Source organism: Ammospiza caudacuta, chromosome 1 (assembly GCF_027887145.1).
Source record: "Ammospiza caudacuta isolate bAmmCau1 chromosome 1, bAmmCau1.pri, whole genome shotgun sequence".
NCBI classification, from domain to species: domain Eukaryota; kingdom Metazoa; phylum Chordata; class Aves; order Passeriformes; family Passerellidae; genus Ammospiza; species Ammospiza caudacuta.
In genome coordinates, this window is record NC_080593.1 from 17427738 (window position 1) to 17484696 (window position 56959).

The 56959-nt window shown below is 44.0% G+C and overlaps 1 protein-coding gene across 1 annotated transcript; it reads right to left on the reverse strand.

Moving 5' to 3' along the window:
- Window positions 1-15405: 15405 nt before the first annotated feature.
- On the reverse strand, window positions 15406-55428 carry GAD2 (glutamate decarboxylase 2). Its single transcript, XM_058825701.1, has 16 exons — window positions 55281-55428; window positions 54976-55035; window positions 54699-54851; window positions 53456-53689; window positions 48503-48593; window positions 47572-47684; window positions 43746-43861; window positions 33048-33127; window positions 29893-29947; window positions 28378-28494; window positions 27200-27264; window positions 23322-23400; window positions 21495-21644; window positions 19659-19766; window positions 18613-18702; window positions 15406-17959 (listed from the first exon to the last, which is right to left on the reverse strand). Exons 1-16 carry the CDS (start codon window positions 55354-55356, stop codon window positions 17786-17788), a joined length of 1761 nt encoding a protein of 586 aa, XP_058681684.1. The 5' UTR covers window positions 55357-55428; the 3' UTR covers window positions 15406-17785.
- Window positions 55429-56959: the final 1531 nt, after the last annotated feature.

The following is a 56959-nucleotide window of genomic DNA, read 5'->3' on the forward strand; positions in this document are numbered from 1 at the left end:
ACCCTCGCAGAGAATGGCAGGAGGCTCCATTAGGAGCTGTGCAGGCAGCCAGGGGTGAAGGGCACAGGCAGAGACAGGGCTGAAATATCCATCCCTGTGACTGGCTCAGAGGGGACCCAGGTAGCCAGGGCTGAAATATCCATCCCTGTGACTGGCTCAGAGGGGACCCATGTAGCCAGGGCTGAAATATCCATCCCTGTGACTGGCTCAGAGGGGAGCCATGTAGCCAGCTCCTGTTCATTTGCATGCTAGTCTTCAATGCTAGTCAGCATTTTTCACAGAAGTTGTATAATGATGGAGCCCTGAAATACAGTCATTTGGTGACATCAGAGCAGTGAGATACAGCTCCTTGCCACTGCTGTCCAGATGATTTGTGCTTTTCATTACAGCAGTATAATAATAAAATCAGAGTCTGGAGAAGGAAAATGACAGACAAAAGCAGACGCTTGCCAGCAGTGTGGTATGACAAAGTCCCTTGTTCTGTCTGGATATATAAGACTTTTACATCAGTAGAAAGCTATTTAGTTAATTCTCATTAAATTTATTGGTAGGGTGACTTTATATAGGTCTGACAGAATGATTTGGTAAAGCTGGCACCTGCATTTTTCTAGGTATCTTTTGCTCTAATGCTGAAATAGCCCACCAGGAAGTAAAGCTGGCTTTAGTGGTCAACTTCAGCAATCAGTGGGAGAAAACAGCCAGAAGATGCTGAGGTCTGCAAAGCAATTCCTTTGTCAGGTAATCACACCTTTATGGAAAGACCCTGAAAATCTGAGGATGTGCTACTGCAGGATCGAAGCTCCAGTACTTTTCTCTGCATGTTTAAGGATCTATCCTAGGGAAACAAGAACACAAAAAAAAATGTCACATGATTGAATGGTTTGGGTAAAGGGGAGAGGCTTGACCATTGCTTAAAACAGAATAGTAAGAAATTGAAATTTAGAAAGGGTCAGGTTTTTTTTCAGTGGAAAAAAAACTGATGTCCAGATCACAGCCATTTGTCACACTCATTAACAGGAAAATACATGAGTGAAAATCACAGTAGGGGTAAAACTGCAAGAGGCTGGAGAGGGATGTTTAATGAAAGAGGGGTATCTTCAGAAGCAGAAACAGAAGATAGGCCCCTTAGGTAAACATTTGTAATGCAACAGCAATACCTCAGGAGCCAGGGGCAGACTGCTCATGGTGCTCATGGTTCCATTGTGCACATGATGGAAACAGACCTTACAGACCTGCAGCACAGCAGAGACAGCAGGGCTGCCCAAAGCCTGTGGCACTTCAGCCCCAGCAGGGTGGCATTCCAGGGAGCAGTGAGATAAATGGTCCAGCCTGGCCTCACTCCAGCCCTTGGCTGCTCCCAGATATTGCTTTTCTTGCTCACTGATCCATGCCTGTGCCCAGATCTCAAGGGACATTTGTTCCAACAGGAAAACCTGTTCTTTTGAGAAGAAATATCTTTTCTGGTTGGTATCCTGAAATGAGCAACAGTACTGGTGACTCTGCAAAGCTGAGAGAGGGAACACACACCTGAGCATGGGCCACAGCACCTTTCAGAGCATCCACAGGTACTGCAGCAGTACCCAGAGTAACTCCAGAAGCAAAGACTGAGCTAAGTTAATGCTGGAGAACTTCTTGCTGCATGTTAAAATGTCCCATTTAATTTAATGATCAGTGTGTTGTGGTTTTAGGGCTTGTCAGAGGAAACCTGGGAGAAACATCAGTACTGTTTTGCTATAAGCTGGGGTATGGTGCTGTATGTTGTCATTTAAACATTTGGCCACTTGTACTGAAAGGAAAGCAGAAGTTCCCTGCTTCCTATTTGAAGAAGAATATTAAAATATTATGAAGCACCAGACAGAAAATGAGGGCTAGTGAGTGCTCAGAACACACTAGGCATTATATAGCAAATACCCTAATGGCCACATGATTGCTCAAGTGTTGAGTTTTGCAAGATTTTGTTTCTGGCGCTTTATCCAAATAAGAAGTAGGGGAAAATGCAGTAGGGTGTGTTGTAAAACAGGGGTGGATCTGAAAATAAATACTTCTCTTGCACCATTTCATGATAGTTTAATTTACAAAGAAGATTAAACAAACTGAAATCTATTAAAAAATAACAAGCATATGTCTAAGAAAGTAATTGCCCATACTAGAATCAGACGAACAAAATAGTTTCCATTTGTAACTGCATATGCAGCCAAATCCCTGTAATTTTCATAGTAATCTGAAAACTGAGTCACAACCACTTCAGTAAAACCTTTGTCTTCACTGAGTTTACAGAAAACTATAATGAGTTTAAAACCATCATTTAAAAACTGAAACATATGGGTTTTTTTCAGAATACTGGAACTGGAAGGTAGTTAAAACTACAGTTCTTGTTTTTATTTGTTTTTTTCCCCATTTCATCTCTGTGTAGCATGGCCTGTTGCTTACTAAATATTATGACTAAAGACAGCTGTGTTTATTTCTTTTTTAAAGAAAGTAGCAGCTAGAAAAAAAAAAATCCTTGCTCTCTTTTAATTCACACTTAGGAAATATGATGATGTCCTTGTAATCTTAGTAGCTCAGAAAGAGAAAGAAATCTGCAGCATGCTTCTAGGCACTTTCCAAGTTATTTTGACATAGAGAAAAGTAGCAGATCAGCCACCAGCCATGAAATGCAGCTGATTTACTGGAGCTTGTTTAAATGCTAACAATCATTAATGCCTGTTAAATAATAAGGTATACATGAATAATCCACTTTTTTCTATACATGAAGATAAATGGGCTAATGTGTACTCCGAGGTTTTCATCACCCTAGTTAATCTTCTCTTGATCCCTGTCCTTCTGCTTAAAACATCTCAGGCACATTCCATCTAAAGCTCTTCTAATAGAAAACATCAGCTTAGGGTAATGAATGAAAGACAGTGCTTCATTGACCCTGGCAGAGTAACTTTACATCCATTTACTTTCAACAAACACTTGATTTCCATATATATGTTTTGTATATATATCTTAGGCCCTGAGCAGTGCTACCTATTCATGAAACATTTTCAAAAGACTTCTGTTACCCTTGCATTATGGAATTTTGTAGGAAATAAACCACCCTGCAGAATTAACAGAAAATGTAATCCTGGCCACAGAGGCCTTCATGGGGCTTCAAAAAACACAGGCAGGACCTCACAGTCTCCCATGAATGCTCCAGTTTCTATTTTTTGTTTAATATAGCAGTGCAGTGCTTCCGTATTTATTACATTTTCCAAATGCTTTTAAAAACATTAGAGAATCATCATTTCATAAGTAATTTGAAGGCATTTCATGCACTCTTCTCATATTCAGAAACACAAGCTTCCTTGTTTAATTTTTGGTGAAGAATTGTTTTGTCACAGTACAGTTCACCCAGAATAAGGGGCAATGGTTCATTGTGCTGTCCGTGGGCAAACTTACACAGTTCAAATTCTTGTTTCTCTTTGCCTTCCTTGGGGAGTAAATCAGCATCCAGCTTTTTGGAGAGTGGCTGTCAGTCCTCTCAGCCTTTGCCCAGGAGTATGGATCTCCAATCTGTCCCCCTCTGTGCTTGCCTGCAGGTTTCCCCCCATCACTCTGCTGGGAGCAGCCAGCTGGAAGCAGCTAATTTTACAACCTCAGCTCCTTTCTATCCTCTGTGCACACCCAGGATGGCTTTAAAGCTGATTTGTAAAAGCCAAATTGGCAGCCTGTGGCAATTCCTGGATAAGTACAGGGTCAGGGGTGGGTTCCCCATCACCCACTGCCAAACACAGCCGCTCTGTCACTGGGGCTTGGGACCATGTGAAAACAGCATCAAACCCAACCAGCTCTGGGGCCACCAAGCAGCAGAGATTGGCCATTGGCTCCTGGGACTTCTGGAGGCAGCAGCACTTCTGTCTCTGACTTCAACACAGCCAGAATCTCAACCACCCATCATATTAGACAAGTTGTGGGAATTTACTTGTCTGCAGTTATCTTGAAAGCACCTCCTGTACTTGCAACTTTTAATTTTAACATCATCTTCTGACATACACTGTCTTGATCCAGAGGAAAGCACTGCCCTAACAGGCAGCTCTGTGGTGTGCTGGGATGCTCACCTGTACTGCCTGTGGCTCTTGCAGCAGAAGGCTTGGCTGGAGGTGGTGGGACTGCACTCTCCTATCCCAGCACAGCATCCTCACATCAGCTTGCCTTGACTTTTAAAAAACCTTCTCACAGGCTTTATTTTATTTCTCAATCCTGCTCCAATAAAAGTTACGAGAAATTTCTCTTCTCTTTGTTGGTCTCCACCAAAATTAACACCCCTCCTATGCTTCAGTCACTCCTCCTTAGCAGGCAATTAATGCCTGAAAAGCTTGACTGCATGCCCTGCCTTAATCTCTCTGACTCACTCATCCCTAAACCAGTCCATGTACCTATGCTTTGAACTTTTCTTTTGAAAGCTTCATTATGTAAAATATCTTCTACAGAAAAGAAAATGTTTCTGGGCAGAAAGTTAACTGCAAAGTTCAGCTAAGGTTTTATTAACAGCTTGGCATGTTTAATTCCACATTGCTATTTATCTCTGTGGTGTGCCTCATTGATAAAAACATTATCTTTATAGACATATGGTAGTAAAATGTGGATGAAGTATGATGTAAGTATAGACATGAGAGGAAAAGGAAATACAAGAAAATCAGGTACTGAGAATAGACACATATTCATGCCTTAGAAATGTAAGAAAACAAAATGAGAGGAACAGCTCTATTTAATGAGTTTATATATATTGGTTATTAAAATGCTTACATGAAAATGTGACTAGGAAAAATATTAGGAATCACTGTAATGATATATAAAATAGTGTTTTATTGTACCAGCAGATTCTTCCAGATAGCTAGCAATGAAGGGTGAAGTATATCTCAGCTGCTACCAAGATAGTATTAGTCTGCTTACAAATGTAACAATTTAATTGGACAGCCCCGCATCAGCTTGTCTCTTTTAAAAAGAATAACATTGAAGGTGAGAATGAAACAAATAATTTCATGTTACTAAATGATTCACCATGGCAAAAGTCTAAGGTGTCCTGAATGCAACAGAAATACAGAGAAATTACAGGAAAGACTAACAAAGAAATCCATCTTCTTAATCATGTCACATTTAGTGGCCCTCCTGGCTGGGTACCAGTGTGTCAGGTAAATCCTTCAGCTCTTCCAGGCCAGTGGAGCTCTGCATTATTGATGTCTGGTTCCTACATCAGCCTTCTGTCCCTTCTCCTGACAAATTCAGGCTTCTATTAAACAGTCAAACCTGCCACTCACTGAAGGTCTTCTTCTTGTGAGAAGAACCAGATCACAATCGTGTGATGTAGAAAACAACTACCTAGTCTGAAAACATTGTCCTTTCCATGGAGAAAACCCATCAAGCTCAGAAGGGCCAGCACAGGATACCTTTTATTTCCCTCTGCACCCAAATGCTGCAAATACATAGCAATTGCTACCATTTGTCTCAGTGCACAGTTCAAAAATGCTTTACAGTCTGCAGTTGTGAGGGGAGGACTTTTTTCTCCCATAGTAAATGACTGATCTCAGCATAATGGGATATTGCAACATTTTTTATGCAATATGAGCTTTTCCTCCTACTCCTTCAGCGAAATTCTTAAAAAGAGTCAGTGGAAGACACCTGCAGAAAATGAGAAATCTTCTCCCCCTATCCTTTTCTCAATTTAGAAGAAGCAAATTGCAGTGAGTTAAAACCACATGAACAAGTGGTGGTGGGAATGCCTGCTGCCCTCTCTCCTGCCTCCTGCCATGGTTGTGTCTGCACTGTGCATTTCAGCTCTCACCTCTGATCTCTTCTACTCACTGATGTTTTGGAATTAGCCAACAGCATTTTGTCATCTTTCTCTCACTTTTCAGCCACAGGGAGCTGTGTCTGGTCTCTGGGGTCTGGGTGGAGGGAAGGCTGGGTGGTCACAGTGCTCTGCACTGCTTCACCAAATCATCTCTGTGATGCAGGGCAGCTGCCAGGCTGCCTCCACCTGGCCAACACACCTCCAAGGAAACTGTCACACAGGGTGGGAAACAAGTTTTTGACTTGATGAGACTGAAATGAGGGAATTAATGCTGAGGAAAAGCCACACTCACTGCAGAGGGCTCCAGACTCAGCTTTAGTCACTGATGGGTGCTCAGGTTTAAGCTGCCTTACCCTCACCAACTTGTCACAGGCCAAAGGGTACAAAAAGACAGAGCTGCCTCACTTTGGTGTATTCAGGGCACAAACAGGTCCCATCAGGAGGCACCTGGAGGCGTGAGAGCACCTCAATCTCCAGCTGCTTCCTGGCTGGCTGTGATGAACTCTTTCCCAGGGGCTTGGCAAGTGTCTGGGGCAACGGAGGAACTCTGCTAGAAATGAACTGAGGTATGGAGGGAGAAAAGGGCCAAGTGGGCTCAAATGCAGCTTGGATCAAAACAGCTTTGATTGATCTTCTGGCCATGCTAGACAGAAGTGTGGTTATGATCTCAACATGTTTGGGATATGTCATTTCTGAGATGAGTATGGGCCATTAATTCTTAAGTTTTTGTTGAGAACCTTACCTGTGTAGAAAAATGGCAAGTTCAATAGACTAAATAGTGCCCAGAAAAAGTACATTAGTTTTAACATGATTTGGTTGATCAGAAATTAAATTGTGGAGGGACACAGATATAGCTTTTGTTTCCTCAACACAAATTCATTCAAATCAACTTGAATAGATTTTTTAGAAAATCTTTCTCATGTCATTGAACTGAAAATCCATTATTCCTCATCTAAGTCACTTCATGTTTTTATTTCTTATTTCTTTTCCTTTTAATTTTCTAATGAAGTAAATATGGTTTCTTATTTGGGCTGTCAGAGCATAGCAGTTACCCAGTTCCTGGTGCCTCTTTAAATGTATGATAGTCATATCTACACACTGAAATTTGCCTCCAAAATGTGTTTTCAGGTCAGGAACCCTTTCATTAGTCCTGTAGTGATTTGTAATGGTTTGGCAGCACTTTATCTATCTAGAAAGCAGAAAAATACCCAACACTGGGCACCACCTGCCACAGGGCATGAGGGCCTGGCAGGATTCTGCAAGGATGGGCAGTAGCTGGTTCCTCCCACTCCAGCTGACCCCAAAAGCAGCTCCCTGTTTGGGCAACCCTTGGCTGGGAGGTGAAAAGTGAATATGTGAGTCCTGCCCTGGGAGAGCTCCCTGAGAAATGGCTGTGGCTGAGGAGGTGCTTTGCATCAGCAGTGACAATCCAGGCTTCTCCTTGGCGTTTGCCTGTCAGGCCTTGCCTCATCTCTGGGCTCAGCTGATTTGTTAGGTGCCACAAATGGCATTGAAGCAAACGGACATTAGTTCAGGCAGCCAAGACATCCTGTAAATCATGTAGCTCATAAACTCTGTCCCAGTGCATTTGCAGTCAGCAGGAATTTTGCCATAGATTTGGGCAGGGCTGGATGGAACTCAGCTTGTGTGGGTGGAGAGGGGTGAGATTCACAGCCACCTTCCTTCAACACATACTGTCAGTAGCTGGCACCACAGGGGTATTTTATCACCTGCTCACTACTGCCCTGGGCTAATTTTCAAGGTGAGTCAGGGTGAGAGAGCAGCCAAGATCATCCAGCTGGAAATATGGAGTCATCACCAGCAGGATCTGGCTTCTGTATTTCATCCAAGACTAGGCCAGGGCTGTGCTTTGATGTGCAGCATCAGTGGCTGTCCCCCTTCTGCAGACCCAAGGGAATTGTACACCCTGTCCTGCTGCCTTGGTCCTGCACCCATCCCTTCCTTCTCCCTCCCAGTGCCCTGAAGCCAATGCAGGGAGACTGTCAACTCCATGATCTGTTTTATCTGCTTAAAATATTACAGTAGCTATGTAAACAAATTATTACTGTGGTCAGAATAGGCAAGACAAACTGAGAAATTTGAAACAAATTCAGAAGGCTGAGTTTGTTTCCCTGCTCCTGGTTTTAAGGAGTCAAAATGGGCACCCAGGCTACTCCTCCACCAGAACTGCTGGGAGTGAGTTCAAACTCACCCCCTTCTCTCCCTGCTCTGCTTTTTATTTTGTTACACTCAAATTTCAGTCAAAATCTGGATTTCTGGTTCTGACCTGTCTCATGGTACTGAGATTTGAGATTTTTTTAGGAAATTTCTGCCGTATTTTGCAACAGTTGATGATCTAGGAGACAACCAGCTCTGTGGTTAAGGCAGGGTAACAGCAGTCTGGGGACCTGGCAGGTCAGCAGGCAGGTCAGCCTTTGCCCAAGGAGGGCAATAAATACAGCTCCTTACATCTATTATAACACTGATTACCTGAGATCTCTACAGCTTTCCTGCTACAGTGGATTTCTGAAAAATTGACTTCATGCTGATCCACAGCATAGATTGTCTTGGAAACTGTCACTGAAAGGCACTGCAGGTAGTCACAGATCAACCCAGGGCTGCTGCCTTGAGGCACACAAAAATAGAGCAAGAGAGTGTCAAAGAGAGTCCCTGGTCCTTGCCTCTGCCTCAAGTGGGGTCATCTGTTTCTTGCTTAACATTTGTCCACCCTGTTCTGAAAACCTCCAACACCCTGTGCTTTCCCAAGGCAATCTGCTTTCAGGCTTTATTAGCTGTAACACTGAAAAGCTGTTTCTAATATTGATTTGCATCATTCCTGATGCAGTTTGAACACAATGTTTCTTTCTGAGCCTTCGTGACCACAAAGAAATAAAAATCCCTTCCTCTCTACAGTAATCTTCTAGATGTTAGAGGAGACTTTCATCATAAATTTGACATGGTTTTTAGGCAGACAGTTCAACTTTTACTATTTCCTTGAAGATTATATGTTTTTAGATTGCTAATAATTATTGTTCTCTTCTTAGTATCTTCCTGGAAGTGTGATGCCTAAAACTGAATATTATGTCCTTGTTGGGGCTGTACCAGTCCTCGCTGTTGACTAGGTTTGAAGGATGACTCAGTCTGTGGTGCAAGCCATTTTCCCACTCATATATTCCAGGCTGACTATGTACTTTTTCTCTCTGATAAAACATTGTTCAGCAATAATTGAGACCCTTTTTTGAAAGGCTGTTACATAAAGCACCTTCAATCTATGACTGTGATTACTGGCAAGGTCTTGGAAGCAGGGGGGCTGCAGGGGTGGCTCTGTGAGAAGCTGCCAGAACCTTCCCTATGTCTCACAGAACCAATTCCAGCTGGCTCCAAGGGGAACCCACCAGTGCCCAAGTCTGAGACCATCAATGGGGGTGGTAGAGCCTCTGGGATAAGATATTTAAGGAGGGGAGAAACAATGGTGGAGAGAGGAGTGAGAATATGTGAGAACAACAACTCTGCAGACACAAGGCCAGTGCAGAAGGAGGGGCAGGAGGTGATGCAGGAGCCAGAGGAGAGATTGCCCTGCCCTGTGGTGAGGCCATGGTGAGGAGCTGTGTCCCTGCAGCCCATGCAGGGGGAGCAGAGATCCACCACAGCCTGTGGAGGAACCCACCCTGGAGCAGGGGGATGCACTGAAAGAGGCTGTGACCCTGTGGGGAGCCAGTGCTGGGTCAGACTCCTGCCAGAACTCGGTGACTCATGGAGAGGAGCCCACCATGGAGCAGGTTTGCTGGCAGGATTTATGATCCTGTGGGACACTCACCCTAGAGCAGCTTGTTCCTGAAGGACTGCACCCCATGGTGGGGACCCACACTGGAGCACTTCATGGAGAACTATAGCATGTGAGAAGGACTCAAGCTGGAGAAGGTGGTGGAGGATTGTTTCCTGTGAGTGCAACCCCACAGTGGAGCAGGGGAAGAGTGTGAGGAATTCTGTCTCCCCTGAGAAGGAAGGAATGGCACAGGTGACACGATGAACTGACCGAAGTTCCCCACCCCACTGTGCTACCACAGGGAGGAGGTAGAGCAAATCTGAAGTGAAGCCCAGGAAAAAGGGAGGGAGGAGGGAAAGGTGGTTTAAGATTGAATTTTTATTTTCTCATTATCCTACTCTGATTTGATTGGCAATAATGAAGGTAATTTTTCCAAGGTGTGTCTGTTTTTCCAGTGATAGTGACTGGTGGGTGATCTCTCCCCATCCTTATCTCAACCCATGAGCTTTTTGTTAAATTCTCTGTCCCCTGCCCAGCTGAGGAGGGGAGTGCTAGAGTGGCTTTAGAGGCCAATGTCCAGCCAGGGCCAACTCATCACAGTCCTGTGTGAAGTGACACCCTTCACTTGCATTTACTGAAACCCAACCTAATTTTTCATCTTATTTTTCCAGGTTGTCAAGATTGGTTTGAATTCAGCTGTTGCCTTTCCTCTGTTCTTCCCAGATTTCTGCCCCTCCCTGCACCACACCATCAAGTCACTTGAGAAACAGTCTGTATTCCACAGTCTGAGTCATTAGTGAGCAGCTGGACAAAAATCAGGTCTGGGACAGACTTCTGCAGAGCTGTTCTCTGTGCCACCTACAGAAAACTCTCTGTGTACATTTATTAACCAGTTTTGTGCCAACCCCATCACAGCTTCACTCAGATTACATGTCCACAGAAGGGATTAAGAGCATTTCTTGCCCCTATGTGCACCAACAAGCACTTTATTGGAGTGCTGGTGTGGTTTCAGATCTCATTTGACAAAGTTAGATTTGGACCTGAGGCCTCATGGTGCTATTTTGGAAAGTCCCAACCACCAAAACACTGAATGAGAGAGGAGACCTTCTCTGTGAACCTTTCTTCATGTTCAGACTATTTTTTCTGCTGTTTCTCTTCTTGCAGCAGTTCTTCATGAGCATCAAGTTAGTTCATGTTCAGTGACTACATAGTAATACAGCCAAGGATGATGGACAGCACAGTGCTCTGTCCTGGGGTCATGGTCCAGTGGTGGACTTGGCTGTGTGAGGTGAATTGTTGGAATAAATGATCTTAAAGGTCTTTTCCAATCAAAACAAGAGTACTAAGAGGGCTCTGTTACAGCCTGCAGAAATCTGTCTTTGTGCAAAAACCAGGGTGGTTTTTGTGTACCCAAGAGAGAGCAGGGGTATTTTTTAATTGCAATGTTCTCTGTGATGCAGAAGTCCAACTTGCTGCAGCATTGGTGCTGTCTGCTTGGATTTAGACCCTGTGGTGACTTGTGCTGCCAAATGTGTCCAGTTTTCCATAGAAGTGGTTTAATTGGTTCACTCTAAAAACAGGCCTGGATGCAAGTAATTTGCCTACAATGTGAGCAAAGAGGAGGCTTTGGAAACATGAAAACTAGTGATCAATAGCTGCAATTCATTTAAGTTACTGCCCTTAAATTGCTTTCAAGGACTGTAATGCATCAGTAATTTCGCTGTTACAACTGAGGCATCTGCAATCAGCTCCAATCACTGTAAGGCTTTTTAGTTTGATCATTTTTATCTCTTCTTTCATAATGATTGTAGCTAAACTAGCAGAAGAAAAGGAGAAAGTGATTGCAAATTGTCATCTGTAGAAGACAAAGTCTGTCACAGGGACAAAAAAAAGAACTAATGGCAAAGTGGTGAGATGATCTGTGCATACCTCTTGGGTGCCAGTGTCTCTTCAACAATACATGATTTGCTTGTAGATTTTTCTGCAACACAGCTCAAAAAAACCCCATGAGATAAGAGAAATGGCAAAGGGATAAATGAATCAACACAAACTGAACTGTGATATGCACAAACAAGTCCTTAAGTGTGTGCCTGAACAGACAATTTTGACCACTACCATAAATTGTATGTATTTTGTATTTCACTTCAATATGATTATTTCTTTCAGCTACAGATGTATATTGAAATTTTAGTAAATGTGAGATCTAATCTGTTTGGTTAAGCAAGGAAAACACTTCTGTAGGAGTCAGCATTGCAACTAATTTGTATTGAAGGTAAAAGGACAGAGTGAGATATGGAGGCACTTGCACTATATCAAATGCTGCTGTTTGTCATTTGCTGTTGGATATGAAGTCCTGAGGCAGCTTATTGGGTCTGTAGTCTTAAAACAGGTAACAATTTTTTTTAATCCAAAGTTATTACAGAAAATAACACAGTGATAAACTTCCAGTCTAAAAATTTTTATTAAAGCTTCTATTCAGAACTGCCACAAATCTCACTGAATAACAGGATCTTACTTATGGCACTCTGCATTTTATTAATGTCCTGCTCATTAGTATCACTATTAATACAGTTTAATTCTCAACCTCCCAAATTTAATATAGGTTGACTTATTTGGAGTAGCAGCCCGAAGTGGTGGTGTAAGAGCCAATAACCATAAAAGTTGTAAGGGATAAGGGGATTCATAAGGATAAGGGATGGGGATTCATAACTCATTTCTGTGTGTTCTGATCCCAGCAGTGGTGTGAGTGCCTGCTGCAGAAGGAAGGTGCCCAGTCCCACCTGCCCCAGGAGTCCTTCCTCTCTGCAGGCACTGTGCAGAGCTGCTGTCCTTGGTTCTCTGAGCTGTTTGCAGCCAGGAGGGTTTGTCATGCTGGTAAAACGTGCTGGTGGAAGTCACGCATCTGGGAACTGGTGAAACTACCTATGTCTCAAAGTCAATTTCATTGAAAGAGGAATCCAAACCTAAAAACTTCACATTTTATTTCCAGAATCTCTATTGTCAGAAGGAAATACTGGTGAAACAGAAAATCATCATGTGAGACAAAGTCCTGGGAGAAGATCTGTGCCCCAAGTCTTTTCCATGCTTTCCAGGCAGGAGCTGACAGTGTTACAGCTTTTACTGCTGCCAGGCTTGGGCTTCCACTGGCTGCCAGTGCAACACAAACAGCAGGGGCTCATCTGAGTGGGGAAATGAGCTGGAGCTGCTTGGCAGGGACTGCTCTGGAGTCACTTTCCATGGTGGGCATTGCCTCCCAGCAAGGAGAACCTGGGGAGCTCTGCTGGGCAGTCCTGGTGTGTGCAATCCCCAACCACACACCCCATCCTTCTTTATAGGCTGCCTTTAAAGAGCTGAGGGGTGCAGCTGACTCTTTTAATGCAAGTAATTTCCTTTTAGCTTCTCAGAGCAACAAAAACATGTTTACATCAGGTCCCAACCATCTCTTCTTCCAGAACCACTTTCATTACCAAGACAGAGGAGGATGGGTAGGAAATAGAAGTCCAACAGCAGGGAGTGTAGAGGTGGGAGAAGATGGAAATTTAGTGATACAAGATTATATAAAATAATAACATTTTCCAGGGTAATGGGACAAATTAAGTACACCTACTCTTATACTCCCTGTCCTGCTTGTTAGTTTAATGTTTGTATATTTTCGTTTCTATATAATTAAAATCCGACGGTTTTAATGTCCAGTGCAGGTCAGATGCCAGTAACACACTAGATCCTGTTACTTGTAATGTGAAATCCAGTGTTTTAGAAACAATTCCTTTCTATGGAAGGTGAGAACTCCTTTAGAAATTTCACATACTGCAGAGCAGTGCATTGGACTTGCCCCTCTTGATCGTTGGTCACAGACCTATGGAAAATTGTCCCTGGGGCAGGACAGGTCACAGGCTAAAAGTGAGCACTCTGCAAGACTGGGATTAAACAATCTGGGTTAACATAATTTAAAATTAGATATTTGAATGCTTTTGGAATTCTGAGCATCAGGCATCAGCTGGAGTGAGAACATGTGCTGGCTGAGACAGCTGTTGAAGAGTAGTGGGAGAATGGGAGGTTTCCATCCTTGCTTGACTTGTGACTTTTCTGTGCCTAGGGAAAACAGCCTTTGCTCTGTTCATGAAATGGGAATTTATGGAACAGGAGTTCTTTCATCTTCACTTACAATGCAAGAATTTCAGCAGCAAGGCTTTTATTCTATTACAGAAAGAGGTAAATATTCCTTTTCTTCTAACCTCAGACCCAGTTTCTTGCTCCAAAGTACAGTGTAAAATCTAGACACCTGCACCCTAGAGTGCTATAATGAACAGTGCCATGACCTTTAGGTGTTCTGTCTTTTCAGTGAAGAACAAAGTCAGGTCTAATTCTTTCAGCTGCAGCACTTGGCTTTCCCTTGATGGCCGAATTAGTCCCTTTCCTTAGGCTGGCCAGGTAGAAACATGATGGCTCAGACACTGTAGGACTCAGACATTAGCACATTAAAGACAGAGATTTGTAGCTTTGTATGGGGCTCACTTTCTATGTAGAATGAATTTCTGCTTGGCAGTTAGCCTGGCTAAGTCTGATAGAAGACACACATCTTCTTGAGCTCTGTCTTGCTTTGTTCATTCCTTAGCCATGCTGACACAGGAGTCAAGCACAACTAACCTGATACTTAACCCTGCCTTCCTTGGAGATGTTGGGCAGGGGAGAGGTAATCTCTCTCTGGGTCCTGCCTGGAGGACGTTTGCAGAACGAGCAGCATCCACCAGGAGCCAAAGTCATCAAGAGCCAATGACCACATCAGCCACACCCTTGGGTGCTCCATCATGTTTATGACAACTTCTTCAGCCTCTCATCTGCCCCTCAGCCACTGTCATGGCTGACAATAGGGCACCAGGGCCAAGGATTTCCAGAAGCTGCACAAGAGCCCACCTACACTGGTTTTTTTTCTGCATTAACCCTCCAGCAGTAATTAACTACTGGGTATTGAGGCAAGCCAGTCATTTTACAAGCCCAAGCTTCATCCATTCCTGTGAGTATAGTGCTCAGAAAGGCTAAACCAGTGCTTCCCTTCCCAGTGCCAAGTGGAGAGCTTCACTGGGATGAGGACAGTAACTTATCCCCACAAGTTCTCCCTCTATTTCCTTACAGATCTCCTAGCTGGGCTCTGTGCAGGTATTCAGCACAGGTGTTCATCTTAAATTCTGCTAGAGAGTTAAATTATAGAAAAAAAATCCCATTTCAGGCATGAGCTTCCAGACTGCCGTGGCTTTAACAGCATTGTTTAATTTCTCTGCTGCTGGTAATGCACCGGCAGCACCGCAGAGGGTGGAAGAGAAATAGAGCAGATTGGGAGGTAGCCTTGGGCAAGGAGAGACATAAAGTCTAAAATCTTAAGTTTTTGTATTGGTTGTTTTGTCTTTTTTACTTCACAGCCATTTTAAATTGTTGCCATTGTATAGTCTGTGCTGTCCTGGCAAGTGCCTTGACTGCGTTCACTGCTGTCCTGAAGGCTGATTTGAGTCTGTTGTTAATTTGGGGATAAGTACTTGTGAAATAAAAAGACAAAAACAGAGCATAAAAAAAATTTAGGCTGTCTGAGGTGAAAAAATGAAATCCATCTTGTAAAGATAAGGTACAGGAATAGCAGAGGGCAGATTTACCTTTGTATGCTGGTGCTGAGTATTGCCTCCCAAAAAGGTCTGGAGTACTGACTCAGAAAAAGTCTGGTGGTGCAGTTGATATTTTTATGTTACAGTAGTGAACTGAATGCATCTTGTAATGAACAAATCCAGCAGGAGACATCAAGAGTTCCAATTAAACATTCTCTTTATTGGGGCCTTTCTCCAAAATGGCACAAATGCTTAGAGTGCTCATCAGTGCTGCCAATGAAAAGACCCAGAGTCACAGGTTACACTTTTATTTGGATTTAGATCAACACCACAGATAAGATACTTTGGTCAAACACAAGAACAGATTGCTATGCCGCTCCTTCCTGGCTGCAATAAGTACAGTAATGTGTAAAAAAAAATGCTGGTTCTCCTGGAACACCAAATGTAAATCTTGGATTGGCACATACATCTAATAAACACGCTGTTTGCACTTAGCACTTTAAAAGGAATTGCACATGCAAGATGTAACCAGGCTACTGATCACCTTTGTCATTGTCCCTGTCCTATTTTTACTTCGTAAGTTCTTTTCTTGCCTTTTTCCCAGCAAGAAGAAAGAATATAATTTGCTGCTCTACTCAGTATTTCAGTGATTATTCTGCTGATTTTGACACGTTTAGCAGAGGTCACATTGAGGCCTTCCTGATAGAACTGGTATCTCCTCTACAGCTTGGCTTGAAACACAATGCAGGTGGCAATGGAAATCCACTTTGTGAGGTGAGGGGCGTGCCCAGAAGCTGAGAGGAGAGTTTAACACCAAGCAAAGATACAGTAGAGGGACAGGCATGAATGCAGTTCTTACAATATCAAGAGTCAATACTACTACCACACAAATAATGACATATCAATAATATATTGTACAAGCTTATACAGCAACACATGTTGATTTGCAACATTGTACAGTTTAAATCTAAAGTGCACAGCCTCAATCTGAGGTGACAAAACAGTACTATCAATATAATAAAGGCAACACAATTACAGACACTATTTATTTCCTCTTACTTCATGTCCTCATATTACACTGAATCAATACTCCATTTATCTAGTTTAGATGAAATTAAACCCACATTGCACTTCTTTTTTTGTCTTCAAGTATTTTAGAGACAGCAAAACCATATTGCTTTACAAACACAAGTTGGCCATTCAGGCAAAGTTAAAACCAAAGCTTTAGTAGGGTTATAAGTAGACAGGTCTAAGCTGCAGAACTCTTACCAACACTTCCAGATGTTGGGGGGAGAAAGGATAAATTTAATTTTCCATGCCAGAGACACCTCTAAAGCTAAGGAATGATGCAGCAAATAATTTCTGCAAGAGCTGTGCCCATGGTTTCTAAAGAGGTTTTGAGGCGCTGTAGGGGTTGTTCTTGGGCAGATGTAGCCATATCTTGACTTCACGGTGGACAAGGATGGAGTCCAGCACTGTGAAAATCCTTTGACAAACCAGCCTGTACTGAGACCCCACCCCTGTCACTCAGATTACAGTCACATTTAATTTATGTCTTGTCTTGCAGACTTGTACATCTGTAAGAAGTCTTCACCTTTTTAAAGTAGCTGTGAGGTTTTCAATGTAGTCTGGGACTGCTCACAGCAGAAATAGTTTTGAGATAAGAATTTACTCAGCTGTGACCTTTTTTTTAATAGGCTTTTTAAACACAGAACACAGAAACCATCCAAATACAACCTCATTTCAGTCTTGGTTAGCACTGTATATCGATTGTGCGTCTGCTCAGGCCACGTGGGAAACATAATTAGGAATAATAGCATCCTATTGTTGTACTGTAACTGATCTTATTAAGTGGTTGTAAGAGCTGCAGTCCTCTTGAGGTTTTTCAGTAACCAACCCTGGAGATGTACAATCCATATGACATGGAGAAAGAATGTATTACGTGGGCTTGTCTTTTAAAATAAGCAGTAATAAATATTCGAGGCACCTCCATCAAAAGAAAAAGAATCCCAGTTAATTTTCAGCTTCTGTACTTGCAGTTTTATAACCCATATAAAATAAAAATATATAGTTTACAAAATAGGATTTTTTATATATATATATATTTCCTTTTCTAAAACTATACTTATTTAAATACATTTGAAATGTTGCTATAGGTAAATTAGAAATTCTGTTCTAATACTACGAAAAAGGCAAAATCCTTTCACTTTTAAACATACAGCATGTATATTCTGCATCTCACCACCCCCTCCCACTTCCCCCAAACTGATTTTGTCATAATTTTGGGCAACTTTGGCATCATTCAGTCTGATTGCTGTTAATTTAAAGTAATTACTGTGTTAAAATTTGGGGTAAAATTTTAAGTATCTTCTGGTCTTCCTTATTTGTTTCAATGAAGCTTTTTTGTGCACCTAATTATTAAGGAGGCATTCTAAAACTCAGGAAAGGACTTTAAAGGAGCCATGTTTCTTGATTTTAAACTGTACTCTACTCCAACGCCACAATATAGAAATAGATTTACTTTGGAACAAACTACAAATACATTCGCACAGTTTGTGACAACTTAATTGTCTACTTAGAGGTCCAGGAACAGGCTTTCACACCCAGCTCTTATAGGTCTTGTCCCAGGCGCTCTATTTCATCAATCAGGAAGTCAATGTCCTGGTGAGTGGCCGCAGGGTTGGAGATGACCATGCGGAAGAAGTTCACTTTGTCCCCCAGGGGCTGATAGCTCACCATGGTGGTGCCATACTCCATCATCCTGGCTTTTATCACTGGTGCCACCTGCAGAGCAACAGAAAGTAGGGGAGGAGGGTGATGACTATTATTATTGTCATTATTATAATTATTTTCATTGTTGTAATCGCCCTCATTGTTATTAAAACATAGTGCACTTCCTTTTCTTTATAGAGGATGGAGGGCTACAAGCAGCTGAAATGAAATTACATCCAATATTAATAAAAACATTAACCTCCAGTAAGGAATAAATGTCACAGTGAAAAGGCATTCAATTTATCCTGTTTCTTTGTCGTGCTCTTTAAATGAGCACGACAAAGGAAATGGATAAATTGAATATGGGGAAAATTTCCCTCTTCTACTCCCTCAATATTTCTGACAGGGACACAGTAGCTGCTTTTTGTACGCTCACAACATGGCTACAATTGGTTTCATATGCCTGGGTGCTGCAGTGCTGCTGAGCTTTTGCTGCCCTTGCTGTGTTTAGTGACTGCAGTTCCCAGTGCCTCCAGTGCATAAACACAGGGCAAATACGGGCTCTGGGCACGGGGCAAAGCCAGGGAACACCAACCTGGGGACCAGAGAAGGTGGTGCCACACTGGCCTGCAGTAAAAGGACCTTGGAGCGGTCATTTGCCAGCATCTCCCTTGCCCTGTGATATCATTGTGGGCACTGCCTGCCTGCAGGGTTTCACTGCTCACCTTCATCAGGCGGCTCGTCCTCTCCTCGCCGTCCTCCACTCCACGCAGGCTGGGAGGGATGTACCAGAAGCAGACATTGGTGTGCTGGGGCTAAGCACAGAATAACAATGGTTTATGTTGTAAGAAATGGTCATAATATCTCAATTGAAATTAAGTTCATGCCTTCCCTCCCTCCCATACATCATCTTGTGACAGCAGTCAATGGTTTTCATTATTGTGGTCCACTGAGAGTCATCATCATTATTAATGCAGAAAAGATAATTTTAAGCAATTTATTCCCAGGGTGTCAGATGCAAAAACACATCATCCAGCTGGGCAAATATATTTATGCGTTTCTGAAAGGCATCTGGATTTTGCAGCTCCTGTCCCCTCTGGGGGCTGAAGGCATCGTGTGGCTAAGGCAAGAGTCTATTACAGATAATTTAGAGGTGAGGACCGTGTCATTTACTTTTACTACATGACAGAAGAATACAGAATCTGATTTTGTAAACAGGAGCCACAGGTGTTGCATAAGATAGTCTAAGATTTTCTTGCATTTAATGGAATTTATTACTTCTCAATTTGATTCAGCTAGCTGCTGTATTAAAATGCATGCAGCACAGCATCTTAGCTCATTTAACATCTATGGGACCACTGAGCAGAAAGGCATAAAGTAAGAACTCATTGACATTTTTTGAATTTTTTGTGCATTTTGTGGGGTACTGTACACCCACTCCTAGGAGACCCTGCTATTAACAAACTGCAATTTGTTTTTACAACTTAAGAGCTTGTTCTCATTGTTCCTCAGTGTGTTGTGTCAGGCTGAGACACCAGGGTTTTGTTTCAGCAGGGTTAAACTGAGAAAATTGAACACTTATGCACAGCTGCCTCATCTCCCTTGTCCCTGCATTCCATGAGGCAGAGAGGAACTGGCACAACAAGAGGTTTTGTTACAAGGGTCCCTGCTTTCTGTCTCATGCTGTTTGATTTGACCTGTTGGTAGCATCCCAATAGGTAATGAAGCAAACACTGTTGACCAGCTGAGAAAAAGAAGTTGCACTACTTACCTTTCCATCAAACACCATTTCATACCCTTCTCTGTTCTTTATTTTGTTGTATAGGTACTCAGCAAGTTCCAAGCACTTATCAATTTGTGCTTCAAATCCTGTGGTTCCCTTTACAGAGAGATGAAGAAAAGAAGTTATCTAAGGGTCTGTTCTATGAATTAAAAGGGCAAAAGGACCATGCAATACTTGCCAACACATCAGCAGAAGTCACCTCTCAGAAGTCCCTGTGAGATCAAGGATCTGATTCTATGTGATAAAGGCACTTTGATAAGCAGAGCTCATTTGTCCCTAGCTCTTGCCACTGACACCCCTGTAGCCAACTCTGCAAAACAAGCATCAGGCACTTGCTTGGTTCTCAGGAATATTTTGCTGAGAACCTGAATAGCACCTCAAAGGGTGCCTCTGGCAGATTTTGCAGAGAGGCTGAGGATGGTTTTGGACAGTTTGCACTGGCACAGAGTGGGGGTCTTCAGGAGGTGTTGAGTTCCAGAAATGGGGAGTCTCCCACTATTTTCAGGATAGGGGATTTTCATCTTCCATAATAATATGCTGGGGACTTTCCAATAATAATTTTTTTTCATTTTAGTTAAGCACAGAATGGGTAGATACAGTTTTAAAGCCCAGTGTAATGCCTGTGTAAAAGCACACTTTGTTTAGATACCACCCTGCCTCTGTAGTGTTCTTCTCTCTTCTTTTCTAACAGATACCATACAAAATCAGAAGCTGTGTTTTTAAGAGCTGCAGAAAAGCCTGATTTTTCTTCCCTGGCAGAAGTCATAATACTCTCTGTGACATCATAATTGTTACTGCAATCACCAACTATGATGCCCCAAACAAAGGATGCAGCTTCAAGAGGGAGGAAGGGGAATAAACAGCTGGAATAGATAAACTCTTTAAGAAACACACACCCTATTTTGTAATGTTAATATTCCAAGCAGAGTGTGAGAAGAGAAAAAGCAGTGCAAGGCATATTGAAAAAATGGGTTGTAGGAGAAATGTCTCTGAGTAATGGATGAATGTCCCTGCTAAATCTGTTCTGGCAGTGCAGAACTGACTTAAAAAGCCCTTGTCATTATCCCTCTGTGTATAAAGATTTTAAAACAGAGTAGAGGTAGCCCTGGGAGAAAGGCTTGGAGTAAAAGAGACATGTGGCTAAAATCACCTGCCACTCTGCAGACCCCAGTTAGCACCACAGCTATTGCATCCTCCTTTACAGACTCCCACACCTCCTCAGAGGTTTAATGAAGCACATGAGAATCTTGAAGGCTTTCTGGAAATGAAAACAGTGATCTCATCTCCTCTGAACCAACCTTAGGCAACCTGATGTAACAGATTAAATAAATACACACAAGAACTTATTTAGCAATACAGATAAAGTAATCACTATAGCTAGTGTTTACAGATTTCCCAGGGAAGTTTTCCTCTATCCTTCAAAAGACTACTTCCTATCTACTGCATGCAATTAGGTATTGCCTAGGTATTCCAGTCTTGATTTGCCATGTATAATTTCTGAATATAATTAAAACATCTTTTTATTTCCAGAAATCTTTGTAGCAACATTCCTAGGCACATGATTTATGCTGTTAGACTCCTACAGTTACACAAGGCAAATGCTATGCAAAGCCATATAGTTCAAGTTTCAAATCATGTGTGCTGCTTTGAAGCTACATCCTTAAAAGTATAAAACCCCCAGAAAATAATCATGTTCTTTCTTTCATGTTATATATGTGAAATTCAGGTCAGGTATTTTCTAAAATTATGATTACAGGAAAAAAAAACCCTCAAGTGTATCTGGTGTGCATTATTTTAATACAGATGTGTAGCAGGCAGTCCCACCTTTGCCCTCCACATCAGCCACAGCTTGAAGACATCAACGTGCCGCCCACACTGCAGAGCCTTGTCCCCCGTGTCGTAGGACAGGTCGTAGTGCTTGTCTTGTTGGAAGAGGTAGGAAGCATGCATTTGATTGCAACTCTGCATCAATCCCTTATGGACACAAGGACACAAGCACAGGGATGTCAGCACACATTTGACTACTGCTCTGAGGGCTGCTTTGGGTGAAAAATTGCAAACACCCAAACTCGGCCGAATATATGCCCATGCGCCAAAGGAAGATCAAAAAACCCCACAAAACCAGACTTAGTTGCTCAATGGATTAATCCCTATCAGTGCCCAAGATGCCTTGGTACCTGATCTAGCAATGTGTAATCCACTCCCAGATCCAAATAATTTTTTTAAAAGCTGGACATTGTGCTTCCTAGCAATCTTATGCTTAACTTAATTTTTGGATCTTGCCTTTTATTCTTTGTTCTGGTTCCTTTTCCTCCTTTCCTTTGAAGGCTTCTTTTCTGAGTCAGACCAAGACAATTGGTGACTAATCTAAAGAATATCACAGCACTTTTCAATTGCTTTGGTCTCTAAAATTCTGATTTTTATTGTTTTCTTTCTTTGTAGGAACAGTTCTTTTCTGCAAAGCCCTCAGCTGTAGCTTGGATGCTTAAGCGGTATAGAAAGCTTTGAGCAGACAGAAGAGCATATGGCCTTTAAAAACCCAGTTAGACCTATTTCTGGGCTGCAACATACCGTTCTAAGAGGTACCTTTGTGGGAGGGATAGAAGCCAACAAGGTGAGGAAACCTGGCTCATGAAAGCATGAGGTTTCCTTTTTAGCTTTTTAAGTAAAAGCCACGTTCTGGCTCTAGTTAAGTTCTCAACCAAGTTTATGGTTTACCTTAGGGCTGTTGCCTAAAATGGCAATTTCCAGTCCAAGAAGAATCATAACATGGCTGTTTATCATCAAGTCTAATCTTTATGTGTAACTCAAAACTGAGATAGCAAAATGAGAGGGGGAAAAAAATTGACTTTCTCCTAATCTGAACCATCTGTTCACACTTGAAGTCAGGGATGGTACTGACTTCAGCTGGGCAGGCTTTGTCTTGGGGAACTGACCCAGAGGGCAAATAAAAGCCAGTTTCTCTCTTCCTAAGTGCAATCACTTTGTATACAATCTGTTGTACAGCTGTTAGCAAAACAGCAACCAGCTTTTTGATAGCTGGTCTATTAAGTGGTGGCTGTACAGCAGCTGTCCCACTCAGTGATGGTTATATGAAAATTACAGGCTTGAAGGGTAATTCAAATTCTAGCACTAAATGAAACATTTACTTTTTATTCCAAGTGCACTTAGTACTCCATTTTTACTTCCATGCGCCCCGAGTGGATATATAGATCAAAGCTGGGTAGGAATATCATAAAAGTCTAGAAAATGTAATGGTGCCTCGATTCTGGACCAAATGTTGTGCTGCTTGTAAACCACGACTTTCACCCCAAGAGGACCAGAGTTTGCATGCAGTAACATCTTATGCTACACAGCAACTAGTGGGATTACACAGTCATGCAGCCACAACTTAACCATGGATATTTAGAATGGAAAGTCACAAAACTCTATAGATATTGCCATTGATTGCCTCATTTTTGCAAGACACCTGCTTTAATTACTTCTGCAGTCATGGCTGAAGCATATGAACAGAGGTCTTTTCTCAGTTCCTGTTATAATCCTCATCACATTAGCAAGTATTAGCTATGGCACAGTTATGAAGAAAATATCCAGGATTTTCAGCAGTAAAATGCCAGAAAGAAGCAGAGAAGCATGTACATTGTGACATACCTCTTCTCTTACTAGCAGGGCTGAACACTGCAGTGGGACGCCCATCATCTTGTGAGGGTTCCAGGTTACTGAGTTAGCCCTGGGACAGAAAACCACATGAAACTCAGACATTGTACTATGTGATGAAACCCCAGAGGCATTTAGAAATAATTAGAGTAATACCAAACATGTAGCAATACTCACTTTTTTCCTTTTTCTGAGCAAACAAAGCTGAAAATGATCATGGCTAGGTCATTGATATTAGGAAAGTAATGCCTTCACAGGGGACCTAATCCACTCCAGTTGGCTTTTGGATGACAATCCTGGCAAATTACCACAGGATAATTGCTCTATCCACTAAAATTAATCAGCATTAAACCTGCTGGGGAGTCATCTGTAATTTACAAACATGGGCCAAACTTCTTAAAAAACACGCACTTGACTGATGAACTTTCTAAAATTGCACAATCAATTAAAGATGCAGATAAGAAGCTGGCAACTCAGCAGATCTCCCTCCTTCTATTCGAGTTGCAGCAAGACTTTCACAACTAGCTCACACAGGCATTTAAAAAATTCCATAGAATACTTCTGGGTATCACTAAGTCTCTGAGTAATCTGGGAAAACTGGCCCAAAGTAATTTTTATTGTTGCTCTGATGACAGCAAATTTTTGTAGCTCCCTAATTTTTTGCTTGGCTAAAGCAATTCAAACAACTACAATAATAAGCATTAAACTGACCCATCTTTCCAGAAAAGAGTGATTCTGACTCAGAACAGTCAGTGGGTCCAAACTGACTGTTTGGACCTTCAGAACACATGTGTTGGAAAAACTGCTGTCAGCCTAGGTTTTGGGAACAAGCACAGAGCTGACACAACACAGTCTAGAGGAGAGGCATTTGGGACTTTGGTGAGGGCTGAATGGAAGATTGTCCAGTTGTTTATTATTTTAATTTTGTGTTATGCTAAACTGGCTATTTCGTAATTACTATTGTTGCATATGATGAGTTAGCTGATAAATGTATTTATTTGCATCCAATTTGGCAAGCTGTCAAGGACACATAGTGCATGTGATTTTATCTAGTGCAGTGATTCATATTTTGATGGTATAAATGGTATATATCAGTCAACTGAGGGAACAGTTAAAGGGCCCAGGGCACACTTGCAGGTAACACTGATGAGAACAGAGGTGGGCAGGTTAGAATCTAGCAGCGTTTTCCTTTGTAGCACTTGGAGGCAGTGCTACAGGTTTATGCACTTCCTGCCAAATTGCTTCCACTCCTTCAAAGCAAGAGACTTCAAAATTCACATGGACATCAGGCAGCACTTCTGTGCTTTCTTCTTTGCTATTTAAATGGGACTGTGCAAGTGCCTGATGCAAAATCTGTAGGGAACAGTCTTCCACAGGCAACATCTGGCCACTTGGCTTGGCTTTTTGAGTATTTGGCAGCTTTTAATCAGCTCAGTCAGTCATCTGATTACAACACCAAAGCTAATGGTTCTGAACATTCACTCAGGTCGATGAATTTCCCTTGATATGATACTTTTTAATTTTATTTGTGCCTATGCAAAATCAGATGGAAATTCTTTAAGAGACCTCTAAGTAACAATAGTGGTATGCATTTTCTCAAGCAAAAGGGTTACTTACTGACAACAGCCAGATGGGAATTATCTGTCTAAAACATTTAATCTACCTTATGGTCACTTATTTACCTAATTACATACCAACTGTGTACAGAAAAATAATTAATTATGTAAAATAAAATTCCACCATTTTTCATTTGCTATCAGTTATTTTGGGCTTCTGTCATCAATATGTGTTTCAAGAAATTGCTGACCAAGACAAAAAGTAAAAAAGTCTACAGAATCCACAAATGTTTTCCAAAAGCATCTCATGTTTGACCAAATAACTGAGCAGCAAAAACCTATGTGATTTTTTGGCTATGGGTCAAAGACAGAAAAAAAAAGATTTTCCTTTATAGATTTCAAATGGATGACAGGAGAGATTCATGACTGGCAGAATTTGGTCCTGAGCCATCATTAAATACAGACTGATGCAACCACTGAGCAGCCACAGCCCTGGTAAGGATGCCCAGCCCCTCTAAGGGAGCCCTCACTCACTGCACACAGGATTTTCTCATGCAGCTGTGAGCCCCTGCCTGAGCCCTGCACGGGGGACACCCGGCTGGAACTCCTGATGCTGGCCAGACCCATCTGCTCCACACACTGGGGCTTGTGCTTCCCCCGGGTGCCTTCCAGCACCCTGAAATCTGCCATGGGGAGACTGGAGGGCCTGGCAAGGACAGTCCTGCAAGTCATCCTCCTGTGACACGAGTGTTTCTGCTGGCTGGCTGTCACTTGAAGGATGTGAGAACTCAGGGCACACTGTGCTGCAGTAAATGTTCCCTCTCCCCTCAAACACGAGTAACAGCTTCAGTTCTCTTCGACTCAGACCTGTGATGACTCCATTATCTACCATGAAACAGAAAGGTCCTTAAAAGGTCTGCTCTAAAGGTTCCCATACCCGAGATCTGGACACACTGAAATGAGCCGCTGTGTCCAGTAAGGAGAGGAACAGCATTCAAAATACCAAATTGCCTTAATTCTCTGCCAAACATATTGGGATGGTACTTATCAAAGCACTTAATAAAATCCAGTGGAGTTCTGTGGATTATGTGGAAAATGCTCCAAAGTAGATTTAACCTGAACTTCTCATTCCAGCACAATTTGGACAGCAATTTGAGAGGCAAACCCTTTGTTTCATACTCTGCCCTCAAAGGCAATGAGGTAGATTTTTGCTTGCTGGATATTTGTCCTTTTAATGCATGACATATAAGTCTGGAGTGCTGCAGGCAGTCTTAACTAAATGAAATCATAGAATCATTGGCTGCTTTCCAAATTTTGCATAAGAGATGTATGAGAAAAGAACTGAATCATCAAGGTATCCTCCTAATCTCCAGGATCACGATGAGGAAGTTGTTTGTAATTTTAATTGGCAAGGAACAGCAATTTGATTTAGTGATAAAGAAGGAGGAAGGGAGTAATGCTTTACTCTCAAACATTATGAGCTTCAGTAAATACAGAAATGCAAGTGACTCCATCCAGCCCCGTACACTGCCTCTAAAAAGTGGACTAAATAGGTGACTGGGAAGAATACAAAACAGGGCAAGCACCTCTGAAATGTCTCTAAATACTCTCTGAGCTTCCACTCATTTGTGGCTCACCGAAATCCTGAATGGTTTTTGTCTTTCCTTGAATGTAGATAAATCTCAACATCCTAAAGAAAGGGTTTCCATGTCTTAATGAAATGTTTCTGAGTAACCAGCTGGTTTTAAGTTCAAGTTCAGTCCTTCCAGCCTGGACTAGCATCACTTACATTCATCTGCATTATCTGCAGTGTTTATGAGTTCATGACTACAACTGTGTCTATATCCAGGCACAGATTGACTGAAGACATCAGTAACACAGTCTGGAAAGGGCTATTCTCTCCAGAAGTGACAGAGCAGGACATCTGTCCTAACTGCAGGTGCACCCAGATTTTATACTTTGAGTTTTATACTTCAGTGTACAAGACCTACAAGATTCACTTCTTAGAGAAATGAAATTGCTAATTCATGTTGGATGCTGAATCAGAGAATGCTGCAGAAACTGCTCTTGACCCATGAATGCATGGTGGGAGAAGAGAGAAACAAGCATGGAATGTCTGCTGTTTATATTTCAAAACAAATAGTCACAAAGGCACTCTGCAATGCTGCTTCAGCTGGAAGGACAGTTTATATGATTTCTCCAAACTGTATCTCAGAGATAATATGATCCTTGATTTTTGCAGGCATTGCTATGGTAATGACAAGTATGTTAAAATGCATTTAATAAATGTCTTTCATTGATACCAATACACCTCACCTTTCGACGCCGTTCAACTTCCATTTGTGTTTCCTTGACATCAGGAGCCCACCTCCCCACGCTCCCTGCAAGGCAAGGCACAGCACCTTGATGAGAGCTCTGCTTCCCTCCCTGATGACATCTGTGCCCTCCCATCAGTTTGGGACCCTTTTATCTCACTGATGTGGCACACTCCAAAGTGACCAGGCAGATGGGGCCTGAGGCATGAGCTGTGCTAACGATTTTCTCCCAGCAGCTTGGAAGGAGCAGTGAATAGCCCCAAATCCAGGCTCCCACCCTGCTCATCTGCAAACCCCTCACTCACCCCCTCCTCTGACAACAGCACACCCCAGGGCTGCCCCATGCTGTAGTTAACGACCTGCAGATCTGCTCCTGGGTCAGCTGCCTTTTCTCCTGCAGTCACTAAGTTATAGTAACAAACAGGCTGGGATCTCAGCTGCTCTGGGGGATGTTCATCATATTTTGGACCCACTACTGCTTGCCCTCTACTCATTTGCTTTCCTCAGAGATCTGGGACAAGCAGGCATTTCATGTGACTGAGAAGTATTTAAGGTAAATAGAAATTCTTCCTTTGAATAGACTGATTTTGGCTGACACAGTAATTCAAAATCAAGACTCCCAAACCTATGAGAAGTCAATTACCAAGCCTTTTTGGAGAAAGGATTTGCAAAAATGACATAGAAGATATTCTAGGGCTGAAAGATGATCCTTTAGAAAGAGTTCTTGGCAAGAGCCTGGAAAAAGCTAAGAAGCCAATCTGATAAATTTCCCTAGCACTTGCATTAACCTGATCGGCAATTTGCAGTACTTTATTCCAGACAAATGTATCCTTTTCCTTATATATTTATTTTGCAGCGGCTGCAGAAGCTGAGCCAGCTCTCAGTATGCTTCTTTCGTATTTCTTTACTAATGGCATTTAAGATAAAGCTGAAAGCCAAAAGCACTCAAACTAGGTCAACTTAAGTGTCCCAGTTGCTACAAGTACAAGCACAGTCACAGCTCCTAAAATATCCCCCTGACCTGAGCCTTTCAGAGAAGTGGGAAGTCAGTGCTTGAATGTTAGACTTAATTACAGGAACTAAATACAATGGGTTTTGTACAAGATGACACTCTCCAAAATGAATAAATTAATGTTAATACACCTTGTAATCCAGCCCTCTACGTATGATGGTACTTACATCCACATGCATCCAGATTTTGTATTTCTTGCAGATGTCTGCAATAGCTATGAGAGGATCAAACGCCCCATACACTGTTGTCCCAGCTGTGGCGCTCACCAGAAAAGGAACAAATCCCTGCAAGAAAGCAGAGGGAGGTTGTGCATGGTCAGAGAGCTGCAGCCCCCTCCTCCCCGGCAGCCCCAGCTCCTCCTGTGCTGTCCCCACAGTGACCCCACGAGTGTCTGCCAGAGCCCAGCCCTGCTCGGTCACACTGGCTTTCTCCACGTTCAGACGCCAGCGATATTTCAGTTTCTACCTTAAGGTGGCAGCAAACTTCCAAACCAGCATCCTCCATTTATGGAGACAGGTACGGGCTCAACAGAGCAATTCTGCTTCACACCACCTGCCTGAAACAAAAAGGTCTGCACTGCAGGATGTCACATAAACAAACCTCAACCGGGCACCGCAGAGAGAAGCGATGCTGGGGACTGTGCCCTGGGCTGCAGTGCAATTATCCCGGTCTGGCCATGTGGTGCCCCGGTTGTGTCACTGGAACATCGGGTCTGATGTGGGGCAGGGGAGGTGGGGGGCTCCATCCCCATCCCCAAGGCAGAGCAAGGAGACAGCTCTTCAAAGGTGAAGGCAGCAGCCTCCACAGAGGCCAGGGAATATCTTGGAACTCCATCTGCTAAATGCTGTGCCTCATCAGCCATCACTTCTGCACTGTGTGACCCGGGTTCTGCTAAAATTTATAGAAGTGTTTCATTTTAATTTCATTTTCAGTTATGTTGATTTTATAAGGAGTACTTCGAGGTCAAAAATGGCTACTTTTTTTTTTTTTTTTGCAGAACTGGGGTTCAAACCATCAAAAAAGTCCAAACTTCCTTCTGCAACAGTCAGTAGGTTTGAGTAGCACTCTATTAATATTCTGCCTTTTTTTTTTTTTTATCAACTGTATTGCATTTATTGGGAAAAATGTGCTTTTAATGAAGATTTGTGTTATTTATCAGGTTTGGCTGCTGTGTGTCTAGTGAATATAAATGCTGAAAGCACAGGGCTGAGTTTATTGCATGCTTTTATCTGATGTTTTAATTCTAGCTTCTCTCAGTGAACAAATACAAGTGTGTGCATTTTTAGAGATATGTGGATTTTAGTTTACCTTCCACTGATTTGGTGAGTCTATGAAAAATATTTTCAATGCATTAGAATAAAACAAATTCCCCAAAATTATGACTCAGGTTTTGACAATACTCAGCTGAGAAGCTGCATCATAGGCTGATAATATAGAAGAGGAGGATGTTATGCAAAACATCATATAAAAAAGAAAGCCAAATAGGTCATGGATATTATAAAGTAGTTGTAAACCTATTTTCTCAGCAACTCTTGCCTCATTAATTGGCAGGCTACATTTCTAAGAAATAAATCAAAACTTAATGGGCAAGCCTGTGTTGTTTTACCAAAGAAAGCAAACAACTGGCTTTGCCATTCTTCATGTTTTTTCATCTTCGGGAGCAGAAAAGTTGGTAAACTTACTTTTTGTTTGGCTTCAACAATTCTTCTTTCAAGGTCTGATGGGATCATTTTCCCTCTAGAGCAAGAGAGAGTTATATCAGTAACTTGATCTCGAAATCAACATTTGCTGTTCCTTCTTCACTTAATAGGAAACCCAAAGAAGGAGCAAAGTGACTTTTTTGACCAAGAGTTATGCTGCATTGAAGAGCACAGACTCTGTCCATTAGTCTTTTTTACCCTGTTTATTTAGTCAATATATCTGCATCAATACAGTGATGGGAACTGAGAGAAACTATCTCGTGGCCACCCCATTAAAGACTGATGCTGCTCCCTGGAGCCTCTTGGTCCTGCCTGAAGTTACAGTCCTGGGAATGAGCCTCAGTCTCCCAGGGAGAGGCTCAGCCCAGTGTCCCAAGAATTCACTGGGTGCCAAACCCCAAATCCCCGATCAGCAGGCACAGAAAAAGCCAGAAGAGCTGCACAGCCCCGAGCAGTGCCAGCCAGCAGTGCTGACAGCAGCCGTCTCTGTGCTCCCTTCCCAGGGATGGAGGCGTGCCAGGGTGACTTTCCCACGGCTCAGGGAATTGCATGTGTGCCCTCCCTGGAAGCAGGGTGTGCGAAGCTGCCGGTCCAGACTCGCCAAATGCACTGTCAGGCTCCGTGCACCGACCGCATTTGCAACAGCTCCACGTGAACCATCCACTGCAGAGTCAGCTGGGCAAGGCTTGAAGGCTGATTTAGGAAATCCTCTGAATTAACTAGGTGCAAGATAAAACTGTGCTGATACTGAATATGAAGGCTATGGTTTTCTTTGCTATAGATACAAGCAAGTCCATGAAATAAGAGTCAGTATGAATACCAGCAATACAAAAATGATAGATTCCCATGTTACAGAAATAAAGTCTTCACCAGCTTTGAATGTTGTACATTTAGATTGTTACAAATTTTTTAAGACTTTTTCAGATTTTTTCTTTCACTAGGCTCTCATTCCTGCTGCTATAAAAAAAAGAACCTTAATTAAAGCTCAAAATGAAGTGGAAACTAATAAACCCATTAGTTTTAGTTTCCTTTTGCATGTAAACCCTTGACCTGTTTTCATGACATTTTCATGCACGTCCTTTTAAAAAAATTATTAATTTATTGTAATAAGATACTGTTGGTTTAGTAACCTTCCATCCTCACACAGCTTACAGTAAGATGGTACTTATTTTAGTAGAAATGGGTTTGTACTGCTGAGTTTTTTTGCGAAATCTCTCCTGCATGTTCAAAACAGTAAAATATGAAAAGAATAACTAAAAATAAAAAGCTCTAAAAATCTAAAAATTAACCCAAATTTTTCTTGCAGAAGTGCAAGGAACGTCCAAAGAGTATTCAGCTCCTTGTGAGCTCCCCCCAGACACATGTACATGATAAGAGAAAAGCAGTAGTAGTCTAACACTCAAAAATGTTCCTGGGATCATGAGAGGAATAAAGAAAATAAAACCATGTCAAAGGAGGGCAATGAGTTCCTCTTCAAAACATAATTTAGATGTTGATCTGTAATAGTTTCTGATTTAGTGAGCTTGTGCATAGAAGCATACACAGAACTGGGAAGATGCTTTCACTGCCCAAATTTTTTTACCAAAGCAAGCGATTTTCCAGCCCCATGTCACATTGAGTAGATGCAGGAATTCATGGCCAGGGGAGTGCAATACCCAAGCAGGGTCAAGGTTTACCAGGTTAACAAGGCAAGCTTGGCAGGTGTGGGTCAGAATGGAAAAGAGGCACTGAGAAGCATGCTTGGTCATACTGAAAACATCAAAAATGCTCCTTCCACAGTCCCACATCTTCACAGAGGCTCTTCTCAACCACACCAGCCCACATCCTCTGCAAACAATCTGCTCTGTCCCTGTGCTGTGGGACAATCTGCTCTGTCTGCTGTGTCCCTGTGGTGCCTGTGAGACACACAGGAATCCTGCTGTTTAATTCAGCGTGGGCAGCCCAACCTGTGTGTTCTTTACAGAAAACCATCACACTGAATTTGCACAAGGAGAAAAAGATGACATGGCTTCATTGATCCACATCCATCTCCAGTGAATAGAAACAACTGGGGATTTATTTTGATATGTGTTGGTTGTTCTGACGTCACTAAATCCTCTTCAAGGTGTGTTGAGTCTTTTGTTAATAAAGAGATAATAGGACCATAAGTCAATATGCAGGCACTGTGATAAGCACTGTAAATTGCTTACTTGATGCTTGTTTTTTAATGTGGGAGCAGAGTATTGTGACAGCAGCAAAGCCTTCCATTATGTTAGAGATGTAATTAATTCAATACCTTATAATAGTAAGGGACTCAAATAGCATTTTCTATTGGAAAGACTCTCAATAGAATCAGTAAGAATTATTCTATTAACTTTTTGTCCCACAGAAAGTGTTTTCCCTAAACGAGAAAATTTTTATCAGAACATGTTGATTTTGTTAATATACTTTTCTCTCAAAATGGGGTTTCACAGAGGATTGAAACCTTTTAGCTGGGTGAGGTAAGCAGTGATTTATCTCCCACCCTTTCTCAGGGCCTGTGTGAGCTGCACATCAGCTGCCTCCTGTGCTGTTGGTTTCCAGGATCACCATCCTCCTTTAGCCTGTGCTTCCCTCAATGCTGCCACAATCCTTCTCTGCACATCCTGTCACAAACATGCCCCTGTTAAGGGCACTGAGAGAATGCAATCCTGCTGAGAAAGATGGTGGGGACATGAAGTAGTAGAATTATACTAGCAAATGCTCCTGAATATTTTATTCCTACAAAAGGCCCACTGCAGCTCATTTTAATGGATCAAAACATGACAGTCTGATTAGACCAAAACAAGCTTCCTCCTGGTTTCTTAGCACAAAATGTAAAGAATGATATTAGTTTGATATCCTGTTTCACATCAGAATGAAACAAAAAAATATCAGAAACCGCCGAGGAAAGGAACTTCTAAGATATTTTATGGACTCCAAAAATGGACCCATAAAGAAGCTTCTAACAGGGCCAGTTCCTCAAGTGGGATACATCAATGTAAAGCTGATGAAGATGATAGTGCCATGACAAATTACACCAACTGCTGATCACATCCTACATACTCTCTCTGAGATGAGCACCTGATGATCCTGTGCTATGCACCACAATAAAAGGTGTATTTGACATCTTTACTTACCTTTCATCACATCTAATCAAAATCACACTATCTGTACCAATACCCAAGGCTGCAGCTCCTTTCTTCACAGAAAAGTGACTCTGAAAAAATAAATTTATTATTATTTACTTGTTTTATTATTTATTATTTAATTTAATATAAAACACTACCCTGTTGCAAACCCTTCAGCAAGAAGTTCTACGAGGCAGTAATTACATTCAGAGCCCTTTTGGAAACTGATCACTGTAATTTGAGGCTTCAAAGAAGGTCAGTACCATCAACTGGAGGAACAGCAATCACTCTAATCTGGGTTTACTCCTGGAATATTACAGACATAACTGTGGTCTATGCTGGACCTTGATGCAAACCTGCAGCTTCTATTGCTTGTACAGATTCTGCTGTGAGCTTGATTTACTGAAACAAAATAGTCTTCTCTACAGAATTCATTTAGTTTGTGATGCCCGGAGTCATGTGCTACAATGTATATTCTGCCCAGAGAAAAAGAGAGAAATGAATATAGGACGCCTAATTGTGATGTCATGCCAGTGAAAGCCAGTAATAACTCCTACTAATAAATACAGCTACTGAAGTTTAAAATCAGAATGGGGCTATTATTATCATTATAGTAAGACTATTAGTTAATCTGTATACACAAATAAAATGTGTAAGCTACATACTGGAGTGTACATTGGCCTAATTTTCTCTTGCTCATAGGACTTAACTCCCAAGCTAGTGTTGGTATATAATCCTAAATTGAATCCCAGTGATTATGATAATGCAACAGTTTTATATCAAACTATAGCCCCAAGAATCTGGTTTTGTATTAACTCAAACCCAGCTGTTAACAATATTGTCTAAAGTAATTTTAACTACAGTTTATTAAACATTGAAAAAATGGAAATTCTTTAGATACTACAGTATCATTAACTTAGGATGTAACACTATAAAAAAGATCCAGAAGACAAAACCCTAACAAGGCTTTTTAAGTGTCCAGAGTGTTAAAGAAGAAAGTAAGACCTAGTTTGCAGATCACAAAGGAAAGAAGCAATCACTATGGCTTTGTCAAGGGAGTATTTGTAAGCAGCAGAGAGCAGAAGGGGAAGCGACTGGCACAATGGTTAAACGTGTGGACTTCACCTAAAGGCCACGAGGGCACAGATTCACTGCATGCTAAAGGACTCTTAGCATAATGAACACTTTGAAAATTACAACTTAATGAAAGAAGAAGAAGAGTAGAAGAACTGAAAGATGTACATCCAACTTCAGAAGGAAAAACCTTTGTGTTTTACAAATTTCTCAGGGAGTAGTTTTCGTGGAGGCTTGACTGCTATGGTTAAGAATTTCCAGTACAAACTCCTTTTTTATATGCCTGTATTCTCACCTTTTTGGATGAAATTCTTAACATTTTCATGATGTCTGCTGACTTTTTAAATATCCGGATATTTTTAAGAAGTTCAGATTGCTCTTAAGTCATGTTTCACTGATGATATATGGACAATTTGAAAATACTTCCTCAGGCAAATATTTTTAATACTAGATTTGTTTTTTAAATGCAATGGGTTGGTACAGCTTTTCCCTGTGGGACATGGCTGCAGTGTATGAACAATGTGTATTGAGCAGCCCCTGAACCCGTTGCCTAGATGTAAAATCAGTTTTTGAAGTACTAGTACAGCAAACCACACCAGTCCCTGAAGTAAGCACACTCTGAAAAGTAAACATACACACACTGCACTGACTCTCACATGAACTGATGATAAATGGAATGCATACTCATCACTTAGATGAGCCACAGGGGATTGGTGCCTGTCCCTTGCAGGTAGCCTAACCAAGGTGACACCATCAAGTAGGCTTCCTCTGCATTCAGGGGGAGAAAGGCACCTTCAGGCAAAGATTTATCCAGAGTAAGGGTGGCTGGTTTGGATTGGGTGCTGAATGACATCAGGTGAAGAAGTTTCTATCCCTTATCTCTGAAAAAAGTCCTGTGATACCTGCTGTGAGAATGGGAAGTGCATCTGCAGCCACCAGCCCTCAGACACTGCAGATGTTTGACATCCAGACATCACCCAGCCTGTAAAAGCCACTGGTCACAGGTCTGTTCATCTTGGAATCCGCTCTGTTGTTTTTCTAGCTGGGAGTCGCAAGGTGCTAGGAAGTATTTAAACACTGAACATCACAGCTCAGCCACCACACTGACATTTTTCATGGCATGTTATTTCCTTCACAAAACTGCATTTTTGAACAAATGCATTTCTTTGAGTTTCATCAGCTTCACTAAATGCAGTGGGCTTTTCCCCAGCACAAATGCACTGTAGATGAAGGCTTGGATTGTGACCAATCCAAAACCCTCAAAACATCAAAGATACAAAAGTCTGTTCCCAGCCCTGTGGGCCTCCCTGAGCCCTATGGGGCAGCAGTGCAGCTTTGTGGGAGCAGGAAAGAGAAGAGCCCATGAAATGGCTATTGGCAGGAGGAGGCTTATAAAAAATTCCCAGTTTAGGAAAGTATCTTGGAACTTTGCAAAAATTGAAAACAGAGCAAAAATATTGCCAGTATAATGACAGTTCACAGATATGTTATATGAAGATAGAATTGAATGCATATACTTAAAAAAATTAATCTGCTTTTCATTCATTTATTACACGAACTGATGTGCACATACTGGGTGGTGTAAATATATAAATGCAGGTAGAGATTTAGGAGTGAAGAGGCACAGATATATTTCACTGGGGTTTGAGTTGATGACATTACATTTATTAATTTTGCTCCTTACTCCACACTATTTAAAAAAGATTTACTGTTGCAATTTGTTTTTATACTAAAAACCCAGAACTATTCAAAGTGCCTTAAAAAAGAAAAGACAGATTTAAATGGTCTACTATGAGGAAGGAAATTAGGCCCATGTGCTCAAAGGCATCTATTGGAATATGGCCAAGTGCAGCTGCCTTGCTAAGAAGTCTCATGGCACTGCTAAAAGAGCACTGGGGGAAAAAAATGAATGTAGTGCTGATAGCTCAGTTGCCTGAAGGCTTTTTAGAGACTGAAGGGAATTCAGTGGCCAGGAACCAAAACTGGTTTACGGATAAATTGGGAAGAAATACAGAAGTCTGTGCACAGAAGGGCAAATGCAATTACAAATTCTAAACAAACTGAATATGAAATGGCTCAATCTGTCTATACAGTCACAGATATAAGAATTTCCAGTACAAACAGATATATGACTGCTGTTATGTTTTCATGTTTTAGGGCAAGACCACAGGAATTACTCCAAGGACTTGACAGGCTCTGAAAGACCAAGGATGAAAGCAAAATGGAAAAAATATATTTGCAGAACCAAAGAAAACTTTCACAATGATAAGTATTAAAATTTGGTTTAATATTCCTGTGATGTTGGTGAAAGTTTGGTTGTCTGTGTAATATAATGGTAAACACAGAAAACTATAAAGGTCAACAAGATGAAAAGGTTTGCAGAAATAAACCTGATCAGACAGAACTATTCACAGATGATTTAACTGGGCTAACAAGGAAGGACATGAAATGTGACCCCTCTGCAAATACCAGGGCTACAGATTTTCAGACACATCAGGAAGGGAGCCTGAACATCACCCTTCACAACTCAGCTGTGCAAGAGTTACACGGATCTGAAGCCTCATGGAGGGAGAACCAGGGGACAAAGGGAGGGCAGGTGCAGGCTGCCTAATGCCAGCCTTGAAGGAAAAGAGGAAAAGCCAGGCTTGGGGGCACTGGAAGGTCTGGAGTTTCAGCACTGTCCTGGGCTTGCAGACAGAGGAGGACACAAGGTGGGAATTGGCTGTCATTTTGGCTTTCTCCCTCCCTCCCTTCACACACTGCACAGGGTGCATGGAAACTGCAAATATATCCCCAGTAGAGAGGAACCTAATTTCTATATAGAAAGAAATGTGGTGAAATTCAGGGGTGAAGGAGAAGGTATTAGTGATATAGATATTAGTGATATAGGTATATAGATATTAGTGACTAAGAGCGTACTGACAGTCAGAAAAACAAAAACGGTGATTCTGAGCCAGGGGAATTTTCCCTTTATCTAAAATTTCAAATGCTGTTAGGTACAGGTTTGCTCCCCAGATAGCCATTTTTACATGGTTAGCTTTGTAAGGTAGAGAGAGTGTAAATGTATTACATGTGCAATAATGAATAAGCCCCCTGAAAAATGGAAGAATAATTAAAAAGGCTATCATGCTGAAAAGTACAGTATTGTTATCTGAAGTGCTTCAATATACAGATGCTTCTTTTTGTAGCTTGCTAAATTACTTGCTCATCATCTGGCATGGTTGAAGCTGTCACAAACAACCATCCTAATGCCATGAGCCCCACAGGGCATGGCTGTGTTTTCAGATTGCTGCTTCTCCTTGCTTAAATAAATCCAGAATGGCATGAGCTTTGTGGAGGTGGCTTATCAGCAACCAGTTTCCAAATGCTGAGCAAGCTAGGACTGATCTCCTGCAGCTGAAACTCCCCAGGGTCTGTCACTGGCAGCCCAGGAGATCTGGACCCCCAGCCTCACCTTATCACCTATTCACCAGCAAAGAAGGAGAATTCACTTTCCTATTCACTTCTCTTGGGCTTTAAGCATTGTGCAATCTCTGGATGTGTAGGCTGGGCTATTTCTCTCTTAATAATCTAAAAATGTGTTTCTAGTTCAGGCTTGCTGGTTGGGGTCCCACAAAGGTGGGGAAAAAAGGTACCTCCATACCTCCCTGATCTCCTAAGGCTTTGGCACCTGCTTTAGACTTAGGATGAGTTGTCTTCTGCAGATCTCACTCTTTTTTATTGGCCATAAAAAGTGTATAGACTAACTCAGATTAAATGTTTACACTTCAGGTGATTAACATTAAGCAACATGAATCCTATCTTTATCATCTGATTTCAAGCTACAGCTTCTCCCTCAATTACCTACAAAAAGAACACACTGTGTCCCATCCAAGTTTTAAATACACTGCAATGAGAGATATATTTGCTATGGTTTCATTTACCTACTGCTATTCAATTTTTAAAGTTACTTGTTAGTATCAGGTGAGAAATGAGGATATTGATGTTTCTAAACATACCAGTATGCACATCCTTGGCATTTTCCAAACACACAATTTCATGCCGCTTTTCTAATCAGAAAGACTCATTTGGTTTATTTCTAGTGCAGATAGTTTTGCAGCACTGTATATAATAAGAAATGTTGCACTGAGTTCAGGAGGATACTGTGGCACTGTAAAAGCCACAAGGTATTCTGGTCCATACCAGATGAAGGATTAGACCCAAATGATGATTTTCTCCTTTAAGACTGACTGCACTAGAGCACTACTTTTATAGAAAATGCTTTTACTCTGATTTGAATGGTGCTACCTGAAATAAGTTGTTCCTCAAATAATTTTCAGTTTCCCCCTGGCTTCAAATACCATAAAAATAGTTTTCTAGTTATTATGCAGTAAGTAGTGCAAAGAAAAAAAATGTGTGAATCCATCAGTTTGATTTTAAGTTTCCTTAGGTGGAAACAAATCTAATTCCTACTTACTCTGTATGCCCAGAGTCTAATTTACAGCTTTCTAGTCTATGCTACAAAATAGAAAACAGGAACTTTCAGGCTCCCCAAACCTCCCTCTGGAAGCAACGCCTCACACAACACCCCTTGGACTGCTTCTGGCAGGTGGCAGTTCTGCAAAGTGTCTCCTAAGTTGCAGGGACAGAGGGCAACACTACATATCATGGAAGTGGTAGATTAGGGATCAGATTTTCCTTCATTCCACACAGAAACCAACCCAAAACCTTCCATAGCCTGTGTGAAATGGTCTATCAAGCTACAGACACAGAAGTGATTTTTTAACTTCCTCCTGCATCAGCACCAAGAAGCTTCACAGCAGGCTTCTGGAACTGTTCAGATAAAAACTTTACAAAACCACTCTTCTCCCACAGATACTGGAATTGTTTCACCAGCCTTTTTTTCATTTTCTGAACTGTGGATTAAGCCCACACAGTCCCTAATTAATCAAGTCCACAGAAATTCTGCAAGCTTTTTAAAGCTATTTTCCTACCAGCAATGAAAAGGGCCAAAGTCTGTTTTGTGACTTGAACCCACCTAGTTCTCTCCAGCTAAACTTCCCCTTTGCACACTTTTCCTCCTCAGGGCAGCATGACTGTGTCCTTTTGCCTCCTAGGTGTAATCCCTGCTCCGTACAATTTCCAGCCACTATTGGACACTCTTTAAGACAGTGCTGGCTGGGCAGGTCAAAATCACAACAGGGAATCAGTAAAAATTTAACAGGTCTTGCCTTGGGGCCAAATGGAACAACTAAAATGTTCTGAGAAGGCAGCCATCTCTTTCAGCAGCTTTTTCCATGCTGAAAAAGGGATGGACTCCTCTGAACAGCTACAGCAGCCTAAAACTGATATGCTGGAACACAGGAGGAGGCCTTCACTTTGGATTTTTCATAGTGTTTGAAATGATAGACTGAAATAGGTTTTTACAACTGGCATCCATCACTTTTTCCCCTCTGAGTCAAGGTCTCTTGCATCATGTGCAGTCCAGAACAGCTGCCCTGAAGGACATCACTGATCATGAGCAGTGCAAATGAAAGAAGACTGATGATGCCCTGATAAATACAGAGGACTGAATGAAATCCTGGGTGCCAGGTGCATCTCAGGAAATTAAACCTGAGGAAGACCTACCCAAGCAGTTGCAGAGTACTTCACCATCATTGGTGAAATAGAAACAAACAGCAGCAGAGTGCTAAGTTGTGGGATGGGGGAAATTTGCTGGCTGGGAATGTGCACAGTTGGAATAATCACATAGGCCTATTTTAGGCACCAAATGTAGGTTTGTGTACATGAGGAGGCTCTTTATGGTCAGTGCACAAAAGTAGGTGAAGCTCTCCCAAAGGTGATTTAGAACATTTAAATTCAGGAATATTTAGGTTCCTAATTTGGATGCTCTGAGTTTCTCTCCAGAGGTGCTTCTCTTCACTGGTTGTGCAGAGAGTGAGGCTCCTAATTTCGGAACACGATGCACTCCTAAATTAGGGAGGTAATTACTTAAAAGCTGTGAATTACTCCTCCCTTCCCTTCTCCCCCACTGGCAGCTGAACCTATAATGGCATCAGACTGAGCCATATTCTGATTACAGTAGTAGTGGTGGCAACTGCGATACAACTTCATTCATTTATAGTACAGGAAGCTCTAGACTGGTAGTAATGAAAATAGAGTCTCATCTGGGATGCTGAAATTCTTCATTGAGAATTGCTGATATTAAAATCTTTGCATCTGACTGAAAATTTGAAAACCAAAATCTATGAGTTTCTAAACACATACAGTTACCTTAAGCTTTGTTTACTATCACACCCTGCATGCAGAGCATAGGAAAATGACACTATGGATCTGCTGCTCCAGCTAGATCCCTAAAAATCTATGGGGCCTGATCCCTACAAATCTATGGGGCCTGAATTCTCAAAAAGCTGGCTGAAGTCATCACAAAGTCTTTCTCACTGACTTTGAGTGGTCTTGGGAATCTGGAGAGGTCCCAGCTGACTGGAAGCTGGAGGACATCATCCCAACTTCCAAGAAGGGCAAGAAGAAGGACCCCAGAAACTACAAGCCTGTTAGTTTCACTTCAGTAGCTGGCAAATTCACAGGGAAGATTATTCTGGCAGGTACTGAAAAACACCTGGAGGACAATGCAGTCATTGGTCAGAGCCAGCACAGCTTCATGAAGGAAAGTCCTGCTTGTCAAACCTGATTTCATTCTGTAACCCACTGATCTAGGAAAGCCAGCAGATTGAAGCATTTTGGACTTCAGCAAAGCTTTTGATACTGTCTCTCACAGTGTCCTTCTGGAGAAAGCATCCAGCTCACAGCCCTGTTACACAATGGGTGACCAAGTGGATCATGGGCACCAAGGGTTACAGTGAATGGGGTGACCCCAGACTGGTGACCTGCCACTGATGGGGTTCCACAAGGATCCATCCTCAGCCCTGTGCTCTTTAACACCTTCATTAATGACTTGGACACAGGACTTACCTGGATGCTGGGTATGTTTGCTGATGACATTAAACTCGGGAGAGCTATTGACTCCCTCAAGGGCAGAGAGAGCCTGCAAAGAGACCTCTATAAATTAAGAGGACTGGGCAATCACCAACCATATGAAGTTCAACAAGGGCAAGTGCTGGATTCTGCACCTGGGATGGGGCAGCCCTGGTGGTGTGTAGAGACTGGAGAGCTGTGCCACGGAAAGGGACCTGGGGGCCTGGTCCATGGCAAGCAGGAACCTGAGCCAGCAGTGCCCTGGGGCCAGGAGGGCCAACCCTGTCCTGGGGGGCATCAGGCACAGCACGGCCAGCAGGGCAAAGCAGGGATTGTCCTGCCCTCCACTGGAACTGCCTCCTCTTGGGTATCACGTGCAGTTCTGGCTGCCACAATACAAGAAGACATTAAGCTGCTAGAGGGTGTCCAAGGAGAGCCTCCAAGGATGGTGAAGGGTCTGGAGGGGAATCCATATGAGGAGTGGCTGAGGTCACTTGGTCTGCTCAGCCTGGAGGAGAGACTGAAGGGAGACCTCAGTGTGGCCTTCAACAGCCTCATCAGGGGAGGCAGAGGAGCAAGGACTGATCTCCTCACTCTCGTGATCAGTGACAGGACATGAGGGAAGGCACAAAGCTGAGTTAAGGGACACTTAAGTTTAATATCTAGAGAAAGTCCTTCACCCAAAAAGTGGTTGAGCACTGTAATAGTTCTCCAGTGAGGTGGTCACCAGCACCAAGCCTAACAGAGTTCAAGAAGCTTTGGACAATGCACTCAGGCACATGGTGTGGTTTCTGGGGTGTCCTGCACAGGGTCAGGAATGGGACTTGATGATCCTGATGGATCCCTACCAACTCAGGGTGTTTTATGATTCTACAATTTGCTTGTTCCATGGCCATTGTTTTTCAAGAGCATCCAACTGTGGCAGAGAGAAACCTCAGTCAGGCCAAGGAGTCCTAAAGTAGGTAGATCATCAGCATGATGTGACAAATGAGACAAATGACATTTGCATATCTTAAGTGTGTGTTCAGGTCCTGCATGACACTTCCTATCTTAAAAAGGATTGTACTTCTAGGCCTCTGAATTTTCAGTAACAGCTTCTGCTGTTTTGAGGGTTAAACCATGATCCCTTAGCCTTTGGGCAAGGGTCCTGTCTTCACATAGTGCAGTTTCTTAACTTCTCTAGAAGATGAGAATATACTTTTTATAAAGCTTGATTGAGGAAGGGACAAAACGGCAATTTGAAGATACTTTTAAAATGTAATGGACTTCAGATGCTGCCCTATGAATTCTCTAGTGTATTTGATTTTTGAATGTTTAATTTGCTAAGGGAACTGCTTCTTCCCTGGCATGAAAACACAATTATTAAAGCTCATTTCATTATTTTGAGACTGTTAGCACAATTTGGGTCATTGTTTAACACTCCATTGCTATGAAAACAATGAAATACTCTAATGATTACTAGGATTTGTTACTTTAAATAATCATGTTGAACCTCATTTGCAGGACTTAGACTTGTTACTTCCATGTGGCTAATGTATCTCTAGCTGTACATCCAGCTTTGGAAAGTTGCAACTCATGTGTAGACTGTCCTCTTTAACTGCTATGGGAACAATAATTCTGCAATGTGGAGCCCACAGCTGTGTACCACATCTCATCCCATCCTACTGCTATGAAAGGCATCCTCTGAGAGATTTCCTCCTGCACTTTGGTGATAACTTTTAGAGTATTTTGTTCTTCACACTTGCATAGAATGGAAGCACATTTTATGGTAAGTCCAGAGGCAGCAGGAGGACTTTGTTACCTAACATGGACAGTATCCTGCTGAGCCTTGGCCACAAATGAGTCCTTTCTGGCTGAGCCCACACAGCTGGAGAAAAATATAGAAGTGGACAACGAAGCCTGAAAGCAGCTCACAGTCCCTCCTGAGGATAAACCTTCCTCCTTTCTTTCCTCCTGCACCCACATTCTCCACTCTGCGCTGCAAGGAGTTCCAAATGGTTGTAAAGCCAAAAACAACCCTCCCAACAGAGGCTTCTGTACGGCTGCACAAAGAGCAAAGAACCCTCCCACAAGGACTGCTCCTGTTTCTCTTGTGCCCACCTCCCTCGCCCCTGGCAGGTCCCAGCAGTGCCTGTGATGAACCCCCACGTGCTGAAGCTTTTGCTCACAGGCAGAAACTCACAGAGAAGCCCAGAAAATACTGCAGCTGCTCTGCTGCACACACACACAGCATTGTCATAGGACTGTCTTCATGTATGTTATCACCTTCTCATTAAATAACAGCAGGAGTGGTTTCAGATGGAAAGATTTTGACTCAAAAGGATTTTCTGTTGCCCCACAACAGATGACAGTCCTGGCAGAAAGTGCTGAAACCCAATGATGAGCTCTCCTCATTTGATGTGGTCCTTACCACTCACATCAACATTTATATGGACATGTGTGAGAGCAAAGAAATAGCACAGGAGCACTGTAGAGACTGCTCTGCCTGGATTTCAGCCACAGGGAAGTGCAGAGATCATCCCTCTACAGATAAAAATTTCAGTCCTTCCCATTTTTTTATTCCCAGTGAAGGAGTAACAGAAATGAAGACAGTTGTCAACAAATTCCTGTTCAGCTGTTTTCTTCATCATAAAGTCATACAAGCAGATGTAACAGATAGGAAAAAACAGAAACACATACATGTTCCGATGTGAAGGCAACCAGTCTGGGAATAGCTGCCATTCCTTTTTCTTTAACTTCTGGGAACATCTTGAAACGTGCAATCAACATAGCATACATGTTAGATATGGCACCACCTGGAGTCCACAGTAATATACTGTTACTTTTTCTATTCATTGTAATATCATTGCAGAACAAACAAGTCTTGCTAAAGTATTTCTATATAAATGTATCTGCCTTGTGGCAGAAACACAGATTCTTCTTCCTGATGCTCCTCACAGCTGGGCTGTGTAACAACAGGATCTACTACCCACAAAAAAACACTTATGCAAAAAGTGCCACTGCAAAAAATGACTGGTGCTTCCTTTCACCCTCATTCCAACTACCATCTCTCCTTCAGTCCCCAGTCTTAGCTTTCCATGTGCCATCAACACATAATCCCCGTTCTATTCCATCTCCTAAGCAGGTGCCCACACAAGGGGCATCCTAAAGGATTTCCAAGTGTGACCTAATCTGTGCTCTCCCCTCCTAAATCAGGGTGGCGTTTCATGCCCCAGCTTTGAGCAAACCCACCCACTGAGACCCAACAGCTGCCATCTTCTGGATAAGTGGAGTGGGAAGAGGGAAGAGAAAGGAAAAAGGGTCATTCTAACAAATATTTTTCATTTTAATTGTCCTCTTATGGGAACAAGGGGAAAAGATTAAATGTCCCTAACACTAGCCTTAAAATCACTGGCATACATTCACTTAAAACAGCCATTTCAAGTTTGGTATTTAACCCACTTACAGACGGGTATCAGATCTACAGCTCTGCAGTGGTCTGTTTCTCCTGTTTGAAATTTTTTGCAAACCAAGTCTCTGTGTCTACAGTGGAGCAATGCTTGGCTTTACATTAATGCTGCATGAGCACTATGGGAATATAATGCAGTACTTGAGGCAGATGCTGAGAATTTTTAAATTTGTATGCACACAAACACACACACAGACAGACATGTATGCATGAAATCCATCAGGTTTATCCTATGTGTGTATATATACACACACGCACAGAGATTAATTGTATACCCATGTTTATGCACATGTATTTATATAAAGAAAAAGTTTTAAATGAACAGGTTGAAATGCCAGTGAGGTAGAGTTCAACTATTGCAACCTTCATCCATCTAAAAATGGAGTGAAGAGCACAAGATGTGCACCTCCAGAGGATGGTTCAGCTCATCCTATGGCAGCTGTTTGTGGTGGGTGGAACTTGCCCTGCAGACACATCCCCACTCTCCCTGGAAAACACAGGAGCTGCTGTAACCAGCCCAGGGTAACACCCAATGTCTGGACAGCCAAAGTGAGATAAGATAAAATCCATCCTTTGAGATGAAGAAAGCACTGTTGGTTATCTGTGCTGACAAATTAACATTGTTTTGACTTTTGTAAGATTTGTTTTAATCTCACTAGAGATAACTACTGTTCCACAGCCCACACAACTGTGCCCTTCATTTCTAATCAGTATCCTGGCTCTGCTCTTGCAGTGAGGCTGCCCTGCTGTGGGCTTTCCCTGACCTCACTGGCCCTCCTGTGAATCCAAGGGGAAAGGCCACACAAGAATGGCATTGCTGGCATACAGGTCAGTACACATTGGGGTTTTTCTTCCCCTTTCAACTATCTTGAGAGATATGAATGTATTTCAACACCTTTCTTCGAAATGACAAAATAAGAAATGGAGAGATTAAGAGGAAATGCTCAGGTACCTGTCTCTAAAAAACGCAGATGTTATGTAAGAGCTGCTATTGATAATTTAGGTGACTGAACTAAGTTGAAGCAATTTGGCCTATCTTGTCCAAAGTCCTTGGCTCAGTGTCAAAAGAATCAAGACTGAAATGTTTAGTTTCCTCAATACCAGGGTTTCTTATTAGTATTTATTACTCAGTCATTTAAGCTTAGTTTACTCATAAGCCTGCATTCTGCTTTTAATTTCATAGTTGTATTCACATCCACAGCTAATTGTAGCTAACAAAACACACCTACAGAATTTGGAGAAAACAGTCAGGCTTTTATGCTTCACATGTATTGATACTGTATATTTCATCCCAGAGAATGCAGAGAGAAAGAACCTTTTCTTTGCAACAGTAAGGTCTTCAGCTAAGGCCATGAAGTGAGAAGACAGCACAGAGATTATTTTCATTATTACCTAAAAAAGCAGAACCTGCACACTGAGTATTGTTGCCTTAACAGAGAAAATTATAAAGATGCACTTTGCACAAACCAGAAGTTGCAGAGAAACAAAGAAAGAATGAGAGGGGCAGCCCTGCAAACGCCAGCACAGGTACCTGCCTGCCACAGAGCCCGTCCCCACACAGGTTTCAGCTCGATGAAGTGAGCTCTGGCACACCAGCAGTGCCCTGGGCCCGTGCCAGGCAGCTCCTCCTGCAGCTCCTCCCGAGGCACACACCTCTCCTGACTCACACCATCTCTACCTGAGTTTGCCACACTCGGGCAGATCTGGCACAGCCACTGAGCCTTTCCCCCAGCCCGCTGCCATGGGCGGGCAGCACTGCCATTGCTCTGCCCTCAGCCTGCAGGGCCCTGACCAGCCCCTGGGAAGGTGGGGAGCCAAGGGCAGCTGTACCCAGTCAGATCAGGGCTGGTAGCCAACCACCACTCCGTTTCCAAAAGCTTTCACTTTGGTCCTGGGCCCGTGAGACACACTTAGATGCCAGGTGTGATGTAGGCCAAGGTTTTCAGGGGGATCTCTAAGCACCACAGTAAAAACTGTCAGAGCTTTTGCTCTCAGGCTTTTTAACTAAGAACTCGTGAAAGAGCAATGTCAGTTCTTCTCATCTATTTCTCTATACCTGTGGGAAGGGCCAGAATAAAACTCCCACACACTTCCCACATATGCATTCAGATGTGAGAAGCTGAAGATGAGCCTTGCCTGACCTCCCTGGCCTCAGAGAGCCAAATGTCCTGGGCTGCTATCAGTGATGCCTTTCCTCTACTCAAGAGTGCACTCTTTCTCTCTCCATTAGGTCAAATAACTTCCCTTCCAGAAAGGCTCCTTCTGCAACAGCTAACAGTCTGTTCTCTTTTGACAAGCCAAGATATTACACCCAATGTAAATTCTTTCATTATTTTGCAATTTCATAAGATAGACAAGCCAAAATTTTTGAGCAATGAAATTAGAGTCAGAGGAGAGGTGACAAAGAGTATAAATCAAAAGACTAAGTGGAATGATTAAAAAATAAAAAAAATCTTAATGTTTGTCAATGATTTTTCTACACTAACTTTTTTGCCTTACTGACTTGCCCTGAAGAAACCAGGTTTCTCAGCCTTTAAGCACTCAGATTAACTAAGCACCCAAGGACCCCACTGAGAAAAACAGGTCAGCTTCACATGGAAAGCTAACAGCATGCTCTAATGCTGGCAGGGTCTTCCTGACTCCACTGAAATTGCTGGGAGGTATGCTACGTCTTTCCCTGTTTGCTCCAATTTCCCCTGCGGTGCTGGAGAGCTTTGTTGTGTTTCTTTCCCCTGTTATTAATACAACAGTCTTTCTATTTCATGGGATCCATAAAAAGGGGGGGCAAAGCAAAACTGCAAGGCAAATGTCTCTTCTCATTATGTTTCCCATGTGCCATTACAGCTGCTCATCATGCAGTGCAATTTGCTCAAACAGACCCTCATAATCACATCCCTGAAATTCATAAACATGCAATACTTTATCTCAAAGAGGCCACTGGTGTTTACTAGCAAGTGTCCTCTCAAACATGCATATTTAATTATATTTACTCTTTAGCTGCAGGGGATGTCATATACCACAGTCTGAAAAATAGAGAAAGCTTGAAATGTTATGTACCAGGTGAAAATATCCCATCGCCACAGCCCCCTGGCCAGCCAACCATCTCTCTCATTTTCCTTAGTGTGACATATTCCAAAAGTACAAACACTGGAGCAATTTCATAGGTGAACCTGAAATGTAGTAATGTCCATATTTAATGCTTTAATCTACAATCTTTTTCCAATATTACATTACATTATAGCCACAATATACTCTATCTTATACTGGGTAGAGTTCTGTTTCACAATAATTTCCATGGTCTTCTTTCTCATTTGACATCAAATGACTAGAAGGAGAAATGCAGGGAGCCCTTAACAATCCATTTCCACCCACTTCAGTGAATAAAATCTTGCCCACCTCTTCCAGGCTCAAGGCTTTGCCCTTTATCCGAGGCATGCTGGGCAGAGCCCCTTTGCCTTGCCCAAACCCGTGTGCGTGTCTGGAGGCACATGTCAGCAGTCCTATTCATAATGGCCAGACAGTGCATGAAGCTAAGCAAGTACACAGAAATGCTTCCTAATCCCAAAGTGAAAAAATCCCCACACTTTAAAATTCCACATCTCTTTCTTACAGAAAGCAATGGTTTCTGCTCTGGGTATGAATTGTGCATAACCTCTCTACATGAATGCAACTGCTCACTCAGTACCCCTTTCATTTTACATATTTATGCATGCAAAATGCCAATCTGTATATATTTTTTGTGTGCTTTTGGGAGGCAGCACAACCAACATCCTATCACGATGATGAAATTTTATAAATGACAGCCTACAGGACAACATTGAAAGCCTTTCTATAAATAACTGTTGCAACCATTTAAAAAACAGATTATTTTTTCCCCAGCAATTTTAACATAATATTATTCTTTCACTCACATACAGGAATTAGTATTTTAGATCATAATAATGAAATTAAATATCTATATATTAAATTTAAAAAATCTTCTACTTACATATTAGTATTTGCTGCTGATGTCAGCCAGTCCGCCGCCAATCCAACCATGTCCAACCCAGTTGAAAGTTGATTAAAATATCTAGGGTGCCCTGCATAAGATAGAAAATGTTATCAAAAGGCTGATGACTCTGAATGAAACTATTCAGTGCTGAACAGTGTATTTACCTCCATATTTCTATAGAGAAGGAAGTGCTTTCAAGGTATGAAACAAAGCAAATGGCAGTAAATACATTTCTTGAAAAAGGCAGGATAATTTCTCTTCTTTCTCATTCCAAAGTCAGTAATTATACTCAACACAGAATAATGAATTCCAACATTCCCTATTATCCTTTCAATATGCCTTGAAAATTAGCACATTGCTGCCTCACAAAAATAGCTGTTTGCTCCCGTTAGTGTGTCACATGTTGTCACTGGATATGGTTTTGCCTGACTAGGTTTGAAAGGCGCACATGAGACACCATCTGAAAAGCTTGCCAGGACATATAACATCAGTGATGAATGGCTAATGATTGTAATAGACAGGGCGAAATGAGAAAATGGAGTATTTTGGTGACTGCTTTGCACATGACTCAATGGCTGATGATTGTACGAAGATGGCAGGGAAGGTGGTGGTCCTTGTCATTTCTTCACTGTCACAGTACAATTACAAATAGCCTGGCTACTTGCAACTGTGATTTTAATTCAATGCCATAAAAACAAGCTCTGCTGCCCCAGCAGAATGATGCACAGGACTATATTCAGTAAGTTGACAGTCTCTTGGTCAATCTAATTGGTTCCTGTTTTTTTTTTCTAAAATCCTCCTAGAGATTTTCCTTAAAAACGTACCTAGAGCCATTAAACACAGGAAGCATTAAAATTCCATTTTTACTAGTTACTTCCCGCAAGCCCTTGATAAGTGGCATAATTACTGGTACAAATTATGGATAGTCCACAATTACTTAAATGCCATCCAACTCAAAGGACAGAAGCCTCTGCTTGGGAAACACCTGTCCTGACCCTTAGACGATGTACTGTTATTGCCATCAGAGAAAACAAAAGATAGAGCAAGATGATTGAGGAAATGCAGACCCAACACTGAGAGAAAACTTATCTTCAGTCTCCTGTGACCTCTTATCAGGCGTGGACACATGGCTGGCAGAGCAGCACGGGGAATTGCTCCCCAGCTCCCACCCTGCAGCACACAAAGGGAGAGCAATCAAGCTGAGCAGGCAGATCAGAGCTGGGGATTTGGGGCAGGGGACACACATGCAAATTCAACTTGCCTGTGCTCTTAACCCGAGACCAGCCCTGTGCCATTGCCATCCAGCCTGATCGCGTTTTGCACAGAGCTCCCCCTCTCACTGACAGAACTGCCACCTCTCCCTGGTCTGTGCTGCCAAAACCAGGCAGCCAAAGCCCCTGAGCACGGAGGAATGATGCTCAGATCCAGCAGAATGAACTGGATCATGCTCTTGAGTGGGGTTCATGGACCTAAGACACACACACACCCCATCACCACCACCACAGCCTCAGCCATCCTGCTCCAGGGTCTGCATCTCCCCTGACAGAGGGATTTTGAAGATTTCCATATTTATAGCTTAGGTTTCCATATCACAGCTGGATGACAAATTTCACCTGAAAGTAACAGAAAATTAGGAGCTAAAAGCCTTTAGTGGATCGGGACTACAGGAAGACTTAAAGAAGGTTACAAAATTTCCTGTTTTGGAAATAAATTCACACCGAAAAGCTGGGGAATGGCAGAATTTGTATCTGCAGCTGCAGTGTCTCAGCGGTTCTGTGTCAGCCCCACACCCAGCTCAAGGCGACAGCCCTGTTGTCACTGCTTGTTTCCTCAAGCAAACCTCCCAGCACACCACCTGCCTTGGGAGCGCCCTGGGAACGGGCCCGCAGCACGCAGGGCTCGGGCAGCCGTGCCCTGGAGCCAGCGAGGCGGAGGGAGCAGCGCTGCAGGCGAGATGCCCGGACAGAGAGAGCAGAGCTGCTGCTGCTGCTGCTGCTGCTGGGAGAGCCCCAGCAGCCACACCTGTGACACAGCCCGCTCCTCTCCGTGCCCTTCCCTTCTCAGCGCGGCCGTGACACGGAATGGCAGCGATGCACTGCCCCAGCCTGAGCCCTGCCCCAGCTGCAGGGCTCTGCCTGTCCCGGTCACACCTCCCTACGACAGCGAGCTCTCCTCCCTTGCCTAGATAGCCACGGAAAACCGAGGCTTTGCCGAGATTACAGGCTGAACTGGCCAGGTAAGAAGAGTTTGTGAGAGCTGCTCAAAAATCTCTCCCCGTGTCCCTCTGCCTGAAACACACATCCTTTGCTGAAGTTGTTCCTGAACAAAGAGGTACCAGAAAAGAGATTGTGACAGGGTGAAGAATTGCTTGAGAGGTGAAAACAGGAGATTATTACTTAATGGTTTGTTTAGCAATAGACAATGTATTCACAGATATCCCAGAGTAAACCGGGAGATGACGGCCAAGAACCAGGGCCAAGGCACAGGAACACCCGGGGCCGGGCTTTCCTCACCAAGGGCGTCGCCTCTGCCCCACACACCCTCCCAAACACCCTCCCACCCGCACCGGCCTGAGGCACGGCATGCCCGGGGGAACACCCGGCCTCCACGGCCCCCACAGGGCAGCCAGGAGAAGGGCTGGGCACGGATAGAGGCATGGATAGAGGCACGGATAAAGGCACGGATAAAGGCACGGATAGAGGCATGGATAGAGGCACGGATAGAGGCATGGATAGAAGCACGGATAGAGGCATGGATAGAGGCACGGATGAAGGCACGGACAGAAGCACGGATGAAGGCATGGATAGAAGCACTGAGTCCGGCCGTGCCTGCAGCCTCACTGCGTGCACGGCCAGGGAGCAAGGCTGGGCCAGAACCGGCTCCTCGCATTCCTCCTGCAGTTTCCAAGCCATTTTTAAACGTTCGTATTTCAATTCACTTGCTCATTTTCAACTCTCCAGAACACAGTAACTGAACTTCACACCCATCTTTCCCTGCATTCACCGTCACTGCCTTTTACACACTCTCAGCAAGAATTCTGTCTCTGCTGGGAAGGGGGCAGAGAGCGTGGCTTCTCCAGCGTGGCTTCCCCGGGCACCCCAGTGAGCCGTGGCACGCAGGCAACACCTCCGAGCAACCCACACCTGCCCCTCGGCCGAAAATCAGCCATCTGCCTCGCCGGATCCCCAGACCTGGGTGTCCAGCTGTGAGGCTAATGCAATACAATTTATTTTTCAATCAGCCTCCGAGGCCCTGCAGCCAAACGCTGCCCAGGAGGGGCCGTGCCCGAGGTGCTTCTGCGGCAGGAGTGGAGGCAGACGCTGCCGCCAGAACCTCACCGTGCTGTCCTTCTCTGAGGGTAACTCCAGTGTTTCACTCCGAAGCACACGCCCGAGGGCTCCAGGTGTAAACCCCACGCATTTCGTGAACCCCCTCCCAGGCTGGGGCTGTCACCCCACGGTGCTGAGGAGCAGCAGCAGCCAAGCGAGGCGGCTCTGCACCCCCTGGGCTGAACCCCACCACACTTCACAAAACCCCCCAGCAGCCGTTTTCAGACTTCAAAAATATTATTTTCATTAAAACAAATTATAAAATGCCAAGATGGGAAAGCCTCCGATATTTACAGAGAGGAAGAGAAATGGCAACATTGTTTTAAAGGATCTTTTTTTGGATGCACAAAATTAAATAGGTCTGTTACGAGAAAACAGGCTGTAACAAAAAACGATTAATGGCAATCAGCCTAGAAACTCTATTTTTTGATTTCCAAGAATCACAGATTCCACATTCTTCATCATTCTGTGCAAACACGTTTTCTATGCCCCATTCAGACTAATCGACTTTGCTTCTCTGGATATCATTTACCTAACTATTTAATTCAATATTTTACAAACATCCTGACAGCACCCGACCCATTCATCAAAACATGCGGATGGTCATTTCCACCCCTAAACGAGGACGATTACACAGATCCCTCACAATCTTTACCAAGATCAGTCTGTTCCGTTCTCTTCTCAAAACCTGAGATTTTTTTTTGTTTTCCTCTCAACCTCTAGTCACAAATCAGCCTTTTGTCTCTTTCAGTAAACTGCTTCACATTTATTTTAAAGCAATTTCTCAGTAATTCAAATTCCCACTAAGAGCTCTCCGGACCCCTATTATTTCCCGATGGCAGCCGTAATTGCGGCTCCGCTCTCCGCCCGCTCGCCGCGGTTTAAGGTGGCCCCGGAGCGGAGTCGGGCGAGCCCCACGCCTGGGCGAGCCCCACGCCGCCTTCCCTGCACCAAGCCCACAGGGGGGCACGACTAACGGGGATCCCAGGCAGGGAGGAGTCACCCATCGCTGCTTTCCCCGGTGAAAAACAACAAATGGCTGTTGAAACAAATCGGATTGGTTTTATTGCTTGAGCCTAAAGTTGAAACTAAATCCTCGATATTTCTGGGTAAGGTTCTGCTAAATTATCTTTTTATTTTATGTCTTGCAGGCGAAGTGACAGACACGGCAGTGGCCGCTCGGAGCTGGAATTTACAGGCCGTTTGCTGTGATTTCGGCTGCTAAATGGGCTGGTCCCTGCTGCCCCCGCGCATGGGCTCCCCTCGGCCCGAGCTCCGCGCCCCGCTCTGCGGGGGACATCACACGGGAAATGATGAAAAGGAACGGCAGAAAGTGGAGAAGATTTGCAAAGTGTGCTAGGTGCCACACTCGGCAACTCCGACGCACAGACGCATTAATTTTAAATCGGAAAGGGTGTGCGAGGCTGCACTGACAGCTACAGAGATGGAGCTGCTGGAGTGCTTTATCATTTTGGAAAACGATTTCTGTCTCTGCTAGAAATTGCTTGGAGCTGACAAAATACAGTCGCTGTTCAATCTTTAACGTTTCAAGCTAAATTGAAATGACACCTTTAATCAATGGATGAGATTATAGAGGGTAGAAAATGAGCATTGCTATTACCTGTTTTAATTGCATACTTCAGAGTTGTTCTGCAGTTCAATAAAATTTCTTCCAAGGTCTGTGGCTGGTCTGCCAGTTCCCAGTTATATTCCTGGAGCAGCTCGTTTGGGTAATGGAAATCAATAACTTTTGTTGATCTATCAAAACTTTTCACCACATACTGAAGTAAAATGTCCACAACATCTTGTAGGAAAGACATAGTAGTTATTTCTCCATTGCATGTCGGCAGAAGATCTGGGAATGGAGAAATTTAAAAGTTAACTTCGTTTTATGACCACATGCATAGATTCTGAACAAAGCCTTCTCCCATTTATGTTTACAAAATCTTTACACTCTAGTCAATAAGAATAGGTTTTGTTTTCATTTAATAACCAAATTGGCAAGGTTGTATTTCGAGGAATGTCCTGAGAGACAAGAAGATTTAATATCCTATCTAAATTGGCCAATTCTGTCCACAGTGTATTTCAGACTAATTTTTAAGACAGTGAGAACAAGGAAACAAGACAAAAGGGAAAACGAATCTCACAGGTAATAAAGATTGAGCAACAAATGCTACAAGCAGCACCCTTAAAACTGTCATTTGCCTTGCAATAAAATACCTTCTTGGTGAGTCTCCTCTGCAAGTGACTTGTTGATAATTTAATGCCTCTTTCTGAGACAACGCTGCACGGGGTCTTGGTGTACACAGAGCTTTTAAGAGCGATGGCTCAGTCAAACCAGACTATAGTGGAAGCCCCTAATTTGGGGTCCAGGGCTGCCAAGCAAACGGGAGAGTTCTTGGCTATTGCATGTCGGCGAGGAGCTGGGATCTATTCACTGGAGGAGACAACACCTCCAAGGTCAGAAAAGATGAAGTGCAAAAATATCTCGAATTAAAGCAAATGAGTTGGAGAGAACTCTATCTCCCTCCTCCCCTTCAACCTTAATTACATCGCAGGGTCTTCAATGAGAAGGTCGATGCTTTCAATGCTCCTTTTAGAAAGAAAAAGCCGCGGGCTCCAATACACGGGATTTTTCTGCTTTGGGTTTTTGTTTTCGGGATTTTTTTTTTTGTTTGTTTGCGTGATTTTTCGCAGATTTGAGAAATGCCCGGCGGGGCCAGGGCTGGGGGCGCAGAGCTGCGCCGCGCACCGCCGGACCCCCCACGCCTCCGCGCAACGCGGGCGGGCGCGATTTCCCGACCGAGCCGCTGGTTTGTTCTCGTTAGTTTTAGAGAAGCAGCCTGCCCCGGGAGCGCCGTTACCTGTTGAGTGCAGAAAGGCGTAATTCACGTCCGCTTTCTGACAACCGCAGGGTTTTTTGTCGCAGGTGCAGGTCGGCCTCGGCTCCGCTACCCCCGGGGCTGCTGCCTTGGCTCCGGTCTCCACGGGCTTTTCGGCATCTCCGTAGAGCAGGGCTTGACAGCGACACGGACACATGGCCTCATTACCGGGGCACGGACCCTCGTCCCCCGCCCCCCCGGCCCGGGGCAGGTCCCGCGGCGCTCCCGGGGCGCGCTACCGGGGCCTCCCTGCCCTTACCGCAGAGTTTGTTTCCGATCCCTCCCGTGAACTTCTGGGCAACCTGACACCAAGCTCTGGCTGCAAGAGAAAATCGAGGGGCGGGTCCGTGGGGGGCGAGTGGGCTGAGGGCGTCTCGCCCGACCCCCGGCCCCGCTCCCCAGGAACCGCCTGCCCCGCCGAGCCCCGCGGCGCTGGCCCGGGCTCGAGTCGCCGTCGGTCCCCGCTTCGTCCCGCCGATCGAGCGGGGGGCTCCGGGCACCGGGCAGCGCTGTCACGGCGGCTCCGTCGGGCCGCTCCCGCCCGGCCGCTCGGCGCTCTCCTACCTGTGCCGGGGGTCTCGGCGGCGGCGGAGCCCTCCTCGGCTCCGAAGGGCCAGAAGCCGGAGCCGGGGCTTGCCATGGCGGAGGCGAACCGGCGGGGCGGGCGAGGAGCGGCGATGTGCAGCCCGGGCGCCCGAGCGAGTGTGCGTGAGTGTGAGTGTGCGGGTGTGTAAGAGCGCGCGGCTGCGCCAGGCGGCGGCGGGCGGAGGGGCGGGAGCGCCCCGGGCACGCGTGGGTGGGAGCGTCTCCCGTGGGCGCCCCCGGGGTGCGCTCCGCCGAGCTGCTGCTGCCGCTGCGGCCGCGCCCCGCAGGCGCCGTGCCCGGGACGGCGGAGGTGCCCGCTGAGGCGGCCGGCGGCGACGGCTGTTCTAAGGCGTGTCCGCTCCCTGCTGCATCGGAGGAGCGAGGGACGGCGGTGGGAGGACGCTGGCACTCGGGACAGACCCGAGCTATGGACGCTGCTTGAGCTGGGGCTGCAGCTGCCTTGGGGGGCGAAGGCGAGACAGGGTGCCTGTGCCGCCTTCACCTCACCGACCGTCCATGCGCCGCAGCCCGGCGGGGCGGGCTGAGCCGCCCGGTGGCGGTGAGCGGAGTGGAATGGTAGCTTTCCAAGTCTTGGCGTACGTGGCCGCAGGGGTCCAGCCTGGTAGCTCGAGGGGAAGGTTGAGACTACGGGGAAGTGTCCTCAGTCCTTTAAGATGAAAAGCTAAGGGAAGTCCCTCCATCACACCTCGCACTTTCGCACCGGGGCACCTCCGCAATTGCCCGTGCCGCCGGCGGTCCCGGGGTGGGAACAGACAGCCCCCGAGCCCCGGCCGCGCCATGGGCCCGGCCACAGCCACGGCGGGAGAGCCCCGTCGGGCCGGGCCGACGCGGAGAAGGCGCTGGAGGGGCCCGAGGGGGCTGGGCTGTCCCTCCTGCTCCCGGACAGGCAGGGGCGTCCTGGCTCCTTCGGACGTGCTGGAGGAGCATTGCGGCTGCCCCCGCGTGTCCCTGGAGCCCCGGGGCGCTCCCGGGGGCTTCCTGCGACATTCCGGCTGGGAACCCTGGTGGCACCGCCATCCTGGCTCCAGCCCCGAGGAGGCAGAGATGGGGCCAGACGGGAAGAGCGGGAGAACAACTGTTCCTGTTCCCTTCACGACGTCTCTGAAGGCAACCAAAGCTCCCTTTTCCACCAAGCCGGGTCTTGGCGGGAGCGTTTCCCGGCCGCGGCTGCCTCTCCTCTGGCACAGGAGGGATTTCGAGCCCTGGCCTTGGAGAGAGGCAGGCGGGACCACAGCAGGTGAGAGTGTGGCTCTGCCGGGACAGCTGGGCTCGCAGGGCCCCCGCGCTGCTCGCAGCCAGGCCGGGTGCTCAGCCCGGGGCATCTCTCTGCTTTTTGTAGGAACCCACATGGGTATGAGAATTGCCCACCATGAGACCTCACAGAAATGGCTCAATGCTTTATAACACTGCTGTGGCAGGAAAGCAGAAGAAAACCAATCCAGGCATCTCTTGGTGTGAAATTACAGTCTGTTCCAGTTGCCACATCACACTGGCTTGCACGTAGACCACAATAACTACAGCCTTCCACGGCCAGAGGCTGCTGTGAGCCCTTCCCCGCCTTGCTCACTCACGCCCCAGTCCACAGTGTTTTGTTGGTTCTGGGTGTAATTCAGACACAATCAACCGTATCTCTGCTT

What these genes read in the sequence shown, in the direction of transcription:
- GAD2 (XM_058825701.1), bottom strand. Translation starts at nt 55,356, where the DNA reads ATGGCAAGCCCCGGCTCCGGCTTCTGGCCCTTCGGAGCCGAGGAGGGC. An exon ending in GATCGGAAACAAACTCTGCG is followed by an intron (nt 54,852 to 54,975) that starts GTAAGGGCAGGG and finishes GTCGCTGTCAAG; the next exon opens with CCCTGCTCTACGGAGATGCC. An exon ending in GAAGTATGCAATTAAAACAG is followed by an intron (nt 48,594 to 53,455) that starts GTAATAGCAATG and finishes TATCTTATGCAG; the next exon opens with GGCACCCTAGATATTTTAAT.